The 72,089-nt window shown below is 39.1% G+C and overlaps 1 protein-coding gene across 1 annotated transcript; it reads right to left on the bottom strand.

Annotated features, from left to right (window-relative positions):
* Window positions 1–16,800: 16,800 nt before the first annotated feature.
* On the bottom strand, window positions 16,801–38,343 carry LOC145641817 (protein ORANGE, chloroplastic-like). Its single transcript, XM_081692786.1, has 8 exons — window positions 37,962–38,343; window positions 34,544–34,658; window positions 33,884–34,000; window positions 33,638–33,724; window positions 29,955–30,031; window positions 21,954–22,081; window positions 18,386–18,522; window positions 16,801–17,198 (listed from the first exon to the last, which is right to left on the bottom strand). Exons 1-8 carry the CDS (start codon window positions 38,171–38,173, stop codon window positions 17,121–17,123), a joined length of 951 nt encoding a protein of 316 aa, XP_081548912.1. The 5' UTR covers window positions 38,174–38,343; the 3' UTR covers window positions 16,801–17,120.
* Window positions 38,344–72,089: the final 33,746 nt, after the last annotated feature.

Raw genomic sequence — 72,089 nt, 5'->3', positions numbered from 1 at the left:
GTAAGCTAATAATGTAAGGACCAATCTCCCAAGTCTAGCTCTAAATGAATAGGGATGAGCATTAGAGATCCCTTGATATGATCAATTATAAACGTAAATATGAATGCATTTTTATTACGGTCGCACTCCAATGTGAGGTTGCCTACGTATCCGTTAGGAATCAGGCCAAACGTAGCTCTAGCCGAACTTCGCACAAGTGTGTGTATACCTCAAAGAGTTCTTTTAAGAGTTGTAATGTGGTTAGGATAAAGGTTTGAAGAAGATGGGGATAAAGGCTCAAGACCCTAGATAAGCCCCCACGGTGTGCAACCTTGCTTTTGAATCTTTGTACTTTTATGCTCGAGATTTCCTCACTTTTTAAACTCTCTTTCTTTTGTTTATTTTTTTGCTCTCTCTTTTTTGCTTTATCATTTTATTTTGTTAAGTGTGGGCGATCCCGATCATGCGGTTTATCACTCACTTGGCATTCATGTTTCTCAGGAACAGTACCGAGCACTTCATAAGAGACGCAATCTGAGACGTGTTCATATCAAAGACATGTTCATGTCAATGACATTGGAACACTTTCCCTTTTGTACACTTTTATTATTTTTTGCCTTTTGCTTTTTTAACCTTTTGAAAACACTCAAGCTTTTGAAATTGCATAAGTTGCACAACATCCCATCCCAAGGTTGGGTAGATATGGGTTGAAAAAATAAAGGTCTATCGTTAGACAAGGCTTAAAGTGGTTTATAAAAAAAAGATTGTATATTTGAAAGGGTGAAGATGATATGATCTGGCTAAGGGGTACCTTGAATCATTGGTATACCTTGTGCTTAGTTCAACATGGATTTTTTTTAATGCAATGCAATGCGATAATCATATGCAAGAAAAGAAATGCTCATTTTTATTAAAAGGTAAAAAGGAAAAAACTTACAAAATAAGATTTAAGGAAAATAAAAGGTGCCTATGCTAGACTTATTGGGGAAAGAATGAATAAAAGAAATAGAAAAAGAGGTCACAAAATCCTGTCGTTGAAGCTCGCCTCTTGTTTTATGCCTTATCATCACTCGCTTTTCTTGCCAGCTGGAGGTATGGGAAGCTTGTTATTATCGATCAAATATTGGATGGCCTCTTTTAGCTTCCAACAGCTCTCAGTAGTATGACCCCTACCTTGATGGTACTTGCAATGTGCATTTGGGTTCCAACTAAGCAATCTATTTTCATGTATGGGATCTTGAATAGGTCCAATGGGAGTAATGAGTCCCTTAGCATGGAGTCGATCGAAGGCACTATCATAGCTCATCCCAATAGGGGTGAAATATTTCCTTAGTTGCTTTATAGACCCTTGATTTTCCATGGCTAAGACTTCATTGAGATCAAAGGTACTAACATTGTTACTAGAGTGAGCGTTTTCGGAAGAAGAAGGATTGTCGTTCTTCTTTCCCAGCCACTGTTAATGCTATTGTTAGTAGCTTTTTGCTTTGCAAGGTCATCTTTGATTTCAATACCTATGTCATAGACGGATTTGAAAGTATTCAAGTTGTGTTGATATTTCAAATGCTTCGAATACTTGTCTTGAAGGTTCTTAATGATCATCCTTACCGACTACTTTTCAGTAGGGACTTCGACCATATTAGCGGAAGTTTCCCTCCATTTGTTAAAGAAAGAAGTGAACCCTTCATTTTCCTTTTTCTTTAACATCTCAAGTTGTCTATGGTCTCTTTCAACTTAAATGTTGTAGTTATATCTATCAATGAAAGCGTTTATTATTCCATCCCAAGTAGATGTCTTCTCTTTATCAAGAGAAAAGAACCAATGTTGACAAACGGTTTCTAGAGATAGTGAGAACAAAGAGTGAAAAATATTCTTATCAATTACCTTAATGTTCATTATAGTTTCAAAATCCCTTAAGTAAAAATAAGGATTGTCCGTTTGCTTGAACTTAGGGATGTCATTGGCATTGAACTTCTGCGGAAGAAGTTCCTTGTCCACTTAGGCCCCTTATGAGCTAATGCCCTAGAAACTATAGTCATTGAATAGTTTGCTCAAGCTTTCTTGCATGAGCTCCATTTGTTGTTTCTTCACAGGGTCATTGATTTTAAGGGCCATAGCCTTCACCAATTTAGTTACGTTAGTGTAGACACCTAAAAATGTCTCCCCAAAACCAAACCCGATGATGAACAACTTTTCACCGCCCTTACTGGTCGAGTTGTGTATTTAATATTTGGAGTGCTTAAATACATATTCAATCCCAATGCACAGCCTATTTCCCCCAAATCATAACTTATCTTCCTCTTTTCGTGCCTTTAAACCCAAAATAATTCATTTCGTTTCCTTAAAATAATTCATTTCGTATTCTTTTTATAAAATATTTATACCAGTTTATTTTGGTCCATAATTTGGGTCCAATGATTGAATAATTGGATGGGGCTTGAAAATAGCTTTCCAACGATATATTATAAGCCCCAAATCCGAGTTATAACGAATAAATTATGACCAAAATACTAAAATGAGCCCAAATCGAACCTAAGCCCACCTTACCTACGACCCAATGATCATGTGGAGGGTCCAAAATTTTTAATACCAGTCCTAAACCAATTAGGATTAATTAGGATCTTCTATAAGTTTCTAAAAGATCTTAATTATCCTTTTTGAAAAGATAAGATTAAAGAGTTTGAATTGAATAAAACCTTTCTTTTAGAAAATCCTAATTCTATTCGAATTGAAAGACGTTTAAAGATAGACAATTATTATTTTCGTGCCTCAAAGTTTTTATCAAAATCTTAGATGGTTGGATAGCTTGCGAAGTTATCTTTTCAATGATATATTATAATATTAATTCTGAGCTATAACGGAAAAGATATGAATGAAATATCAAACTCTATCTAAAACTGACATTCTCCCACTATTTCGGCTATATCTTTTATTCTACAAATTATTTTAATCCAATTCTACTTGGGTTAGAAAGTAGAATTCAACAGATTTCCAAATAAATATTATTTATCTTATTCTGATTTATGGATCAAAAGATATGATAAAACAAAAACTATTGTAGCAAGAGTATTATTCTAATTCGAATTCTTATCTTTTCTTGATTCTTCGACCCTCTTTTCTTTCTTATAAATAGAGATCATATCTCCCCTTTTTGAATCATCAACAAGCTTGATTAACAAATTATTCTCTTCTCCCTCTTTAGCCTAAACACTAGCCTCCCTATTATTCCATAATACTTCTCTTAAGCACTCCAAGGAGTCCATACTTAACTCGAGGTTTCGTCCTTAAACTAAGGCGTGAAAGGTAGAATGAACCGAGGGTTTGGACCAAATAAAATATAATTTTTATTTAATTTTTTCATTTTGATTTATATTTTTATTGAATTTACTAACAGTTTATTCATGATGTAGCAAATCAAGAAAACGTGGAAAGTGAGTAATTAATCACTTAATTACTCTTATTTTTATTATTGTTGCTAGTATCAAGATTAGGATTTATATTTGATTTGACTAACAATTTATTGTTAAATTTCTTCCAATATTAATGTTTATTCTATTATTATTTATGATCACCATATTACATGTTTAAAGGGAATATGTAATTGAAAATCACGCCTTATAAGATAATTTGGACAACCGGTTTAGGTTCCTTTTTGTCTTGTTATTAATTCAAGTGATCACAAATATTATAGAATTATATGTTGCATTAATACTAAACCAATTTAGCATAATAATAGTTTGGAGCAAATTGAATCTTTGTTTTCATGCCTTTGAGATCGCCGATCCTCCTTTCGTGGTTTCGAACCATATGGATTTAGTAATCTCATGGATTATGAATGCGGTGTAACCTTCACGGGTCAATCGTTGTTGCCTTTCGTTGTCCCTTAATCGAGGTTGCCTTTTATGATCCGTGAACGATTTACAAGTTCCTTAAAAACTTATTGGCGGCTCCCTACTTTTCTTTTTCCCTAATAGTATTATGTCAATTCCCATTTCCTATGAGTGCCAAGCATATTCACAACATGCTTAACGTAGGCGCACTTCGAACGGCGCCTACAGTTAGCCACGTCCTTCCTAAGTTCATTGGCTTCTTCTTGAGTTTCCATTATCTTCTTAGATTTTCTTTTCCGACTAATTGGTTTGTCAAAAAGCAATACTTGAACATAGGTGTTGTCCTTGATTAATCTCCCTTCTCTCCTTGACCAAGTGTTGTAGGAAGGAAAATTGAGGATAGTTACTGTCAATTATTTGACTCAAGCTCTATTTAACATACAATAAATGGGAAAATATCATGGAAGAAAGATAAGAATGATAGGTATGGATAGATCATGTAGAGAGTTAAAAGACGATGTAGATGGAGAGGTATGAAAAAATTAGGAATAGAGTATACCCCCAACTCAAATGACGGAAAAATCGACTCATGCATGAACCTAAGACATGGTCATGATGACATACACAGAAAGCGTGTGCTAAGGCTAGTGAGTGTATGTGACAAGTTTGACTCGTGTCATGACCATGGGACTAGACTATGTGACAAGATTTAATTAAGGACTAAGCTAAGACTTTACGTATGTGCACTAAACTAGATAGGTTGTAGTATTTTAGTCAAAACTTTTTTTCTATGACTTCAAATTGAACTAATTCAACGCCAAATAAAAGACAAAACTCGGGGCTACATATCCACACTCTGTGCGACTTGTAACTATTCCTAGAACTCCGGATATGACCAAAACAAGTTGACGTTTGTGCAGTATACGGGAATAAAAATCTGGGTTGACTCAAAGGAACTATGACTCGATTTTAGACATATTTATTAGCTCAAATTAATTAATAAATTAATTAAGCAAAGTCCTTTAGTCCTTGGTTAGTTTATTTAAGCATATTCAAAATTACAAGTTAAACCAAACAATTAGTTTAATCACATGTAGGTTATGCACAAGCAAATAATGCACAAGTAGTCAAGTAGTCACAACATGATGCAATGAGTTTGCAACCTAACCTGGCTCTAGTTCTCTAAAGTTCAGGATATGGGTTAGTCAAAAAGGGTCCATGTTTATAAGACAAGTTCACCACGCAGAAGCCTTACCTTTGGAAGGGTTGGCGCGAGTGGATGGGACCCCGCAAGTTAAACTTGCTTCCACGGTTTGGTGAATTCACAAACTCGGATGTACCCGTCGTTGCCAGAAGCGTTCGATTGGGTACATGGAGCGTGGATTCCCATAGGGTTATGGCCATATGTCAAACACATTTGGGTTTCAGAAAAAAGGGAAAAACTCATTCAGGAAGTAAAACCGAGGAAACAGTACTAAAAAAACTAGTCAAAACAAGAAGGTAGACTTCTTGCTCGGTATGGGAAGAATTCAGCACGAGAAAATAGCGCCTGTCGCCAGACAATGCCACTGTTGCTAGGAAACAGCGACAGCGCCATCGCTCGGCGATGACGATGTTTTCTCAGCGCTATTTCCTACATGCCTCGGCAGCTTTATGTTCTTGAATTTTCTAGTTTTTTTCGTAGTGTTATTTTGACTTTAGTTGTGAAAGATATTTCCTTAATTTCCTACGTGTAAAAATCCTATGTATTTTACGCATTACGGATGTTTATATGATGCTTCCTATTTTCTTTCTTCTATCATGTTAGTATAATGTTAGGGATGAAGCTTTGATCTTTAATGTTTAGTGACATGCTAGGATTTGTTATTAATCTTGTTAGTATCATGCCTAGGATCTTGCTATTATTATTACGCTTTATTGAAGATAATATTATGATTGTGTTGCTTAATATATTATTGTTATTGCTTTATCATGCCTTTTATGCATGTTTAAAGGGAATTTTTACTTGTATCATGCTTAATAAGATAATTAATAATCTTATTTAGGCTAATATGATTATAATTCAAGTGATCGCCAATAATAGATTTTTTTGTGCATTAATGTTCAACCAACACAGATTAAACAGGTTTAGGATTAATCTAATGATTGTATGTTAATCAGAAAGCGCACATGAATACGAGAAGAATAAAGTAGAGGCCTATTATTAGGGCAGATTCAATCTCTTTTAGGTTGGATTTGTGTCTTCATCCCCAAACTTCCAGTCATGGTTCCAGGCCTATTGGAGTTAACGATCTCTATAAGGAGGGTGATCCCATCGTAAGGGGGCCTTCCTTAGATGCCCATGGCCGTTTAAAAGCCTATGACTTTACACTTGTTAAGGTGTAGTAGAATTTGAATTCCTGATTGTTTGGGGGGGCCTTGAATTAGAATTGATTCTGTCATTACGCTTTTTTATAAGAAACAAGAAGTAGTCGCCAATGAGTTTTAGGAAAACTCATAAACCTCGTTCATGCCTTTCTTCCATGTGGAATTCATGGATTAATTAGCACGAATCGTAAGTTTATCCATGCCCTAATTGGTTTACATAAACCAGAAATGAGTTCGGGAGCGAGGGTACTAAAATAACGTCCCCTTTAGGTGGGAATCGCTATCCTAGCCCTAGTACGACCTCTACTAGCTCTTCCTTTTTTACAATTTCATCACCAAACAATATATGCAACGCGATACCTAAAACTAAGTTAGTTGATTTTATTTACACACATTAACTCACGTAGGAATTACATTGCAACGTCGTTATTCTTTATTTAATCAATTTCGTGAAAAGAACAAGAAAATAAACAATATTCGCTTGGCTTAAGTGATCAACAAACAATTAATTATCCAATTCTAATCTTTATTTAACGCAAGATACTACGTGGAATTAATTAATTAGTCCTCTTAAGGTGATCAAACAACAATAATTAATTAATTAAAGTTCTTTTAAACAAGAAAATTAAATATGATTTATCTAAGTGCTTAGGAATTTACCACTTCTCTTTGCTAGATCTCCGTTTAGAACACTTATGGACACCTTCTTGTTGGGGAACCTCCATCGTAGTAACAAAATATCAAAGGGTGAGTGTTTAGGACAAGAGGAGTTAGATAGCACAAGTTCACAAGTATTTCTCCAGAGTTCTAGGTTATTTTCTGTGTGTTTAAGCTTCAGATTAAGCCTCTATTTATAGGGAATAGGCAGGTTTAGGGTTTTGAACATTCTACCGCAGCAGGTGTCGCGCGCAACAGAATTAGTTACGCGCGGCATCCCAGCGCAAGTGATTGGGTTGCGCTGCTATGGGAAGCGCAACTGAGTGTCTTGCGAGGCATTATGGTAAGATTCGATTATATGTTTTCATAAAATTCTGAATCTTCCGCGAGCGCACCTCTAGAGGTTGCGCTTAGTGTCGAGCGAAACTGAATTAGTTGTGCGCGCCTGCCCAGCGCGACTGATTGAGATGCACGCGGATTTTCCTGCGGCAGCATTAAAATTTAACCTAGGCGCTCCTAAATTCGTCATTATTGGGTTTTAAGCACGGGCTTAAGCCTAATATTGATCAGATTTAGTTAATTGGACCTTGTTTAGCTTTGTTTTTTGGTTTGGGCTAGTTTTTTGTGTTTTGTGGCTTAACCAGTTATCCTTAAGCATTCTCCACTTCAATCCAACACGAAGATGGTTTTATTTATCGTCGTTGCACTTCCTGTCGGGACAGGAGGCCAAAAGTAGATGTCTACAGTTAGCCCTCACTTTAATCGAGTTTAGAATAGACGATGATCAAAGTAGTCAAGGAAATAAATCCGAGACTCATTCTGCAAATTTCTCAAGGAGTAGATAATCTTTCAGAAATGTTAAGGATGTGGAAACGATCCTTGGTTCGCTTAGTGTTCGAAACAAGTAGCTATTAAGGCTAGGAAAACTTTTTCCTAGTCTTAACGTGCTAAAGAATCTAGATTTATCCTATGAAATTGTAGAACGCTTTTACAAGTAAAGGTGTTCGGGGTGATGTCAAGTCATGAGAAGAGATCGATTATAAAAAAGAATAAAAGGGGATGATTTCCTCTCAATCGTGTCATCGTTGGTCTAAAGTCCCTCGATATGTCATTGAAACTTTAGCCTGACTTTAACAAAGTAAAAAGATAAAAAAGGTGTTTTCGGCATTCGAGCCAAAATGGTCCGGTATTCGAGCCGGATGTCCACAAGATAGAAATACATGTTTTAGGATTGGAGACACATATCCAAATCCAGTGAGAGGGAAGAAATTCAACAACTCTCTCAGTAGTTTTGTCCACAAGATGAGTACACGTGTCTCAGGACTGGGGGCACATGACTACATAGGCGCGACATCATCTCGTCGCTTCTTTATACAGGGGGTGGACGGACACCCTAACTGTCCGGTAAGCTAGTAAGCTCACTACCTATCGTATTTGCTTCCAATCAAGAAGTGTCTGTTCCTGATGGTTCGGCGCGCCTGTTGACTCGTGAGCAAACGCCTAAAGTAATCCTCTACCTTTTATTTCCGAGAGGTAGATCTCGCAAATCTTGGGATGAAGTGAAATTTTATGCAAAACTTACGCCGTACAATTTTGCGCCGTATGATACGCCTTTTACATTTTTACGCTGCATGACAACACCTTCCTTTTTGCTTCGGACGTGAAAAAAGAAGAAAAGCCGGATATTTGTAACGTCAGTACATTAAAATGACAAACCTATCTATGGGTGCTTTTACGTAAAGCACCACCACAGAACGTTTTAAGACACTCTTACGAAAAACGTTCAAAATGTATGCTTAAAGAAGGCACAAAGAACGGTGTGCATGCAAGAATGATGCAAAAAAAACTACCAAAGAAGAAAACAAACTACAAAATGCAAAGCAATTTAAAAGATTTTGATAATTTGTGCGCCATTACTTCTAATAACGAGCAAAAACCGTTGAAAAATGATCAAACAGATTAAAATCAGGATTCCGGCTGTTTTAGTGACCATTATCTGCGCACAACTTAGTGGGTCACGCTAGCCAGGCGCGCACATCGTTTTGAGTTGCGCTGTTCTATCACGCGCAACAGATTCAGTTGCGCGCGACATTTAAATCAGCAAAAAGAAATCGCTGAGCGCGATTTTCATTTCGCACTCTCTTTCTTCTTCCTTTGCCCTTTTTACTCCTCTCTCTTTCTGTAGGAAGCTCGGATTTTCTTGTTTTTCGAAGCAAAAGGAAGTAGATCTCGCCCCTTATTCATATTTGCTATAATCCAATGTAAGTCTTTTGTTAAATTTCGTTTGATTTTGGCTTAATTGGGACGATTTTCGAATCGTTAAACCCCAAATTTTGAATTTGGGGGTTTTTTATTTGGTTCATTATTCTTGAAATTGTTTGTTCTATGTTTTTATGCTATGTTTAAGGAGTGTTTTGCAACGAATTTCATGAAAAACGGTTAAATATTGAACCTTATATGAGCATTTCTTTGTTTAAGTTCGTTCTTGCTCTTTTCCTTCGAATTTTGGTCGAATCCATTTCTTTTTCCTGCTCATTTTGGTTACATTGTTTGATTATGAAGTAGGTTGTAGTAATGGAACTAGTATTACTTTCATAATTCACATTTTGCGAACTATAAATTTTTGAAAAATGGCGCGAAGCATACTCTTAGCCTTTTTTTTTTACCATTTTTAAACCTCAAAATTGTTTGGTAGACGATAATCATGTTTTTATTGTTGTTATTCGTCTAAGAGTAGTTGATTCTTTGGAATTTTGAAATACAATCCCTTGAATGCTAAGTTGAAACAGGTATAGGATGGCTTTTGTGGGTGTTAGAAGCCCCCATTTACTGAGTTTAACTGCAGATATTGTAGCCCCTAAGTATGAATGGCATTCGATTTTCGTGTTTTGCCCTATCGGCAGCCGTTATGCTGCCGAAATGGGTCTAGAATACGTATATTAGCTTAGTTTTGCAAAAAAAAAAATAAACTTATAAAGAAACTTTATCCATCATAGCATGGACTCGCCTCCATTCGTCGATGCTGAGGAGATTCTAGAGGGTCCTGACGAGGCGGTCCGCCCTCAAAAGAGGGTGACCCGTCCTCGAGAGGAGGTTCGAGAGCGACGCGTCGCAGCCGATTGACGTCGCCAGGAAGATGTGGTTTGGGAGGCTCCTCCCAACTGGAACCCTAGGGTCCTTAAGTGGGACCCAGACCAACATGTCTCGATTAGAGAGTGGCGCGGCATCGTGAGTTCTTTGCGCCTTCGTTTTTCTCTTTTTTCTTTGTTTTTTCTCCTTTTCAAACCATAACCATTTTTTATTTTCTTAGAGTGAGCCTAGCATGAGTCTATACGGCTCTGGTGACCTGCGAGCCCGTTTTGCGAGTTTGTCCGAGGTGACAAAGGAGATTGTGGAGCTTTCGGGGATCAGCTCCCAGCTGGCTACTCTTTGGGATTTATCGTGTTAGCCTGCGTTGTCAGCTTTCCTCTGTGGATTGCTGGAGTTTTGATGGGATTCCACCAACACTTTCCACTTTCCATGGGGAGAGATGACAGTTACCCTTTCGATTTCTCTATGATTACGGGTTTTCCTTTTGGTGGCGAGCCCGTAGCCATAGATATCGTTAAGGGGTCAAACGAGAGACTGCGTGACCTTGTGGGGGACCGTCTCGCGGCGGCCCTTCACGTGTACGCGCAGTCTTGTCTGTACTCGGTTCTTGCTGACGAGTTTGATCAGCATTGTACACCTGAGCAGCTGGCTCGGATATACATTGCTCACGTCCTTTTCCGTCACTATCTTGAGTGATCAGGGAAAACATTTTGCTATTGGGTTACTTATTCGTCTCACTGATTTGAGGCAAGTAGGTAACCTGAGTTGGGTGGAGGTGTCGTATGCCCGTATGCTTACAGCTATGGGAAAGGCGACCCGGGTGATGGATTCCGCGGTAGCTACTAAGGTGCCTCGGATCTCCCTTACATGGCATGGTCGTATCCTTAAGGTACGTACTTTAAGCTTCTTTCAATTATTATTTTTACTTTTCTCCTTTAAGCTTATCATTTTTCGTAGGCTTGGGGATACTCATACCTGCCTTTCTTAGCCCCAAGGATGGTTGGGGCTGCTCGTTTTCCTATCGGCCATCGATTGGTCACGATTGAGAAGAGACGAGCCACTTCAGCCAGCGACTTTCGCCATAGGATCCTTTCGGTGACTCGTGCGTCGGTGAGTATTCCAACTACATGTGCATCTTTTGATTTATTTTTTATTATTAATTTTCTGATGATTTTTCATGTGGTTGTGTTTATAGATTGACCTCCATCCTTGGACTTTGATCGTTGGAGTTCCTGAGGCTATCCGGTCTGGCATGATTCGTTGCCGTTTCCGGGCCCTTTATCAGGGACTTCAGTCTTCCAAAGAACAGACGCTTAGTTTTTAGGCGAGCGTGTTCTCTGGCAGTCTGCATTTAAGGAGCCCAGGGTTCCTGTGGATCCTCCGATCCGGATGTTATGTCTGGATTTGCTGTCTACCAAGGATCGAGCTCAGGCAATCCTAGGTTATCCAGCGGAGCAGCTGGTGCTGCCGGATGCATCTTATCCGACTTTCATTGCATCCAGGCTGACTCCTTTCCCAGCTTTTGTTCCGGTTAGTACTTTAACTCTCTTTTGTTATTCATATATATTTTGGAACCTTAACCCTTTTATTGTATTTTTTTAGCGGGTTGAGCTAGGTGGTTGGGTGCCTCCCACAGCGGAGATCATGTATACCGATGTTGTTGGGTTGGTAATTCGTGAGTTCCTTCCAGCAGCGGAGGATGAGGAGGGGATACCGTTTGTTCTTCAGACGGTTATGCATATGTATTTATATACATATTTTCATATACATTTTTTGCTAACTGTCCTTGTATTTTGGAACAGGTTCTGCGAGAGACCGTGAACGGCACGGTGAGGACTTTGCGCGCTTTCAGAGCTTCTTATCGGAGGGCTCTCATCACTTTGTCATGCCGTGATTATCGGATGGTCGTGGTAAGTTTATTATATAATTATTTTTCTTTTAGCGAAGTTATCACACATTTTATGTATTAATCTTTGTTTGGATTTTACAGGATGTGCAGCAGCCGTTTAGGAGTCGCCGAGCATCCTGACCTCCTTTGAACACACATTTATTTTTATTTGGAAAAAGATGTATATATTTTTTTGTTGTACATATGACACGTTTTTTGTATATATGTCATTTTCTTTTGTTTCCATGTGTAAACTTTTTAATTTTTTAATTATTTTTTTTAGATATATAATTTTAGGATTTTTTTTACTTTTACCACCAAAAAAATCGCGAAATTGTTTTTTACTACCAAAAATTTTAAAAGTTTTATTATACCACCAAAAAATAATTTAAATTTTTTTTTATCACCTTCCGTCAAAAGCCTAACGGAATATTTTAAATTCTTCGATTTTTGTGCCAAACACATCATTTTTAGGGATTTTGGGGGGCATTATGGCCCTATGGGTCCAATTTGAGGTCGGAATCGACAAAAAATGATCAAAAATGCGTCTTTTTGTGCGTTTAAAAATACCTCGGTTTGCGTGAAACACACAAAACGAGGCACTTTTGATCATTTTTTGTCAATTCTAACTTCAAATTGAACCCAAAGGGCCAAAATGCCCCCTAAACCTATGAACAACATGTTTTGTGCACGAAAATCGAATGATTATACCATATTTTTTAGAATTTTTTTTTTGTTCCTCCTGCTGGTGTGCGAGCAGATCTCTTCTTTCCTGATTGAACAGGTTTTTCAGCAGGAGCACTTGGTTCCTTTTAAATAGGACTAATATCTGCATCAGTAGTCCTTTTCCCTCCTATATAAAAATAACATACATGATCATTTTCTTAAACATAAATGTTCATTTTCAAAAAGTATTATGTTCATTACTTTTTTACACTGGTGAAAATAATCTTATATAAAATATATTGAATATTTACCTTTTATAACTATTTTTTCAGCAGGAGCACCTGGCATCTTCTTAATGGGACTAACACCTTTTGCTTGCCCTTTTTTCTGACCTTTTGCAGGAGTTCCAGATTGTTTTGCTTCAGTAAGAGCAGTTGCCTTTTTTTTTATTTTGGTGAAGCTTCCTTGACAGCAGGTTCTGATTATGAAGCTTGAGATTGGACTTTTGTAACATTTAGATAATGACAATTAGATAATGACATTTTTAAAACTTATTATGTATAGAAAACTATATAAAATATATACCTTTATCTTTGCTTCTTGCAATTCTTCCAATTGACAGCTCTTCTACTAAAGGGCTATTTTTTTTTCCTCCCCTTCTTGCAACCACTTTAAAATTATTTTTTTATCTTTGTTGACCCTTCACTAGGATCAATTGAAGCATTATCCTCAAGATTATCTGTTTTATTTTCTTGATTAATGAGGTGAGTCTCATCCTTAATAGAGATCACATTCAATGATTTGTTTGCTGCATTTATTTTAGCATGTACTTTAGTACTTAAGTCAAATGATCACAAACAGAACATAAAATGAACATTTATGTAAAAGCAGATAACATGTTCACTTTATGTGATACTATTGATCATTTTATATAATAAAGATGAACATTTTACCTTGAGTATTTTTAACATTTTCCTTTGGAGGGTCTTTTTCCTTTTCATGGATTTTTTCTTTTTCAGTCCCAATCTTTTTTGTTGTTGCATCTCCTACCATATATTAACATGATCACATATTAAAAGTAGACAAATAAACAATCCCATAAACAATGTTCATTTTACTTTCTATATATGAACATTTTACCTTGAATATCTTTTTTTCCAGCAGCTCCCTCTTTTTCTAGCTTCTCTTTATGTTGAGGTTTTTCTTTCTTTCCCTCTACTATTTCAGAAAATACATATATAATTATATGGTATTCATATAAAATATTCTACAAATTATAAATAAATATTATTTACATGTTTACCTTCCTCAATTGATTTCTTTCCATCATCAACCTTTTCATTTTTCTTTTTTGTTGTTTTAAACATCCTATTCTTCTTTTGAAGCTTTTGAAGAATTTTCTGAGTTGTTTTTGCAAACTTTGGATTATTTCTTGCGCTGTTTCCATTTTGCTGTATTATTTTCAAATAATATCACAAACATTAGAATTCAACAGCATAAAAATTGAAAAAGTTGATTATGATGTTGTAGAATGTATACCTCTGGATTGTTTTTTGTTCTGCTTCAGTAGTACTATGTACATTAACTGATGAATCTCTAAAATTAGGTTGTACATATATATATATATATATATATATATATATATATATATATATATATATATATATATATATATATATATATATAATATTGAAAATGATTATATTATATAGTGATAATGAACATTTGTTCCTCTATGCATACTTACTCCTTGTTCATGGGATTTTCTACATTTTGAGTAATAGTAGTTGCTTCTGTCTTTTCCTCAACACTGAAAGGCAAAAATTTTTAATAATATCAAATCAATCATTTGTATTTATGTAATTGATTATTTAATAAGTTCAAAATGAACATTTACCTTTTCAGTGACTTATCAGCAGCAGTTGACTCCTCCGCAATTGTTTCTCTACATTGTTTTTAAATTCAATTGTTATAATTAAAATAGGTTGTAATAGAAAATTTATTGAGAACAATGGTTATATTTTATATGTTAAATTCTGAAAATAGTATTAAAATTTAATACCTTATTGGTTGATTTCTCTGGCCTTGATTTTGACATTATAAATTTCACCTTGATCTTTTTTTTCCACTAGAATTTTAAGAATTATTTTAGAAAACTGACATGTATACAATTATTGATATAAATAAATAAATTACATATACATTAACTTACTTGGGGTCTAACATGTTTCTTTCAAAATATGGTTCCCACCAACTACTATGGTCTTTTTTTTTTCATTGGAAATAATTGATGGCATAATCTCTTGTTCAATTTTAGGTTCAGAATTTCCATCTCTAAATTTCATCATGTGTTTCACTTTACATGGTTCAACACTACAATATCAAAAGTTACCATCAATTTATTAGTTTGCATGCATTTTATTAAGTTTTATAGCATAAATTGTAATTGATCATTTTATCAAATATAAATGTTCATTATTCTTAATGAAAATGATTTGCATATTTATAGAAAAAAGGATCATATTAATATACTTCTTCATAAGGTTACAATAAAATGAACAAATCTATATATGTGATCATAAACGAATATGTAAATGTTCATAAGTTTACAGTAAAATAAACATTACAATAAAATGAACATTTATATATGTATACATGTACAAGTTCAAACCTGTATAATTATGTAATTAAAAATCAACAGTCAAAATGTACAACTTCACACAGGTATATGAACATTTAGTAATTCATAATTGATCAATGTACCTTGGAATTGGAGACATTTCTTTTTCAGCAGGACCACAGGACATCATTATGTCTTTTAAAATTTTAGGATCAACCAAAGGAGATACAAGTTGGCGCTTTATTTCATCTTTGTTTGCATATTTTTATTTTTATTTTTTCAATTTACAAATTTAATTGAAATGCATGATAAATAACTTCAGAAGTTAAACAAAATGCATGAAAAATAACTTAAAAATTTCGAAATGAAGTAAGGAATACTTACGAAACTGCGACATCTTTATTTTCTAGAACCTCCTTCACCTTCTGTAGTCTACAAAAGACATTACACAAATTAATACTTTTCTTACTTGTTTTTGAACAAAATTTTAAAAAAAATTAAGTGTTTAATTCTTATAATTGTTTACTTACAAAGCTTCAGTATCTTCTTTGTTGTCCTTTGGATCTTCGTTTTGTGTTCTACAAAAGAAATTAAACTAATTAACTTACGATTGAACAAAATTTCAAAAACTTAGGGTTTAATTGCAAAAAATTGCTCAAAAGTACTTACGATTATGTTTTTCCAGTAGACTTTTGTTTTTGTAGTGCATGTTCTTCTTGTAGACTACTGATTTTTTATGAGATTGTAACAAATTTGCAGAAATTACTAGGAATAATGCTTGTTCATAGGTTTTTGAAATTGCAAATGGAGAGAAAATGGAGAGAGAAATTGCGAATGAACAATGTAGAAACTGATCAATTTTTGAATTTTTTTTTTTAAAATTTGTATATATATGAGTGGGTGAGTGGGTGGTAACTTGCAGTTACCGTGGTATATGGGTGGTAACTGTATTGTAACTGCATGGAGTATGGTTAGTGGGTTTACCGTGGTTATTGTGGTGTGGTTAGTGGGGCTAAGGGTTTTTCGGTAATTTCGTGGGGGGGAGTAGGTATCACTAGCTAAAGTGGGGTGTAGTGAATAGGATTGTATTCAAATTCACGTCATAATAGATCAATCTTTACGAAAGGCCCAAGTCGATCCGCCCCCTATTCGGATTCAGATCTATTTTAGTGGATTTGTATTACGACTATTAATCAACGGATCCAAATTGATTATTTTCCTTCCAATCGAATCAAACTTGAATTGAATTGTCATCCCAAAAAGTTTGTAGTAGTATGCTCTCCATGTATCTCTCGATATTAGATGATGACGTTAAACGAATAATCAATTCATGAGGTTAAACCACATCTTAACATGAATAAAAGTCTTACAACCCGTCAACCAGTCCATGTAATAGTTTTTTTTTTTTTTTTTTTTTTTTTTTTTTTTTTTTTTTGAAAGGAGTCCATGTAGTAGTTTTAAAACTCCATACTTCTTCCTTTTTTTGCTAACTACTTGAAGCTGAAAAATCCAAGATACATTGTAGCATTCTCCATCGACCTTGCCATTTTTCTTAGAGAACTCTTCCTTTGGACATAAAACACTCCACTACTTCCTACACAAGTTATACACCCTCATAAAAACATATCAAGGGCGTTAAGAGTGTGTCGCATATTTAAATTGAAAGGGAGAACAATCAACGCACAAGAGCTATGCCTTGCTACCAATTCTGCAAAGAGTTAGTGTAATTCTCTTAGGAAAGATATGGAAAGCTTTGTTCCAAGTTACACAGCTTATAAAACTACAAAACATATAGTCCGATATATAAATGTAACCAGTAACCTGTGAATCTGTGATACAATATATGTGGCCACACAACATTTATCAAGAACAAAAATGAGAGTTTTTCCACATAAGAATTTCTAATTGGAATGATCAAAGGACTCATACAAGGCTTAGAAAAAGTAGTCAATATATGTACAAGTTTTTACAACACGACATAGTGATATAGATGCACACAGAGAACTTAATATATGTTACAGTATCTCTAATCAAATGGATCAATCCTTGGGTCATGCTCACTAGCCATTGCCATTCCTGTACAGAGACAAGTAGGGCACATGACCTACAAGCCAATTCACAGTTAGACTCCAAAAGTCACTATTGCAAAATCAAAGAAGTATAACATTATCAACATAACTGATATGGAGCAAAGTAAGCAAAATATAGTGGTAAAAAGTTGCTCAATTTCATGAGAGATGTTCATCAATTCTTTGAGTCAGCCAGAATACCCCGTTCTTGTACATTACCAAGCCAATCCATACTGATTGTACTCTTCTATTAAGTATCATCCGTCCAGACAATGATATGTTATCGTACTCAGCACAAGGCTAATAAACTATTCAAGTTAAGTCTTATGAGCTAGTCTTGGCTAAGATTGTCTCCCAATCCCCCTAAAAACTTAGGTGTCAAGTTGTCAACCCTACAACAAAATGAGTCAAACTAGTGATTCCAGTCTCACAACAAGATATCGCATAGCTGTTACACAAAACTTTTCCATAAATAATTAGCCTAGGTTTGTTACATAAACAGTATTAAACTCCAAATAAGACAGATAGCCAAAGTAAAATAAGTTATATTTGAATTTTGATAGAGTTATTTCCATGGATATTATTCAAAGAATTCAAAATTCCTCAATTACTCTACATTTTATTAAAATTCCCTACATACCGTCCATGTCATCCAACCTCTTAAATTTTGAATTTTTTTTCCTAGTTAAGAGTAAAACCGCTAATTCAGGGCTTGTTTGGCATCGTTTTTGGTTTTCAGTTTTCTGTTTTTTTGAAAACTAAAAACCAAAAACAGGAAACAAGAAAAAGGTGTTTCCACTTTTCTATTGTCAGTTTTCAAAATTATCACGATTTTAATAATACTAAATAATATTTGATTCATTATGTGACATATATTGTATACTTTTAAAAAACCAAAAACAAAAAAACAGAAAACCACAACGATGCCAAACGAACCCTCAATTAGCGGTTTTACCTTGCATAAAACCGCTAATTCAATTAGCGGTTTTATGTTATATTAAACCCACACTTTTTGTAAGGTGATTTTTTTACTAAGATAAACCGCCAATTGAATTAGCGGTTTTGTTCTCCCAAAAAAAAAAGGTAGATGACGTGGGCGGTATGTAGGAAAATTTTATAAAAAATAGTGTAATCGTGGAATTTTGATTTCTTTGAACAATATTCATGGAAATCACTCATTTTGATAGCCTATACGCATACAATGTCTTAGTCTAAAACTAACCTTTCCGGATCCTGAACAATTTGAACATCTCTCAGTCTTTGGTGGTGAAAGAGGTTGATCACTGCCATAAACCGTAGCAACAGGCTCAATAAGAACAAGAGATCCAGTGTTCGAACAGCGAGCACATGCTAAGTAACCTTCATAAAGTAATCACAAATAGAAAATACAATATTAAAAACATTGGACATCATTTGCAGTGCAAGTTAAATTAAATAGCGTACATAATACAAGTATTATAACAACTAATTTCTCTATAATAGTTTTGTTCATACATTCAAACAAAGTAAAGTTTGATAAGATAATAAGTGGAAAAACATAAATATGCAGTCTTTTACTGACCTTGTAAAAAAAAGAACAATAACTTATACTTATATATTTTATACACTACTATATTACACAGGACACATCCCAAATAGAGAAAGACAGGTCTATTAACCGTCTATCATACTTCTGTCACAAAGCATAGCACACATGTTCATGCAAGCTTATACCTTCATTTCTGAAATTATAACTACATCATAATTTTATTTTTCTCATCAGAAATCTATATCATAATTCAAGAACAGAAATCCTAAGCCTTTTTCTAAATCTTCTCTCTTTGAACTGAAAGGCATATGGAGAATGGGAAAAGTTCAATAACTTGGACCCTGTCTAGATCATAGGATGAGCACATGATGTGACACCTGAAAAATTAGTTCTCTTGAGATGAGCTTAATACTTACCACAGCGACCACCTTGAAGAAGAAATCAATAGTAATTACTTCCTCTATTTTAAAGAAGCATCACTTTCTAAAAAACGGAAGTTTCAATTTAGATGCATCACTTTTCTTTTATAATTAAGATTAATTTGTAAAAAAAAAAAAAAAAAAAAAAAAAAACATTTTAAATGCACCATTTTGCGAAAAAAAACCTTTTAAAAGCTTTTTCGTAAAAGAAAACCCGAAGTTAAATTTTTTTTGTTGAAGACAACCTGTGCCTCTAATTCGCTTAATTAAGCTCTAATTTTTTCCTAATTACCCATAAACTCTCACTTAGCCATTTTATAATTAAATTAATTTATAAACAAAATTAAAAATAAAAACCACCATCCCTACAACAACTCCACCAGCCAGCCACCTAGGCCGCAGCCCCCCTCCCCCCAACCGAGCCACCGCCCTAAACCGCCGGCCGGCCTCTGTCCCTTTCCCCTTACCCCCGCTGCAACTCTCACCCCCTTCCCTAAACCCTAACCCCGACCATTCACCTCAACTCCCCCCTTCCCTAAACCCCAACCCCGACCATTCACCTCCCCCCTTCTCTAAACCCTAACCCCGACCATTCATTTTCCCCCTTAAACAACGATGAGAAAATCAGCAGCCCCCCTCATAGATTTCGGCGACGCGGCGGTGATGGCGAGAAAGAGAGAGAGAGAGAGTGTGAGTCAAGTAGAGAAAAGGAAGAGGGAGAAGAAGCGTGCCACCTGACCAGAAACACCCATTAATTGCTCGGTTTTAGGATTTAGGGAGGGGGAGGGTTGCAGTGGGGTAAGCGGGAAAGCTAGGAAGGTCGGTCGAGGAGGGTCGCCGGGAGTTGGGGGGTTCAAGGCGGCGGCTCAATTGGGGGGAGGGGGTTGCTGCCATGGGAGAGGGAAAGGGAGGGAGTGGCTGGCTGGTGGTGGGGGTGGTGGTTTTTGGGGTTTTTTTTAATTTATAAATTAAGTTAATTAATAAATGGTTAAGTGAGAATTAGATGATAATTAGAAGAAATTAGAGCTTAATTGAGTAAATTAGAGGCATTAGGTTGTCTTCAACAAAAAAATTCCACAATCGGGTTTTCTTTTGCTAAAATATTAAAAATCGGGTTTTCTTTTGAAAAAAAAGCTTTTAAAAGGTTTTTTTTCGCAAAATGATGCATTTAAAAGGTTTTTTTTTTTGACAAATTTGCCTATAATTAATTAACTCTCCCTATCTCTCTCCAAACACATGGGTCTTACTTTTTTCTTTCTATGTATCTTTCTCATCTCCAAAAATTGCCTGGAGTCCATAATGTTTCAAGTGAAGCAACTAATAAGAAACGGAGGGAGTAGCTTTTTGTTTTTCTAGACCTCAAAAATGAATACCAGTCAAAACCTTCTTCGCGAAACTGGCACTCCTAATATAAAGCATATGTTGTCTTATATTGGCTTCATTAGCATTAAATCTAGACAGTGTCATTTGATATATTGGAAAGAAGTCTAAGCACAATAGTGGCCAATACATTACACAATTCTACTCCGGCTTCATATCATATTACTTCTGCAACTATCGTAACTCATATTTTTCCTCTGTAAAAGATGTGTCAAACACGTAACATAAAAGTACTACAGCATCCAACCAGCTTTAGTAAACCGTAGACCACTCCTTTACCACCAAAACATTTTATTGATTGACTAACCTTCTAGGAATACACTAGTTCAAGGTGGCTGTTTTGTTTCCAAATAGATCACCAACCAGAAAGCAATTTAGGCCCATTGCCATGGTTCATGTCTCATGGCTGGGAATTGAAACACTACTATAACAGTTCGGAATGTCTAACAGATATTATAAGAGTCAAACAGCCAACAAAAGAAAAAAAATAATTACGAAACCCTGCTTGGAACTTTACCTCTTAAAGCAAACTGTACTTTCCATTCACCCTTGTGGAAGAAAGAAGCAGTCTCATATACCTGAAGTTGAGAGCCTTTCTTAACTCTAGTTTCTTTTAGAAGTATCCTTTACAGTTCCAAATACAACCCACAAACCAAATGGGGTTTAGCACTCCTCCTATGATTTATTTCTCACTATATATTTATTGTTTGGTTTTTATTCAATGTCATCACACTTGAAACACTATCTGGATTTGAAAATTGTCAAAAATTCCCACTGCGACTGGAATTTACCTGTGATGATCATCACTTTCCGTTCCTCTACTTATACTTTTTTGACCTTACCGAAAAGGACAAAAATAACTTATGCCTAATTATATTTATATTTCTTTTCATGTACCAAAAGTCAAAACATCAGTAAAGAAAAAATGGACAAAAACAAATGTTAAATTATATTTCAGAATTTTGATTCAACTAGAACGAAAGAATAAGATACAGAACCTATTCCAAGAATATAGCAACACAAGGCATTCTCATTCATACCTCCTTGGTACAGGTTCTCTTTCATACAATTCCAGGTTGTTGTACCAAAAATGTGCCTTATTGTTGTGATAGCACTCACAGCTCCCCATAAAAAAGTTAAACTTCTGGTTAGATTTCTATGATATATTTCCTTACAAATGAATTTTAGGTTTTACTACTTTGATCTCTGTAGAGTGTATTACACTTAAATTCATTCCACACCCTGTTTTGTTGGAGTCTGAAATTAGATTGTTTTTATTATTATATCAGCCAACAACAAGATTCTTGGAATGCATTACAAATACACAAACAGAAAAATATCAGAAGAATGTCTAGCAGACTAGCACAGATCAATATTTAGCATTTGCAAGAAACTTTTGAGTTTTGAAACAACAAAAAATTTAAGTCAACGACATGATGACATATAGAAAAGAAAATACCCACCAGTTCCAAGGCAGTATTTACATCTCTTATGTTCTTGTTGCTTTACATTGTTTATTTCAACTACCATTAGTGCTGAGATCACACCGACAGCTCCCCCTGAAAATGAAGCTACTATGGGGTCTACCTGACTGCATTTTGCAAGATAACAGTAACAAGATAATTACATCTCCAGCTTAACCATGCTATACTACAGAAACGTGTTTAGAAACTAATAGAAGCAAGGCCATTTGACTACAGAAATTTTAAAAAAATAATAATAAATATAAAAGAGAGAGAGAGAGAGAATAAATCAATTATATGACAAGCAGTAAAGCCTTAGAAAAATACATCATGATTAAACAAAAACAGATGAAAATTCTTTTGTACACTGTTGTTTGGGACTTTCAAAGAAGCCAAGAAGTGCACCATCCCTCCTAGACGTACCCAGAATAGTGTCAATCATTGTTTATCTAATATTTCTCAAGGTTTATACCCAGTTATCCAGTAGCAAAGTATAAATGAAGTTATAAGGACAATGTGCAATTACAAGTTAACTGACGACGAAAAGCAATTTAGGAGACGCTGATGAAGCTGAACTTTTATGTTAAGAGGTCAGGTAGGTAAAGCAAGACACCTGCATAAGTTTAAGTCTCCTGGTTGAAATTTTAATGAAAAGTGGAATGACAGTTAGTTTGGTATGACATCAGAATGATACTCAAATACATCTATCATGATCACAACAAAGTATAAACCTATGATCTACTAGCCTGAAACAATCCTTAAGGCAGGTAAAACATTTACACGATTGGATTTTGAAATTGCAACTCCATTAATCTTGCTACTTGGAGTAGCTAACAGGAGAGGTAGAGGATGGCAAATTTTGGAAAAACAGTACTGTTTTGCAAACTATTCTTTATTATAACATATTTACATTAAAATCTATATTTTTTTTGGAAGAAGAAAGAGGGGGGGGGGGGGGGGGGGGAGAAGATTCACGTCCTAGTGATTTTGACACTTTGTGGTGATTAAATCCGCAAACTCCCCACTTTGTCCATGTCTTATTAAGTTTCAACTAGGAAAACTCGCAAATAACTGAATAGCTTCACTAGCAGACATTAACAATAATTTTGATTCATTCTCTAACAAAGATTACAAGATTTAACATTTCTCTTTCCCTCAATTGTTCACGGCCTGATTATTAGATACTTTTAGAACTCCAATTGGACATCTTGCCAAGCAACGAAGGATTTAAAACAAAGGGGAGGTGAAAGAAGAGAACTGCAGGACAAAGCAGAGTAACAGAACAAAAAAAAAAAGGGACTATAAAGAACGAGAAGAAGATCAAAGTAAATTTGTGAGCTAGCAGTAGATAGGAAGTGGCAGAATAACTTCCGTGTTTTTTTTAAGGTAGGCCAGAACTTTTTTCACTATTAATCATTCTTTGGTTGGAGCACAATCTAAGGTATAGATTTGTTACAACCCTATGTAAATTAAGACTGATATTTGAAAAAAATAATTTGTAAAAAACAATCAAGGTTGTTCAATAACACAATCTTGTTACAACCACCGTATAAATTCAAGCTAATCATACACTTGAAGGTATCAAATAGTTAAAAATAATGGTTAAAAACAGTAAGATGAAAGTAGAGGGGCATGATTGATCTTAGAGATCAGTCACTGGTGAGTTGTACAATATTGAGCATTCTCTCTTCCTTCGTTTTCTGTTGCAACTTAGGAGATATATCTGCTTCTGTACCATTGTCTACAAGGTGGTAAAGGCATAGTGTCTCACACCCGCTTGGAACTAGCTTGAGGCATATCCCTCATTGTGCTTTTATACCTTCTTTGCGCATTTATTAACTCATCCTTTATTACAAAGTGTATGTGTGATGGATCCGAATTTGGGCCAGCCCATTAAGGTTTATCACCGTAGGGCCAAAAGGGGTCACGTGGCACAAATGGGTCAAGCTCCCAGGCAAATCGAATTCAACGGTAACCAAGAGGAAGCTGGGACTGAATTAAAGAAACGGGGGAAGCAGTAGCTTTTGTCAAGCAAGCCAATTCAGGAAAGAGACAAGCTTGAAAAGGAGGAGACAAAAGGATTGAGGATTCCAATTTGTAGAAGTCAACCGTAATTAGTTAGGGCAAATTGTAGTGCTTGAGTATAAATTGGAAGGCTTATAGTAGTAGCCACTTATCCAGAAAATTTGTGAGAACTCATTGGAGAGTAGAAGCCCAAAGCTGTCACCTATCTTAGTAGTTGTAATTTCCTTCTTAATTTAATCAATCAAAACTCAAGCTTGCCGTTAAACTTGCCTTAATTATTAATTAATTATTGTGTGAAACTCGGTTCCGTACAACTTGGTATCAGAGCGGACGATCATGGCGGGGGGACCATCACCGTCGTAACGTGCCGACGCGGTGGACAAAAAATGGGAGGACGTCGAATAACGGCTTAAATCGATAGAAGAAAAAATCACCGGCAAGGACATCTCCATTGGGCGTGCAGTTGCCGAAGCGGTGAGTAAGGCCATGGCAGAAACTCAAAAGGCCATCACCGACAATTTCGCAGCCTTGTTTGCGACGGCGAAGAAAAGGCAGGAAGAAGATCGAGTGAGCATGGAAGGGAGGATTGACCGTTTCCGGAAGGACTAGGAAGTACAGGCCAATATAGTAGCAAGGGAACTGGAGAAGTTCCGGGACGAGCTACGCATCGCCCTGGCCGCGGCCACGCAAACCTAACCGGTGCAACCACCACCCGAATGGCCAGTAGACGGTGAGAACAGTCAGAATTGAGGTTCAATCGCCCATTGGAGGTGGGTATGGAATGCCTTATTGGAGAAGAAGGGAGCCACGAGGGTGGAACGACGACGGCGGTGGCGACGGGAATCAGTGGAAACACAAGAAGTTGGACATGCCGGTTTGAGGGGAAGGATCAAGATAATTGGGTAATGAGGGCCAAAATGTACTTTGATTTCTACCGAATTTCCGACGAAGATCGAGTCACGGCGACCGTGGTGGCGATGGATGGTCTAGCCCTCCAATGGTATCATTGAGAAAATCGGCGACGCCCTTTTGTTCACTGGACCGATTTGAGGAGCCGTGCGTTGAAGGGGCCGACGAATTCGGGGTCGTTACAAAAGCAGTGGTTGGCCGTGCAACAAACGGCAACTGTAGAGGAGTATAGGAGGAGGTTTATCAAAATGTCTTTTCCCCTCGAAGATATCCCGAGGAGATAATGAGAGGCCAATTTATTAATGGCTTGAAGGATGACAATAAGACCGAGCTAAGATTGTTGGATTCGGCCACGTTGGAGCGGGCCATGGACCTAGCAGAAAAATAGAGGAGAGAAACCGGGTTAGTAAGGGCAAGTCTAGTGTAGGCCCTTGCCGGACTGGGCCCAGTCCGGCAGGCCCAAGTACGGGCGGGTCCAACAGTAAAAGAGGAGGGGGGCTCATATCTAATTATGGGCTGCCCACGAGCACAGGCCAACCCAAGTAGAGTTTGGCCAAGACCGATGAGTCACAAGGTTCAGTAAGTCTTAACAGCCAGCGCCAGCAAAGCTCAAGTCCATAAATGAACCCTGAAGGCTTACTGAAGTAGAGCTGCTAGATCGTAGAGCGAAAGGCTTATGCTTTCGTTGTGACGAGCGTTGGGGAGTTGGGCATCGGTGTAAAAGGAAAGAGTTTAGTGTGTTGATGTTGGCCATGGAACCAGAGGAGGGTGAAACCGAGAGTGAAGGGGAAGAGGAGGCAATGCAAGTCTCATTATGTTGCGTTGTGGGTCTAACGAACCCGAAAACAATGAAGCTTAAGGGTCTAGTACAAGGCAAGGAAGTAATAGTAATGATAGACCCTGAAGCTACTCACAATTTTTTGTCACTCCGAGTGATCGAAGAAGCTAAGATACCTCTAGAAAAAGGAGGCGAGTTCGAGGTGTCCCTTGGCATTGGTGAAACCGTAAGGGGGAGCGGTGTATGTAGGGGGTGAGAATCAAACTAAGTGGGGGTGTGATGTTGATCGAGAATTTTCTTCCCTTGGGACTAGGCAATGCCGACATTATCTTGGGTGTGCAATGGCTTGAAGTTAGGAGTGGTAAACACGAATTGGAAAACTCATGTTATGAGTTTTAATGATGCGGGGGTGCCAATTACTTTGGTGGGGGATTCCTCCCTCGACAAAACTCAAGTGTCCCTTAACGCCATGATCTGTAACCTTTGTAAAAATAGAGGAAGGTTGCTTGTGGAGATAACCGTGTGGAGATAGAGAGTGGGCCGAAAGAGGAGGTTGTGGTTCCGGAATTCTTAAGGGAGGTGATTGATAATTTTGAGGGGGTGTTTAATATGCCCAACAGCTTGCCACTGAGCCGAAATCATGAGCATGCCATCACTCTAAAAGGGGGTAGCGGTTAGTGCAAGGTCATACCGCTATCCCTAAGCTCAAAAGGATGAGATTAAAAAACTCATCCAAGAGATGTTGGAAGCCGATATCATTAGACCATCTACTAGTCCTTTAGTAGTCCGGTCTTAATTGTGAAGAAGAAATATGGTTCTAAGAGGTTTTGTGTGGATTACCGTGCCTTGAACAAGGAGACGGTGCCGGATAAATATCCGATTCCGGTGATTTGAAGTCCGACTATCACCAAATTCGGGTGAAACCCAAAGATACTCACAAAACGGCATTTAAGACTCATGAAGGGAACTATGAGTTCCTTGTAATGCCCTTTGAGTTAACTAATGCTCCGGCTACGTTCCATCCTTGATGAATGATGTATTTTGGCCTTTCTTGAGGAAATTTGTGTTGGTATTTTTTGATGATATCTTGATCTAGTGAGGAAGAGCATGTAAGGCATGTGAAGCTTGTGCTTGAAAAGTTGGCAGAAAATAGCGTGTATGCCAACTTGAAGAAAGGCGACTTTGGGCGTGCCAAGGTAGCCTACCTTGGACATGTAATCTCGGTCCATGGAGTTGCCATGGATGGAGAAAAGGTAGAAGCGATTATGAGGTGGGAGCCGGCCGGGAATTACGGGGATTCCTTGGGCTAACGGGGTATTACCGCAAGTTTGTTGCAAAGTATGCTCAGCGCCACCCCTTACCTCCCAACTTAAGAAAGATTGGTTTGGATGGTCCGTGGAGGCAACCAAAGCCTTTGAGGCACTCAAGGCGGCCATGATTAAGGCGCCAGTTCTCACCATGCCCGATTTCACCAAAGAATTTGTGGTGGAAACAGATGCCTCCGGGTTTGGAGTGGGAGTGGTAATGATGCAAGGTGGGAGGCCCATAGCTTACTTTAGCAAGCTACTAGGGGTAAGAGCAAGGGAGAAATCAATTTATGAGAAGGAGCTCATGGCTATATTTTTTGCCATTTTGAGGTGGAAGCACTACCTTCTCGGGAGGACTTTTATAGTGAGGACCGACCAACAAAGTCTTCGTTATATCACATAACAACGAGAGGTGGGCGGTGAATACCAAAAATGGATGAGAAAGTTAGTGGGGTTCGATTTTGAAGTGCAATATCGATCGGGAGCATCAAACTGAGTGGTCGATGCCCTTTCTCGTATGGACCAAGCAAGAGTGCAATTGAGTGCACTGATTCATTCTCAAGCTGTGGATTGGAAGGAGTTGGAAAAAGAAATTAAAGCGGACGGATGGCTAGCCCAAATCAGATTGGGCCTTGAGAAGGGAGAGGAAAGCCCAGTAGGCTTTCACTTAGAAGGCCAAAGGGTGATATTTAAAGGTAGAATTGTTCTACCTAAGGGGTCCAAATTTATTCAGATCTTACTCCATGAATACCACAACACTACAACCGACGGACATGACGGAGAGGTCAAGACGTACCTCCGCCTGGCCAATTGGTTTTGGGTCGGAATGCGGCGGGCCGTGGGGGATTATGTCCAGAAATGCGATACGTGTCAGCGGAATAAGGCGAGTCAGAGGAGTCCATTGGGGTTATTGCAGCCGTTGCCGATTTCGGTGGCCATGACATTTCCATAAATTTTGTGGAGGGGCTGCCATTATCGAAGGGAATTGACTCGGTGCTTGTGGTGGTAGACCGAGAATCTAAATATAGCCATTTCATTGGGCTAAAACACCTAATCAATGCGCTCAAAGTGGCTGATTATTTTGTGCGAGAGATCGTACGTTTGCACGGGTTTCCTTCAACCATTGTTTCGGACCGAGATCGGGTTTTTATGAGTATCTTTTAGCGTGAGCTTTTCCAGTTGCAAGGTACTCACTAAAAATGGAGTACGGCGTACCACCCGCGATCGACGGTCAAACCAAGATCGTCAACAAGGGTTTAGAGACTTACCTCCGATGTTTCATCGCTGATAGCCAAAGAAGTGGGAGAATCGGTTACATTCGGCTGAGTACGCCTATAACACATCCCCCCATTCCGCTTTCAAGCTCACACCTTTCAAGGTGGTGTACGGCCATGACCCTCCAAAGTTGTGGAGGATTGGGAATGGGCATACACTAGTGGACCGATTAGAGGAGGTGTTGAAGGAACAAGATGAAATGCTAGATGAGTTAAGGGTGAACTTGTTAAAAGCTCAGCAAGTCATGAAGGAATATGCGGACAAGAAACGTCGAGACGACCAGTTCGACGTTAGGGATGATGTGTTCTTGAAGCTTCAACCGTACCGCAAACGTTCCCTGGCGCCCAAATGAAAAGCTAGGGGCACGGTTTTATGGGCCATTTCGAGTGCTTGAGAAGGTGGGGAAGGTAGCCTATAGGTTGGACCTTCCTCCAACTTGTAAGATCCATCCCGTGTTCCACATCTCTCAGAAGCATGTGGTGGGGTTGGCGTCGGTGAACTCTACTATTCCAACTCAATTGTCCGCATAAATGGAGCTAATGGTGGAACCCGAAGAGGTGTTGGAGGTTGGACCACCGGCAGCCGCCACCACGGGCGCTCAACCGGAGGTCCTAATTAAGTGGCAAGGACTGCCTCCTTCGAAGTTACTTGGGAGGACAACGCCACCATTGCACAACGATTCCCACCTTTCCACCTTGAGGATAAGGTGAATCTCGAGGCGACGGGTAATGTGATGGATCCGAATTTGGGCCAAAAGGGTCACGTGGCACAAGTGGCCCAAGCTCCCATGCAAATCGAATTCAACAGTAAACAAGAGGAAGCTGGGACTAAATTAAAGAAACAGGGGAAGCAGTAGCTTTTGTCAAGCAAGCCAATTCGGGAAAGAGACAAGCTTGAAAAGGAGGAGACACCACTTTAGCAACAATGACAAAAGGATTGAGGATTCCAAATTGTAGAAGTCAACCGTAATTAGTTAGGGCAAATTATAGTGCTTGAGTATAAATTGTAAGGCTTATAGTAGTAGCCACTTATTCAGAAAATTTGTGAGAACTCATTAAAGAGTAGTAGCCTCAAGCTACCCTTAAGATTGATAGCCCAAAGTTGTCACCTATCTTAGTAGTTGTAATTTCCTTCTTAATTTGATCAATCAAAACTCAAGCTTGCCGTCAAACTTGCCTTAATTATTAATTAATTATTGTGTGAAACTTGGTTCCTTACACTATGTGATCCATACACTTTCATGCATGATAACCCACAAGCTGTCGTGGCATATTTCATTTGCTGGTTTCTTTTACATCTTTACCAGTATCACTATTTACACTTGTTGCAGAAATAATATATATATGGATTTTGTAGACCACTAAATACATATTATTGACGGGAAACTAGTACTTGGGCAACACTCTATATTACCATGAACTATCCATAAATTATTCCACCCTTTCCTTTTTTAAAATCACGTCCATCTACCAAGATTTTAGTCCTTATATTTCTTTAAAACCTGTGCTTGTTTACTGTTTACGATTCAAGAATGCAAAAGCTTGATCTCTTCTTAAAAGAAATAATTAAAAATGAGAAGAAATCAAACAATTAATACATAAGCAATTTTCTATCAGCGGATAAGCATATTGCATATCTAAGTAGGAAAGCAAAGATATGTAAAGGGGCTAATGTACTATAAAGAGGCAAGAAAGGTGACACTCATACCTCAACTGCATTGGCAAATGCATACTCTTGATGAAATCTTCATATGATGTTCCCCCCAATCCTAATTTAAGCTCTAACTGCAGCAAAACTGTAGAATTAGGGGTTTGCCTCAGTTCAAAAACAAGAATATTGTATAAGAGATTTTTATAACACTCCCATGTGTTGTCTAGTGCCAACTTAATTTATACATTCGAAGTATGACTCAGTCAAGCAATAAAAAACTTGATCGTGATAGTATTATGTTAAGTTATTAACTAAATCCATAAGGATTTAGAAATATGCCTCGGTATTGGTGATGAGTGGTATTTATGCCACGATTAAGGTTCATTTTGATGGTCATTTTCCAACATTTGCGGCTTGTTTGCATCCTTTTCTTTGCACTTAGTTCCCTTTCCCTTTATGCATCTTCTTTCCTAGGTTTTGCCCTTTTTCCTACTCTTTACTTTGATTTCCATGCTTATGCTTTGTAGGAACCATCGGGGTTTTCAAGAGGAGGAAGCTAAGCTCAAGGAAAGCCGAAGGAAGCAAGATTCAGATGTAGCCGAACCAGGGTGTGGCCGAACCTGCTCAGTGGTCAGGCCGAACGTCGAGGCAGAGTCAAGAAGCAATTTGGCAATTTTGCAGGAGTGGTCGCGACCAGACCAGGATTAGGGAGGTTCAACCGAACCTACCCATGGTTCGGGCGAACCTACCCTGTAGTCCGGCCGAACCTACCCAGTGTTCGGTCGGACCACTCCTCTATTTCTACTGGCTCTGTACGGACTGTATAAGTCCCATTTTAGAACGTTTTGATGTAATTAGATTAACTTAGATTTAATTTTTAGCACATTTTTAGATTAATCTAGAGAGAGAAACACTATTAGTCTTCATTTGGTAGAGAGAGAAAGTGTGGATTTCTTCATTGATGAACTTGGATTTTGAAGAAGAAGCTTGTTTAATCTTTTATAGATCTTCAACTTCAATTAATGAGCAATCTCTTACTCTTTCTCTTTACTTTTGCATTTAATTTTGCTTGTTTACTTTGATTTTCATTCTTTGCTTATTAATCATGTTGATGCTTATTGATTTGATGATTGATATTGTTCTCTAACATGATTTGTGAGTAGTCTCTTAGCCAAGGGTGTGGGGATGGTGTAGTTGCTAATTGTTCATGCTTATAATATTGGGATTAAGTTAATTGTGATTAAAATCTTTGCATGCTTGATATTCTTTGATCTTCTTGCAAGTGCACATTGTTAGTTGATTAAAGGTGAATCTTTGCTAACAAGAAACGGAAGTTGACTTAGTTTCATTACTATCGATTGTTCTTTGATTGCACCTCCCAATATATGGTTCTAGTGTGGAAACATAGAGGCTATGTTAGGAGAAACCGATTAACCCCGGAAGGCGGTTAGATTGAACCTTATATCGATATTCATGCATGTTTAGTTCACTATTGATTTGCTTTTATGTTATTGCATGATCAAGCGGCATCTATATTTACCCATCTCCCTTGGTGTTTAGTTATATTGATTTTAATTCGTTTTATCTTTAGTTTAATCTCTTAGTCATTCCTATCCTTTGTCCCGAGATAGCTTAAAGTCTAGTGATGAATGCGTTGTTTATGTGCTTCTCCCTGTGGTTCGACCCCTCTTCTTACCATATACTTGTATTAGGATAAGTCGAGTGTTAAAAATTGTATTTTATTTGGGTGTAGTTATCTAACGACACAATTATTCCTCTATCAATTGGAATATAAACTTTTTGGTTGTGGTTATACCAAAATACTAAGATTCACTTATAACAGCATTTTATAGAAGATTCTGAAGGAACCGGCCCAACAATCAGTCCAGGCCTTCTATACAATTTACATATGCTCGCAAGAAGGTTAAACCCTCGGTTTCAACATCAACTTGATGGATGAGCTGGAATATTCGGTTATGGAGTTCGTTAACATCTTGGTCAATTTAGTAATTTACTGCTAGTTTATTATTTCCCTAACTCTGTTACTTTGTTGATAGGAATCTTGTAATAAATAGAAGGAATGCTAGGTGGGAAGTTATGTGGAAATATTGTAGTATACACTTTGGGAGATATTTCCTTCCGCTCGAAAGAAGGGAGATTGTATTGTTGATTAGACAAATAGGAAAAATTGGCCGGAATAATCCCACCTTTAAGCCATCCGCTAAAAATAATCCCACCTTTGTATTATTTTCAAATAATCCCTCCTTTGACCCCCGATCTTTTTTAATGGTCCCAATTTACCTGGAACCGGTTGTGTAGGTAATTTTTTTTAAAAAAAAATTTAATTGACACAGGTAGCTAATTGATTGGTCAAAATTTAAAAATAAATAAATAAATAAAGTAGATAAAAAAATAAAAAAATAAACACCAGCACCACCTAAGCCCCACCAACCCTAACCCAAACCCAAACCCAAACCCTAGAATTGAACCACCATCCTACCCAGACCCAAAACCACCGCCGCAGCGCTGACCGGAATCCCCAGCCAACCCAACTCCAAACCCATTAATCCATTAACTCATGACCCTTTGAAAACCACCAAACCAATTCCGAAATTGGGCTCGACGTGGAATCGGGCAGGGGAGTTTGACGAGGCTGGAATCAGGGGAGGTCAACATGGACGGAGGGAGACGGGGAGGTCGGCGCGGCGGAGGGGGATGGGGGATGTCGGTCTGAAATTGGGGGACGGGAGATGGGGGTGGTCAGCGAGCTTGAATAGGGGGATGGGGTGGTCAGCAAGCTTGAATAGGGGATGGTTGGATTTGTAGGACAACCAGCTTCGGGCGGTCGGCGCACGGGATCAGCGCGTGGCAGGGGAGGTCGGGGCGCGAGATCGGTGTGTGGCAAGGGTGGTCGGGGCGCGCGGGATCGGTTGCAGGGGAGGTGGTTTGGCTGGTTATGGTTTATAAAATTAATTAATGTTTTTTTTTTTACTTTTTTTTAATTTAAATTATTGGACTAATTGGGTGCCGACACGTGTCAAGTAACTTGCTATTACAAGTCAACTGACTGGTTAAGACCATTAAAAAAAGAAGGGGGGTTAAAGGTGGGATTATTTAAAAATAATCCATAGGTGGGATTATTTTTAGCGGACGGCCCAAAGGTGGGATTATTTCGGACAATTTTTCCATACAAATATCGGTTACTTAGATATATTCTTCTCTGTTTTTCTCTGGTATTCTCTGTTTTATTTCAAGTCCTAGCAGATTCAACCTTTATTTGAAAGTCAACTACCAGGATCTCTGGATGAAACTTGGCTACTGTCTCCATATCCTCAAGAATTAAGTGATATCAGAGTAGTGGAGGGAGATTGTAAAGGGGAAAACTGAGGAATGATACCAGTGTTTCAGCAAAACTAAATTGGAGTTTGGGATTCCTAACACAATACCTAGGGAGTTTTCAAGAGGGACCACCTTGCCCATAAGCCCGTTCCTTAGCAGACAAGAAACAGGGGACTCCCAAAAGAAAAAAATAAATAAATTTTAAAAAAAAAATACAATGTGCACAAAATGCATTTAGCCAAAGATTTTTTTTTAAAAATGTATTCACAGACAAAAAAGCATTCAACTGAGAAATCTATAGCCAATTGTAGACCTGACAAAGCTTAAACAATAGGGACAAAAACAGTCCAATAAAAATTATGTTGCTGCAGTAGAAGTCACAATTGAGCTAGAATACTTACTGTAGGTGCCAGAAGGCCTCCGAAAATCATAATGCCAGCGATAAGGGAGAAACAAGTGGCATAGTATTGTTTGAGGTTAGTTGAGCTCTGAAAGTGGATGAATGATATTAAGTAGACAATATTGATAACTGGAAACAAGGAATAATCACAAACCAAATCAAGGAACCAACAGATGTCATATACAAAGAAACAAGTATGCAGTAATGACATGATTGAAAATATGCTACAAATCACCAGAAAGCTTACCAGAGGAGGCAAAAATGGGATAAATGACGGGAAGCTTGGTAGTTCATTTTCTTGTTCCTCCTTTGAGATACCTAGCTCAGCACTTTTAATCCGCTGTTGTATCCGTAGCCTACGAAGCTATAAGACAAAGATTTTGAAGAAGTGAGATACTTTCATACAACAAAAATGGTACAAAATAACTGTATTAATTAGGTTTTTTTTTATTTTTTTTTTGGTTGTTGTTGTTTACAAAGCCACAAGGATGGGTCATGATTTTAGATCACATGAGCCCTGGAATTGGGAGGGAAGCTCTTACTAACTGAGCTATCCCTCACTCTCTTATTAATGAAATATTGTGAGTACAACAGTTGAGGACAAGGATATAATGCACCGAACACAATACCACATAGCAATTCAGGATATTGATCCTCTAAAAAATCCAAAAACTATCTAGACTATGAAGAAGACAATACTTCATACTTCAGAATTTTACTAAGTTAGAAAACTTTTTGGTCCTTTTTAGCTTTATCACTACTTCTAGATTGAACCTAAACTTGAAGAAGAAACGATATCCTTGTATTTCACACTGAACTATAACTTGAAAAAAAAAAAAAAAAACATGTGAACCATGTACTCAAAGTTGTAAGTTGAAACTAAACAATGAACTATTTTTATACTAACCTCTTCCATAAGCAAGAAGATTTTATTACGGCGACTCCGAATATTATCTTGAATTTCTTGCATTTCCATTTTAGCAAAGTCTTGAACGGTTTCAGGACCTTCTATAATACAAAATCTGCAAAAGAGCATAACTATTAAAATCTACCTATCCTCAAAATATAACAATAAGAAACCTATTTGTTAGTTAAGTGCTGCTTATCACCAAGTCATTATCTACATAAAACTACGCGTTAGACAGGAAGTATAGAAACATAGCAAATCAAACCGAGGGATTCCATTTTAAACAAGCACGTAAAACTAATTATTTGTTTGCTTCTCCGCTAGACTCCTGCCAGTGTAGCCAAACCCAGTGATCTCCTACACATAAGGTCGAAAATGCATACAATACTTAATAGAATACATGAAATATCCTTATTTAAGCAAGGTAAGCATATAGACAATAATTGTTTAGGGTAAAAATACCCCCAACACGTGGCCCGATCCCATAGTGACACGTGTCCCAAATTTTAGGGCGACAAGTGTACCTATAGGAAGATAACACGTGGCCAATACAAAGAACACCTAAATGAGATAAGGTCTCCTTACAGCACGGGGCCCAATTCCCGTGAAAACCGCAAAACGGCGCCCCAAGGAGATACGTGTCCTCTCCTGATTGAGCCAGAGCACGCCATCTTATGTCACTAACTCTAAAGGGGCAGAACTTCTCACCCTTATAAGTACCCCAATCATTTATGATGGGATGGATGGATTGTGACATAACATTAAAAAGAGCATTAAGAGCTTCAACTTTTTATTACTTTCTCTCTCTAATTTTTCCGTTTCCGATGACTAACTTAATCGTCGGAGGCGAATATTCCTATAAATGGAATATTCGTTGTTTTGCGGGTGTTTGAGCTCATCTGTCCGAGAGCGCGACCAGTATCTCGAGGTAATCACAAAAAACCCTGAAAGAATAACCATAAATCAAGCAACATCAAAGTTTCTCCCGTTCCATTTTGCACTGCCAACTTATTATGGTGTTAATACTGTCATAGTTTAGCAAACTAGTTACTTCCATTTTCATACAAATATGTCTGAAGTCTAAACCCTGTGGCTTGTCATCTTGAACATTATAGGCGGAGGATTCATATAAAGATTGATTAATACACCAAAATCTAAGGATTTTCTTTCTTTTTCCTGATTATTAGGGGAAGAATTTAGCCATCACTACTAGGAAGATATTTCAGAATACATTTTGGTGCATAGTCTTTCTCCAAGTGCATAAATTAAAAATACCCGTATTTCAGAAAATTTCAACACTTCTTTCAGTGAGGGCAATCACCATAATGGCAATTTGACATAAGAACTTCAAGCTCCCCAAAAAAAAAAAAAGCAACATAGTAGCTACTTACAATGCAAAATGCAGATTTCTCCCCTGTCATTGCTATTTAAAATTTGTTGACATACAGCACTTTAAGCATGGTGGTGTAACTGATCCTACAGTTAATCATAGCATTGAGTTTATCAGGATACACAGTTCGTACTAATATTTCACCCACTTTAGGATCATTGGATACCATTTGGATACAAAATATACCTGGGTGTGGAGTTTTTAAGTGTTTACAACCATAAAGTTGCTCGGACAAAAAGAGTACAGACACATTTAACACCAAGATATGTTTGTAGTAATTTCAATACGTCAAGTTGTCAACAAGTCCATGTAAATTCAGCATTTTGTTTGTCCTAGGACAGGCTCATTTTTCTTGCATCTCATACTATAGGACTTCTTGACTATCAAGTGCTTCAACAAGAATAAGGCACTATTATCATTCAGTGATATCTACAAATATGTGTGGACATTATAACTTCGTCTTCATACATCTTGGGACAATTTTTTTTAAAAAATCACATGTTTTGACCACCAATATCAAGTGAAAGTTGTATATTGACATGGAAGTAATATATCAGATTTTCGGTAACTCTACATCTTATGACCTTTTTACCTAATTTCAGCCTTGATATTCTTACACAATACAATCAGCGTAGTCCTAAAGTACGAAACAAATCAACTATGTTACTCAGATTCAGCTAGAAGTGTACAACACAGCCATCATCTTATGATAATAAATAAATACATAAATAAATAAATAAATAACATTTGCATGATTTTAATCTGAAGTGTCTAAGTGTCCCACCCATATCTGAGTCTCAAGTATCCAATTGAGGTAAAATGAAGAGTAAGAGTAATATTATAGCAAGTCAATACACCCCAACCCTGCTATTATCATAAATATATATATACATATATATATATATATATATATATATATATATATATATATATATATATATATATATAGGGGAGGGATCCGGTGAGAATAGGTCCATATGTGAGAATTCATACTTATATGAGAACTGATTTAAAATTTAGAACATGTGAGTAAAAATTTAGAACATACGAGTTAAAATTTAGAACATGTGACTCAAATTAAAATTTTGAACATATGAGTAATAATTTAGAACATTTGTGTGAGTAATATGTTTAGAACATCTGATTTAAGAATTATAACAAGTGATTAAAAATTTATAAAATTTGCTTTATGAAATTTTAAACATATGAGTAACATTTAGAACACTTGATTTAAGATTATGAACATGTGAATAAAAATTTAGAACAAACTGATATTGAATATAGAAAGTGTGAGTAAAGAATTTAGAACATACGAGTAAAAAAAAATAGAACATACGCTTTAAAATCTGGAACATATAATTAAAAAATCTTAGAAAATCTGGAACATATAATTAAAAATCTTAAAACACACGTTTTAAAATTTAGAACATAAAAGTTAAAAGTTTGGAACAAGTTATTTAAAATTTATGACATCAAGCTTAACTAATTTATAGTTTAGAACATGTGAGTAATAAATTAGAACATTTGGTTTAATTTAGAACACCTAAAAAAAAGTTTAGAACATACGAGTAAAAATTTAGAACATAAAGAGTGTTCTCACATAAGAAAAATTCTCATATAAGAAAAATTCTCACGAGAGCCTTCCCCTATATATATATATATATATAATAAGCTAAGCAAGCTCATTGATTCCTAATGAAACAGAGTTACCTAATTCAAAAATCAAACAGCTTCAAACTAAACTCTAACTCACGAAAACACGAGCAGAAGTCAATTAGCTTAGTTGGTTAAAGTCTACCACTATCATTTGACATGTCTATTTTACAACAAAAATTAACAAAACACAAAAACAAATCAATCTATACTATCAATTATGATCTAATATTGCACACAAATTAACACTATACTATTGAAAACACAAGCAAACTATTAATTATCAGTTGCTCAACTTCAAAATTAGAACTTGGGTAACGCCCGGACTACTCACTAGTTAGTAAATTAAAACACGAGACGAAAAAAGAGAATTACGCAGAGCTAGAAGAGTCGGTGGAATCAGGGGATGCGGAAGAAGGACCGGATTCGGAAGCCATAGACGACGACGATGAACAGCGCCATGTCGAAGTGAAATGGAGGTTTCTGCGATTGAATCTTAAGGAAGAAGAAGAAGAGTAATTGTAGTAATAAATCAAGGGTTTAGAAGTTGGCTGAGAAAAAGCCAGTATCCGACCTGAACAAAGCATATTTTTGTGGCGCCCAGTTTCGTTTCGTTTCGTTTCGTTTCTTTCTCCGATCACCACTCCTTCATGTTAAAAGGTTAGCTGTGGTGGTTGTTCCATTTCTCTTCAATAATAGTACGAAGTAGTACATACGTTGGTTTGTTTGCGAGTGTGCTGATTGTACCATTTCTTTTTTCAAAAGAGTTAATCCCTTTGTCTCATATTATAGTTCATCTCATATTATAGTTTGATGATTCTATGGTATCAAAGAAACATAAGTAATTCCATGTGGCACTCTTTAGGCCACAAAAAATAATGTGGTCCCTCTAATTTTTTTTTTTTACCAAAATTCAATTAATTGATTTTTTAAATTGCTAAAAATCATTTATGAAAATTAGAAAATAATTTTAGAAATTAAAAAAATCCCAGCCACCTTCTCCACCACCCCCACCCTGCCGCAACCACCACCGCCACGGCTTCTGGCTGCCGGCGACCACCTCGACCACCTCAAACTGTCGTTGACCAAACCCAAACACAAATTCGCCGTCGACCAAACCCAAACCTAAACCTGCCGGCGACCACAAAATCCCAGACACCCTCACACGTCGGCGATGCCCCAACCCAAACCCTTTCTGACGCCTACAAAACCCCTCAAAATCATCCCCACCATTGCCGCCTAGCCCCACCACTAACCTAGCATCACCACTAACCTAGCACCTCAACACACCGGCGTCACAGTTCTTCCTTTCCCCTTGCCGCAAAATTGCCGACGATGTCCAGCCCATGTTAAACCCGAAATCAGCCCATACCCTATGTCAAACCCGAAACTTGGTGGGGTTTCGGGCTACTGCTACGGTCGCCGGCCTTTGTGGCTGGGGAGAGAGATTGATGGGGTTTTGGGCTACTGCTGCGGTCGCTGGCTAATGGTTGGCCTGGTCCGGTGGTGGTGGTTTATGGTTTTTTTTTCAATTTTATTTTTTAAAATTTATTATTGTTATATTTTTGGTATTAGATTTATTATTATTATTATTATTATTATTATTATTATTATTATTATTATTATTATTATTATTAGTGTTGTTATTATTGTTTAATGCATTATTATTATTATTATTATTATTATTATTATTATTATTATTATTATTATTATTATTATTATTATTATGAATCGTAGACGGTTATTTTAATTACTCCATGTTATCTTTTACTAAATTTATTTATTTAGAGCAAGGGAAATAAAAATTGTTTATATTATTTTTGAACAAAATCAAAGTAACGTGAAATATTACATTGAATTATCTTAATATTCTATGTTTCAAATGCATAAGAATATTATCTTAATAGGGAAGGGATTGAATCATTACATTACTCTTCCCTTTATTACAATGAAGAAAAGAACATATTCCATAAGACTTATATTTCAAGAAAATTGAATAAGAAAAGTATTGTGCATTTTCGTAATTGAGTAACTCGAGATCGACTCGGTCAACACTTGGTCAAAACACGATTCGAGCTGTATGTATTTTGGATGTTTTTGTCCCTCGGGAGAGTTACAGCTCAGAAACTGGTTGCACGCGGCCTGTACCTGCAAAACAACGGAAACTCCGGGTGTTTGGAGCTCCGCCTCCGACGATCAAGTTAGTACTTGAATATACATGGGAGAAAGCATGGAAAAAGAGATGAGATCTTCTCGGATTCCGAGATCAGGTGATTCTCTGGTATAAGAGAGTGTGGGGTATGCTGTAATAATTGTAGATGCCCCCAAAATGGGGAAAATCTCCTTCTTTAAGGGGTCATTGGAAAATGTGCCCCTTATTAGGTCACTCTGACCTAATTATTCTGGGCTGCGCCGAATTACGACTTTCTTGGGATTCGGGCCATTAAAGGCCGCCTTTTTCTCCTGAGTTCTAGGAAGGACATAAGTCGAATAGAGATTGGTCCAATTCGGACCAACCAGGGTATGACACGTGTCAAGATATGATTGGTCCACGTGGCATGGGTAAAATAACCCAAAACATTTGCCCCTCACAGATATGACACTGCGCGCCACATGGCATCTGTGACACATGTCACTCAACAATAAGCGATAAAAAATTTTTTACTGTAAATATTTTAACTTTTCTCATTCCAGGAAAATTACATAATTACCCTCAATTTTACCCCTATATAAATACTAACTTTACCCCCCTAGTTTTGGACGTTTCCAAAACATTCTAGAGAGATAAAGTCAAAAGTTAGAGAGAGAGTCTGCCTTCCGTCTGTGTTTGTGAACACAAACTCTGCTATTTTCCCGCCTGCATCAGCCGGTTCTCAACCGTCTATACCCCAAGCAAGCAAGGTTAACTTCTACAGCAACCTCAGTCGGTCATCTCCGCTTGCCCCCCTTTCAGAGACAAACGTAAGGTAACGCCTCTACCCCTTTCAACTCATTTTCATCTGTTTTAATTCATTTAATAAATGGACTCATCACCAACACACACGACACGACCTAGGTCAGTAGTCAGCCGGTCACCGAGGACGGCTGAGTCTGGGGCTGGGAGTGTCGGCTCTGGGTGCATGGAGCAAGTTTGTACTCCTCAATCAACCATCTATGTGTCTGTGTAGGACACGATGGCTAGAACCAAATAGACAGCCACAAGACAGCGTCAAAGAGACAATACTTTGGAAGTGTCGTCTAATGATATATCCCCAGTTGAGGGGTCTGAAAGCAATGAAGGCTCAGGGGAATATTCCCCGTCTAGGATTCCTAGAACCCCCAGCGACACAATCTTTTATGAGGGTAGAGACGGTGAGGGGGCTGTCTCCCAAATGAACATTGACGAAGCTGGCCTTGTACACAGAGACGGGGAAAAGTCCACAACGGGGTCAGCCGGTGATGAGGGAGATGGCGAGGACTCCGCTTTAGGGTCTGGCTCTAAGGATGATAGTGACACCCCCCTCTCCCCGCTTGAGGATAGTGAGGTTGAGGAGAGAAAGAAGTGGGAAGTTAAAGATGATCCTTTAAAACTCACATCTCCGCTAAATACAAGCGGGTAATGTCAAATGGCATTGAAAACTTTATAGCGAAACGGCCCCTGGGAAAGGGATATACTATCCGGGTGCCGCCTGAGCTAGGCACGATCTCATGGAAGGATGACTAAGAGAATGCTGATGCTTATTTTTGGTGCTTTGAGGTGCATTCCTAGTAGGCCTCCGTTTCCCGCTTCATCATGCAGTGAGGGCCATACTTAGGGCTTATGGCCTTGGAGTCTGGCAGCTCTCCCAAAATTCATGGGCTAACATTCTTGGATATGTTGCCGCTTGTGAAATGCAAAACTTGAACCCCAGCTGGGAGGCTTTTACTCACATGCACTATCTAAGCCGCAACATAGGCGGTTGGAGGGTGTGGTACACCCTGGCCACCCTCCCTCAATATCAGTTGACTTTGGACAAGGTATCCAAATATGGCGGTTGAAAGACCCGCTTTTATTTGTTGTCTTCCCCAACCCGCAGAGAGAACCGGGAGCTGCGCCGGTATAATAAAAAAACCCGACCTTCTAGGTTACAAATGTGCCCTCCCCCGGATACCGGGAGATGACTACGATGCAATCATGGAAACCAAGCCTTTTAAGCTCCATCCGGTGACTCTCTCAACCGAGGACGTTATCAAGGCCCCCAATAATTGGATTCCCATGTGTGCATGGTTAAAGGATGAGACGTTCTTATCCGCCTGTGGGCTTAGCACCATGTTTCCAAAGCGTACGTCTGACATGCATCCGGTTTAATGCCGCTTGTACCTCTGCTATTCAATCATGATTCTGTATTTAATATATTGGTTATTTTTATAGAAGAAGCTTTGAACATGGTGGCTGCGGAGAAGACCCCCAAGCGGTCCTCTACACAAATAAGGAGAAACCTGGCGGAGGCTAGGGCCGCCAAGCTGAAGGCGGAGGTAAATACTTTTGCTCCTTAGCCTAACTTTTTATCAAGTGTCACCGGTTGCTCATTTAATACTTTCTTAAATTGCAGGGTGGAGAGCTTCCCAGGTCCTTCACCAAGAATCTTTTCAAACAGAGACCGCCTCCACTCCAATCAAGCCTACTAAGTCTGCAAAAGCAACTTTAGGTAAGACGGGCTCTGAAGGGTCTTCTAGGAAGCACCGCCTTTGCATCGGGGAGAAAAATACCACCGTGGGAGGCTTCGGAGTGGGCTTTGATTTGGTCTCATTCGGCCTTTTTGCGCCTGTGGGTGGAGTAATCCCACAAGCTTCTGAAGGTAAATACAATCCCTTCGAATCCCCGCTTGAGCTGGGCTGGCCATTGCGAGTGAAATCTCACTCTCAACAAACTTCCTCGTCAGACAGGCGACATCAAACCGGTGCCGCCTATATAGCTCACTCACTTTTCACATATGGTGCAGATCAATCCCCCCGATGGTCGGTCGTCCAGGCGCATGCCCGGTCCATGCTGGCGGCCGTTCACAAGAAGGAGAAGGATGTTATTCTAGGCATTGAGGCGTTCAATGTTGAACGAATCCTTGCACTCCTGTCAGAGGTATACCTAATTTCCTTTTTTTGAAATAAGTATAAAATATCACGCATGACTGACACCATTTGTGTCTACAGACCATGCTTAGGGGTGAGGGACTCAAGCGGCCATATGCTTGAAAAAGGGAGGAGGTAAAAAGAGCCATTAGATCAGCTAGGGATTCCCAAGATGTTCCTGAATATCAGTGTACAATTAATGAACTTGAAACTAAAGCCAAATTGATGCAACAGGAGGATGAGATTAGGGGTATTAAGCAGGCCCTGGAGGAGGCAAAGGAGAAGGCCAACACGGCTGAGACCAACCTCAGGAAGGCGGGGGAAGACCTTAAGACCTTGCAGGGTGCCTCCTAGGAGAATACTAATCTCAAGGAGGAGGTTGAGAGGCTGAAAAAGGATGCGGAGCAAGTCCAAAAGAATCTCAAGGCAATAATCGAGGCGGAGCAAGAGCGCCTAATTTATGAGAATGAAGAAGACTCCGACACTCGAATGAAGATCGCCTGGGCTGCTCTTCACCCCAACAAAGACTATGGCATGTGGGCTCTGGCTTTCCAATATGCTGAACACGTGGTTTATTTGAGAGAAAAAGGGGAGCTGGAGCCCGAGTCCTTCGCCGCCTGGGCGAAAAGATAGCTTGAGGAGCCTGCTAAGGACCTCCCTGAAGAAGGGGAAGCCATTGAGCTTCAATCTGATGAGGAGATTCCCAAGGAGAGTCAGGCGGTTCAAAACCAAGCAGCTCAAACCAGGGTGTCCAGCATTAGGAGGACCAGGCGGCCCAACCTCAACCTTGATTTTTCAGCGGCAGCATGCCAAATTTAGATCTTTCTAGCCTGCGTGCCGAGTATTTGTCTGTTTTTACCGACTATAGATTTGGATAACAATTTAACTTCTTTTCTCCTAGATGTTGATCCGGTTAACAATATTTATCCGGTTTTAGCCGGTTTTGAATGAAATATGCCGACTAAGTCAGCTTGATGAAATTATATGGTTTTGATTCAATTTTTGCATGTGAATTCTGCAATTTTTTATTTCAAAATTTTTGCCTAACTTTTTAAAGCATCCGGCAATTCAGACAGTATACAGGCTACTCTTGCCCCTGGCGGTTGTGTAATTGGTTTCAGTACTTCTATGATTGATTGACTTTGGAATGTTTGATACTTTAAAGAGTATGGAATGTTCTTAAGTCAATCAATCACAGTAGTGATTGCCCCAAATCAAGTACGTAGCCGTCAAGAACAACCATTTTGCCCAAACGGGTATTCTTATATAATTTCTTTGTGAGCCAGGCGGATTGCCGCCTGACAGTCAATGGGACAAGGGACATATAGTCCTCCTGTTTGGTGGATCCCAAGCAACTTAAAGGCCATCTAGGATACCTGCTGACAGGCTAAAATCGTATCACCCAATCAAAAGTAATTCCTAAATCCTCTAACTAATGCAGATAGGGAAGTAGGGTCGAATCCACAGGGAAACTGGTCTTTTTATTCCTAATTAATTAGAGCAATCTAAATTATTAAGAAACAAATTAATAATATGGAAAGGAAACTAAACTACGAAGATTAAGGGTAAAGAGAAATCAATGAATAAAGGCCTAGGGCATAGGTTCACCAATAAATAACATTCCAGGGTAAGACATAATAATCAATCATAATGCATCAATTAATCAGATCATAAAGGGCTTTCGCTACGTATTTCAATCACAAAACTAATCTACCGGTATTAAATCTCATCTCTCGAATCTCGACTTAACCATTTATAAATTAACCTGCCTATTGAAATTAAGCCTAAATATCAATTCTCATCTCTCGAATCTCGAATCAATATTGCTAAACTCATACATAAAAGGCCAGCGCTAATCTAGTTGTAGAGCATTAAATCAATCAATAGGAAATTAATCAAGCATTGACAATCAACAACAATAAATTACCCCTTCATATTATTTATGGATCCCCATAAACCCTAGAAAGAAAACTACTCAAATATAATTAAATCTAAACTAAGCAAAGCAATTAACCAAGTCATGATGAAAGAAATAAAAATAAATAACTGAAATTAAAGTAGAAGAAATCGTTACCAAAGTAATCGGAATTTAAGAGTTGAATTCAGAATAAAGTTGTAGAGAGAGAAAATAATCTAAAAACTAAGTAGAGAGAGAAAATCTAAGAGAAAGAATAATAGAAGTGAAAGAAGAGAGATCTCGTCTAAAAAACTCTAAAAAGTATTTATATTAAACATTTAATTAATCCTAATTAAAACTAACAAAAATCGCCGAAGTCAACTCCTCAAAAACACGCGCCTGGTCGGGCACCACACCGCCCAATCGGGCCCGCCTTTTTGCTATCATGGGCGTCTCTCTCGCCCGGCCGGGCGCGAGACAGGGCGAAAGGTATTCTTTCCCGCCCGACCAGGCGCGCCTTCGGGCGGAGCCTTTTTTGGCCGAGCCACAATCCTTTGCAACTTGGACTTCTCGATTGGGCTCCGATTCTTCGACCCAATCCGGATTTCCTCTTCGAGTCTTAAATACTCGGTCCAATTGCCTTGGTATCACATGCACCAAGCCCTTAATCACCGGTTTGACAACTCTAACCGGCCCTAGGCTATGAAAACTGGTCGTGCTCCTCCAATGCTCGTAGTTGCTCCATAAAAATCTCAGGAAAATGCTCCAAAGGTGCAAATCCTTAAAAAACTCGACCAAAACTACGAAAACACTAGGAAACACCAATTAGTTATAAAAGTGGCTCTAAAGAGCCAAAAATACTACCAATTATGACCAAGAAACGGGGGTAAAACACTATATAAAATAGACATATCACCTGCAATCCATTGTACCTTGCTCGTCTGCCTCATTGGGGTGACTGGTACAACTTCGTGGAATAATCTAACAGAGAACTTCAGTAATTCACCGGCTGATGTCACTTGACATCCGGTTTTAAGCTTAATCATTCTTTTAGACTATTTTGGTCAGACAACTATGAGTTGACCAATTTGGTCGTTCAATCTTTGTTGTCTGCATATGTTGGTAGAACAAACAATAGAATGCCCTCTGCGACGATAACATCCGGAGGGGCGTCACCGGGCACCATGCTCAAATAGGAGCAGACAAATTTATAAAAATAATATTGCATCCGGCCATTGGCCTCGGTTTAATTTTTATTTAAAACACTAAGTCTTTTGACTTAGTTTAATTTCACTTATTTTGGGGTTCGCCTGTGTATTGCACAGACGGGGGTCCAACTTAAATATCAGGTTAGCCGCTAAGTTTTAACCTAGCTTATTCATTTGATGGTCCGTCTGTGTTTTTGGCAGACAGTAACTTTTAGTTGCGCATGTATATATACAAAGCAATTAGAGCAATATTGAAAAACAAAAACAACTTTTTCATTGATGGACTTTTTATTTACAAAAATTTACAAGTCTTAGAAGTAGTACTTTTTCAAGTTATCTACATTCCAAGTTCTGCACAGTCGCCTGCCATCTGGAGTTTCTAGCCGGTAGGTGCCGTTTCTTACATCTTCATAAATCCGGTAGGGGGCTTCCCAATTAGGAATTAGCTTTCCTTGCTCATTGGCCCTACCGGTTGCCTCCATTTTTCGTAACACAAAGTCCCCAACTTTCAAGGGCCATTTGTGAACTCTCTTGTTGTAGGCACGAGTCATTCTCAGACGGTAAAACTCATGACGTAAGGCAGCATTGCCCATGCGCTTTGGGAGTGAGTCCAATGCTAGCCGCATGGCCTCCCAGTTTGCCTCTTCATTGTATAGCATGACTCGTAGAGTTGGCTCATAATTCTCGATGGGCAAGACGGCTTCAACACCGTAAACCATGAGAAATGGGGTTTCACTAGTTGCCCCTTTTTCAGTTGTCCGGATGGCCCATAGGACATGAATTAACTCTTCAGCCCATAAACCACCGGCTCTCTCAATTTTCTTTTTAATACCGTCTGAGATAAGTTTGTTGAAGGCTTCAACTTGGCCGTTTGCTTAGGGTCGGCCGACTGATGCAACACAGTCTGAGATCCCTTGATCTCCCAACCAAGTTTTGAGCTGAGGCGTCTCAACTTGAGGTCCATTATCAAATACCATAGACATAAGTACCCCGAACCAGGTGATAATGTTCTTCCAGATGAAGGAGATGACATCTTTTGTCTTGATGCCTTTGACCGCCTCTACTTCCACCCACTTGGTGAAATAGTCCACAACCACAAGAATATATATAACGCTTTTTCGCCTGGTGTAGGCGTATACGGACCTAGAATGTCCATGCCCCATTTAGCAAACGGGACTGGGCTGTGGATTGCCGTTAGGTCAGTAGCCGGGCGATGGATAAGCTTGCCAAATCTTTAACACTTGTCACATTTCTTAACAAATTCCATGGCATCTGACTCTAGAGTGGGCTAGAAATAATGACGTCTGGCTCTGACGGCTAAGGATCTGCCGTCTGAATGAGAGGCGTAGTATCTCGCATGCAACTCTTCGAGAACTTCTCTCCCCTTTTCCGGGGTAACACACTTCAGTAAGGGCTTCAGATTCCCCACCTTGAAGAGTTCTCCTTCTCTCATCTCAAAGTTTGCTGCATGCTTTTACAACACGGCTGCCTCCTGGGGTGAATCAGGGAGCATGCCGCTTGTGAGATACGCCCGGATGCCATCCATCCAAGTAGAACTTTGGTCTAGAATTCCAATGGGCTCGTCATCAGATATACTTCGCTTTTCCATTACTTCCCAAAAGACCGACCGAGGCGTATCACAGGAGGCGGAGGATGCCAATTTTGACAGAGCATCCGCTTGGTTGTTCTCAGACCGGGGCACTTTACTTAGATGAAATTGTTCAAGTGTCCCTCCCTCAGCCTTGACCGCCTGCAAATAGTTGATCATAGCCATATGGGTGGCTTCATACTCACCATAGTATTGACTAATGACAAACTAAGAATCATAGCAGGCGTTAATTTTTGTTGCCCCTGTCGCGCTACACTTGCGGATACCGGCTAACAGGGCTTCATATTCCGCCTCATTGTTTGAGGCATGGAACTTGAACCGTAGTGCATACTCATATTTTTCTCCTTCCGGAGATTGACAGATTATGCCTGCACCACAACCGTTTATAGTAGAGCTCCCTTCTACATGCACCTTCCAAATCTGATCAAGATTGTCCGAAGTAACCGGCCTTGTCATTTCAATAATGAAGTCAGCAAACGCCTGACCCTTCATTGCCTTTCTCGGTTCGTAGGTGCTTTCAAGACTTTGCATTACAATAGCCCACTTGAGCATTCTGCCGGATGAGTCCAGAATTGTCATTGGCCGCTTGAGGGGCTGATCTGTATAGATCACCACCGGATATGCCAAGAAGTATGGTTTCAACTTCCTAACAGCCATGTAAAGAGTAAGGCCAAAATTTTCAACCATGGGATACCGGAGTTCAGCATTTCTAAGCACATGGCTAATGAAATTGACCGGGAGTTGTTTGCCATCTCTCTCAGTAGGGAGTACAGTACTGAGGGCATGATCTTAGACGGCTAAGTACATATACAACATCTTCTTTGGTAGAGGGCTAACAAGCCTCGGCAAGGAGTGTAAATGTTCTTTCAATTTTTGAAAGGCCGCCTCAGCATCATCACCCCATTCAAACCTAGTCTTCTTCCTGATTGCTTGGAAGAAGTAAAGGCATTTGTCACCTGACCGGCTGAGGAATCTCCCAAGCGCAGCCTGGCAACCGGTAAGCCTCTGGACTTCCTCGACAGTGCGGGGTGACTTCATGTCAATCAACGCCAGTATCTTCTTGGCATTAGCCTCTATCCCCCTTTGATCAATTAGGAATCCGAGAAACTTTCTAGACTCAACACTAAAAACACACTTTTTGGGATTTAACATGACCTTATGCCGCCTGAGTGTTGTGAAGGTTTCTTGGAGATCAGCAAGCTGATTCGTTTATAGCTTGGATTTGACTATCATGTCATCAATGTACGCCTCTACATTCCTCCCAATCTGATTAATGAAGACTGTATTAATTAATCATCCGTTGGAAAGTAACCGGCGCATTTTTCAAGACAAATGATATCATCGTATAACAGAATAGCCCCTGATCAATGACGAAGGCCATCTTCTCTTAATCTTTTTTCCACAGGGGAATCTGATGGAAGCTGGATTAGGCATCCATAAGGATGATCAGGGCATGTCCGGCTGTAGAATTAACAAGGCTGTCGATCTTTACAAGCACCACATTCGCAACCCAATCAGGGAAGTTACCCTTTGGACATGCCTTGTTCAAGTTAGTGTTGTCTATACAAATGCGCCAAGTACCATTCGACTTCTTTACAAGCACCACATTCGCAACCCAATCAGGGAAGCTACAAGGCGAATGAACTTGGCGTCTAATAGCTTTTTAACCTCGGTAGCTGCCGCCTTACTTCTTTCCTCGTCGTGATTTCTTTTCTTTTTCCAAATGGGCTTCTTTTTAGGATCCACGGCGAGTTTGTGGACAGCAAGATCTGGGCTTATGCCTGGCATCTCCTCCACTTCAAAGGCAAAGATGTCTTTGAATTTTTTCAGCAGAAGGTGCAAGTCTGCACCAAGCCTTTCAAAGGCTGCCGTCCCCACCTTAACAGTTCACTATGGACGACTGTCGTCCAAAGGAATATTAATGTGCCCACCAGCCGGCTGGGGACGGAGATCATTTGATCGTTCCTCAATCAGTGATTGCTATTTCTTCTCTTTCTTCACCTCCACCAGCTTTTCAGTTTTTCTCTTCTTTGCAGCTGCTGGAGAGGGTGAATCAGGGTCCTTGACATTGTCAAGGTCTATTGGCTCCTTTAGCTAACCGGCTGCAACAGCAGCAATCGGGTTGGCGTTTGAGAGATAGCACTCCTTTGCCGTCTTCTGATCCCCGTTTAGGGAGCCAACAGTGCCATCATCCATCTCATACTTGAGAAGCATGAGAGCTGAGATAATGACGGCCTTGCACTCGTTCAGGGTGGGTCGGCCAAGAATGATGTTGTAGGCGGTCAGCTCCTTAACCACCAGGAACAGGACAACCATGTGTCGCCCTTGTCCCTTCTCAGCCAGCCGGAGGGGAATGTCAATTTGTCCGACTGGGTGCACGAACCCTCCCCCAAAGCCAACTAATGGATGGGAGACGTCGCGTAAGCCATACCGCTTGTAATTAAGCCGGGCTAGACACTTGTAGATGATAAGATCAGAGGAGCTACCCGTGTCTATGGGGATCCGGCCAACCAGCTGGTTGGCGACCTTGCATTCAATGACGACTGGGTCGTCAAGCGGTCGGCGAACCTTGCCCCGATCCTTCTAAGTGATGAGGACGGTTCCGCTTGAGGATGCCTGTCCATCATCAATTGAGCGGATCATCCTCTTTAAATGATCCTTGGTTCCCCCGATTGTCGGGCCACCGCTTGTGAATCCGCCTATTATAGTGTAGACCGAATCTTTGTCGGTATCCGAGCTACTATAAGGTTGGATAGTTTTTGACGACTGCCCTAGATTCGTCTTAGAAGTTGCTTTGGACTTCAAGACATAAGACTTCAGCAAGCCCTTGTTAGCTAGACGGTCCATCGTCCGCTTGAGACTATATCGGTCGTTGGTGTCATGGACCACCTCTTGATGAAAATGGCAGTATTTATTCTTGTTCCGCGATCGAACGGAACTCTTCATAGGATTCAGCTTCTTAATAGTCAGTCGATCCTTCACCTCTGTAAAGATGGTGTAACAGTCTTTATTGAATTTATATCGTGAGACATACGGTTGAATTCTTTCTTCTTCTTCTTGGACGGCTGATCAGGTTCCTAAACTGCCCAAACTTCTTTTCTCTTTTTGCTCTCTTCACCTTTTTGAGCCGGCTAAGCAGATCGACTCTCTTTTTGTTTGTTGGACTTCTTGGAGTCCGACTGATGGCAATACGAGCAAAGGTTGGTAGCCTGAATAAATCTCTGTGCTTCTATTAGCGCCTCTTGAAGGGTGAATATCCTTTTTTGAACAAGGTCAAACTTAAAGGTTGACCCATCCTTCAGACCCTTAAAGAAGTCTGTATAAGCTACCTCATCAGACAGCCCCTAGATTTGAATTCTCACCAGGTTGAACCGCCTGACATAGGAGCGAAGCCCTTCTCTATCTCCTTACTAAATGGTGCTCAAGTCGAGACTTGTCTTTTTGGCAAGGATGTTCATCGAGAAGTTGGAGGCAAACAGAAAGGCGAGCATCCTGAAGTTGTCGATGCATCCGGCTGGCAAGTTGCCAAACCATTGGTTGGCAGTGCTCTTCAATGTAGCCGGGAAACACCGGCACCACATAGCATCCTACCCCTCGCTCCTAAACTCATTTCTGGTACACGTAGACCAATTTGGGCATGGGTAAACTTATGATTCGTGCTAATTATCCCTTGAACTCTACTTGGGAGAAAGGCATGAACGAGATTTATAAGTTTTCCTAAAACTCATTGGCGCCTCCAACTTGTTTTCTTACAAAAAGAAGTGTGATGATAGGATCAATTCTAATTCAAGGTCCCCCAAATAGTGAGGAATTCAAATCCTAATACACCCTAACAAGTGTAAAGTCATAGGCTTTTAAAGGGCCATGGGCATTTAAGGAGAAAGATCCCCTACAATGGGAACACCCTCTTTACAGTGTGTAGGGAATATTTCAAGCATTATCCCTAGCTTGAACCCCACTGTGATCATACACTAAAGTACGGTGGCGTCCAAAGGGAAATAAGATAGAGCAAAAGAGTCGCCAACAAGTTTTTAGAACTTGTAAACCGTTCACAGGGTGAAGGTTACACCCCTTAACGATCCAAGAGATCGTCAACTCCAATAGATCTTGAACCATGACTGGTAGTTCTGGGATGAAGGTACAAATCCAACCTAAAAGAGATTGAACCTGCCCTAATAATAGGCCTCTACTTTATTCTGATCGTATTCATGTGCGCTTTCTGACTAACATGCAATCAATAGGATTAACCCTAAACCTGTTTATCTATGTTGGTTGAATATTAATGCACAAACAAAACTATTATTGGCGATCACTTGAATTATAATCATATTAACCCTAAACAAGATTATTAATTACCTTATTAAGCGTGATTACAAGTACCAATTCCCTTTCAACATGCATAAAAGGCGTGATCAAGCAATAACAATAAATATCAAGCAACATAATAATAATCATAATTATAATCATAAAAATAATCATGAATCATAAAAATAATCATAATCATGTTAAAGCATAATAATAGCAAGATCCTAGGCATGATACTAACAAGATTAATAACAAACCCTAGCATGTCACTAAGCCATAAAAATCAAAGCTTTAACCCTAACATGATACTAACAATCATAAATATTAGGAAGAACATAAAAGGCATCATACTTTTGATCATACTTGATATTAAGGTCACCCTAGACATGATACTAGGAAGATCAAAACGTCCTAACATAACATTAGGAATCATAATAACAACCTAAGCATGATTTCTGCATAATAATATCAATAAAAACCATTAAAGCACTTACTTGGATGCCTCGTACCTATTTCTAATAACAAAATACACACGTTAGTAACTTCAAGGAAAATAATAATCAAAACAATTAAATTAAATAATTGAAAAAGAGATTTGGGACCAAACCCTCAGAAATTAAAACCTTTCACGTCTAGGGCGAAGGCAACTTTGAATAATGCTAGGTGTATCTAGGTCTTGTGAATGCGGAATTTTGTAAGAAAGGTAGGGAGAAAAGAAAGAGAGAGAAAGAAGCTTTAGAGAGAAAGTTGATGATTGTAGATTAGAGGTTGTAGATGAGGATTGATGAAAATTGATGATGCTAGATGACTGAAAACGGAGTTTTTAGAAGGCTATTTATAGAGAAAATCAGCCAAAAAGATAGAAAATCGAAACAGAGTTCTGGCGCGCAAGAACAAGGTTAACGCCAGGCGCTAACGCTAGCGCCAGGCGCTAATGACTGGCGTTTGGCGCTGACTAAATTTCTGACGCATTTTCTAAAATCAGATAGAAATTAACCGTACAGGAGGATAAAATCGTATTTTCCTCGAAAACATTCTTTTATTCTGATTAAAACTCTAAAAATTCAACAAAAGTCAATTTATCAATGCTAATTGAATTAGGAATGAAAAGAACCTTCTAGAAGAATCTAGAAGACTAAAATCATTCCTAATTGCATTAGGAATGATAAATCCATATTAGGCCCTTCCCTAGATCATTGGGCCGCATACAAGGTTCAAACCGGGCCCAGTTTAGTAATTTGGCCATAACTTCCTCATTATTCATCGAAATTGGGCTTATAATATATCGTTGGAAAGATCTTTTCAAGCCCTATACAACTACACTACTATTGGACCCATATCATGGACCAACCAAACTGGATTGGCTGTTTTCTTAAAATAGGTTTTCAAAAACAAAGAGAAGAAAAGAAATTAAAACTATCCGCAACACTAGACTTTCCACACTTTCACTTCATTCGATTACAATTCAACGTGAAAGGTACTCATCACCGGGTTTGGTTTTGGGGAGACACAAATGGGTGTCTTCAAAAGCCCCCAATTTGACTGAGTTTGGAGAAACGCAAGTTTCGAAAACAAAAGTCAAAGTAACGATAGGGACGGAGAATGATTCAGAACGTTTGTGATCCTAAATCACTCTTGTAACCCCGATACCTGCAAACTACCGTTAGTTAAACAGATAAAAGAGTTAAGAAACGCGTATCTTGCACCGTCGAGCACACGTCTCTGAAGGTAACCAATTTGCTACTGTATTCTGTATTTGTGTAATTTTTTGACAACCTCCTACAAGATAGAGAATGCCGCCTTAAGACTGCTACGTTTGTAACTGCCTCAAATTCCGCCATGATAGACTTCTGCAAGCTAGAGAACCCCATCGAAGATTGATTCGCTTGAAACGACCTCCAGTTGTTTGTGACAACTCTCCGCAAGCTAGGGAATGCTGCCGAAGATATCCTCGCTTGAAGCTATCCTCATTTTTTGCGATAATATTCCAAAGAAAATTACCAAAGACCTACGCTTGTCGATCATTAAAAGCTCGCTTGAACTTTGTTTCCGCTATGCCTGTATGTCGGCGCTTCTGCTGCTTTTGAACCAGTATGTCGGTGCCTTTTGTGATGAACCAGTATGTCGGTGCCTTTTGCTGAATGAACCAGTATGTCGGTGCCTTTTGCGATGAGCCAATGCTTAGGCGCTTTAAACTAAGTGAGACGATCTTTCATCAGGTCGATCACTTTATGTAATTGTAATCAAGCCGATTACTAAAATCGTGTCAAATTGCTTAGAGAGGCTAACTGGTGTACCAAGGAACCCAAAATATATTACAAAAGGTTGGAACAACCGTACTGAGTGGCTGAGAAGTCTGACGCCGCTGAAATAACGCTAGCGCCGCTTATTTGGTTGTAGCGCCAGACGCTAGTACTAGCGCCAGGCGCTAAGCCTTATCGACTGATGCCAAGGTCTGACGCTTGGCGCTAGAGTCGGGTTTTCCTTAAATACCCTTCTCTTCTTCATTTCCGCTGCTGCTGCTCGCGTTTCTGCTCGAGAAATTCTCAGAACTTCATTTGATTCGTTCTTGCCCGTAAATTCGCTCAAATTTGTTGCAAATGAAAGCTTATTCCATCCATTTTCCTGATCTTTGTAAGTTTCCTCCGAACTTACACCGGTTTTAATGAATTTCGCATGCATTTGTTCACGAATTCCTTGAAAATTAGAAATTTAGATTGCTAAATTCTTTTTATTTATCAAATTTTATGCCATGAAATTGCTTGATTATGTTTATATATTGCCTTGGGAGTAATTTGAGACTTTTTTGACTCAATTTGGTGAAGAAACGAACAAATCACCATTGTTGAACCTCTTAAGGTCGGGAAGACAACGTGTCTTGTTCTTGATGTTTTTGCTAGCAATTCTTGTCCAATTTGTCACAATAATTACTATAGCATTGCAAGAAATTGTTTGAATGCTTGAAAAATGCCGTATATGCTCAATTTGAATTTGTGCTCTGTTTTAGTACTACGTACTCTGTTTTTTTTTTTTTTAAAACATAGTATCATGCGGCTAGGCGAACCTTAGATACCATAGAACCTTAATTTATAATGATTCTTCACAATGTAGCATGGCTAGACAGCGAGGCTCTGGTTCACGGTCCCGAGACGTTCGACGGGAGCATGAGCCTGTAGAGGACGACGCTGATCCGTCCACTTCGCTCGACCGACTCCCTGAGTGGGATGAGCGGACCTTGTACTTCTCTCCCGTTCACCACATCTCTGAGAGGGTGAGATGGGGCATCACAATTGGGAGGACACGTTGTCACGGTTCCAGTTGCGACGGTTTGGGCGACCTATACAAAATGTACATCGCCAAAGATGATGAGACAAGGCTTATATGGGAGTCTTGCGGACTGACTGCACTGTTTGAGACCTCGGAGGCCATAATTGCCTCTAGCGGGGGTCACCTTGTAGTCCGTGCTATGGTGGAGTTCTTTTGGGACACCACTAACACTTTCCACTTCCCTTGGGGTGAGATGATGGTCACCCCGACCGACTTCAGTCTCATTACGGGACTGGAGTTTAGCTCTGTGGCGCTGCCGTTCGACAGCGAGATTAGTGTCTTTTCTCCCGAGGTCGAGGAGCTGTTGGGTCCGATTGCTATTTGGGCTCGAGCTGAGGTGGAGTCTACTCAGTTCAGCGTGAAGGGGATTTGCCGCTCGACTCTAGCAGCGGCTTTTGATGATGGTGCGACTACCCGAGAGCAGCGGGTGCGTATCTTTGCACTTATCTTGCTATCAGGGACGTTCTCTCCTGACAAGGGTAGTAGGGCGCTGCTTTTGTAACACCCTCAAATCTCCCTCTACGTAAATACTATATTTATACGTATAGAAATACCGTAGAGATAGACTTGGGCGTATTACCGCCACGTGAAAACGTAAGGCTTAATTAATTACTCAAATTGCAGCGGTAAAATAACTAACTTTTATTAATAATATAAATAACCGTAATAACTGTTTCAAAATAAACCAATAAAAACTTGTCCATACGTAAATAAAATTAATTCCTAACTATGTGATCCCAATCCTGACTCTAGTATGCGCACGAACAACTTCACACCTGAAATCAAGACTGCTTACCAAAATGGTAAACAGGGCGAACCAAAACAAAAAGGAAACCAGATTAGCAAAAACGCTAAGTACGTACAAGTGAAAGGCATGTAAATACTTTTATTAGGCAAACATGCTTTCGAAATAACCATTTAAATTTAAACCTGTCACGAGTCATTTTCCAAAATTAAACTTTCCAAAAACAATTAAACCTTCCAAGGGTAGTAATATCCATCAATAAAAGCTTTCCAAACCAATAGGTTTCCAATTTATAAACTTCTCAATTTTTGATATATTTCTAAACCAATTTTCCTTACCTAAGTGTGCACACCCCCCAAGCAAGTTATACTATACTCATTATCCTAAAATTATCAAATTAAAGCATAAATAATAAATATAATAATTGAATTTGATGATTAAATCATGTTATAATATAATATCAAAACTAAGATTAGTTATAATTCATGAGATAATAATTAAGCTAAGGTTTTTAAGTATTATTAAGGTAAAATCCGAAAAATAATTATTTTTTTAAAATAGCGTACAACGTTAACTAAAAAATTATGGACCGGCCAAGATCATAATTTATTTAATTAGAGAAATAATTAGAGAAATAAAAAAATTAAGGGTATTACAGCTTTACTACCTTCCTGCTGTCCGTGATCTACACCGGATCGGGACTTACGACTGGGCCAGCTTGGCCTATGCTGACTTCATCCGAGCGTTGCGAGACTCATGTCGACATCGGTCCTTCACAGGGAACGTTGCTCTATCCGGCTTTTGGAGGGTCGTAGAGGTATACTTTATTTCATGTAAAGTTTAGCTCTAAATTTTAGTTAGCACTCGTTGATAATTTTTGCTTCTTGTAGATCTGGTTTTACGAGTACTTTCCCTCAGCTGCGCCGGCGAGACCGTCGCCGCGCAGGTTTCCAGTAAGTGCTTCCTGGGGCAGCCGCCGTGTGGGGATGTCCACCGCTTACGTCCGAGATTGGATCATCTCGGTATGGTTCTTTACATATTTGAACATTTTGTGATACCTTCGATAGATTCTTATCTGATAGGCGTTCTTTGCAGGAGTCTGATGTGCTGTACCGACCGTGGGTCGACTTGGCAGTCCTTGGGCTAGCCGCGCAGTATTCTGCTGAGCATCGCTATTTCTTGGTGACTTATTGAGCGGTCGCGTACCTTGGGGAGAGGGTTGTTATTCAGCATTCCTCGGATACTTTTGTCGTTCCTGCTCCTCCACCGCGTCACATGTTTAACGCTGCGAGGTTGGTGAGCATGTCAGAGGGAGCTGGTACCCCTTGGCGATCTTACACAATCCCTGGGCGGTGCTGTGAGGAGGAGCTACTGCCTCCAGTTCTCGTACCTGCTAAGGATGTGACGGTATGATTTTCAGCTTTTACTTTTCGTTAAGTAGCCCCCAAGTAATGCTTTATTGATTTTGATTTGCTTTGTCAGGGTGGTCCTGCTGAGTTCGTGCCACCTCGTATGTCCATCCACTATCAGGGGACATACAGGCCGATAAAGGAGATGATTCCTCCGGCTCCTGAGGGCGAGCGCTTTGTGGAGCGGTCGATTCCTCGTCACCAGACTCGGGTAAGTTTGTTAATTTGCAACTTTTGTCCATATATGTTATGCATGTTTATTGACTTACTTCTTTGACAGTTCTCACGCGAGGTGGTCTCGGCGATGGCACGATGCATAAATTCCTTCCGGAGCCAGCTCGCCCGGATGAGGAATGTGGCTACATGTCGCAGAGACGACGCCGTTCAGGAGGTAGCTTCCCTTCTTATGTTTTTGCATTACCGCTTCTATTCTGCATGTTTCTTATCTTAGTTACTTTTGCAGGGTCAGCCCATTCCTTCTCGTACCTATACGAGACCTGAGGTGCGGAGGGATCCGGCGAGGTCTAGCTCGAGGCGTCGCCGCACTGGTTCGGGTGGTCGGGGCGGTTGTTCTCAGGCTGCCCGTACCGAGGCGGTAGAGGGCTCAAGCTCTTCATCTGAGGGTGCACATGTTGTGCCGGTAGGCCAGGGAGAGGCTACCTCGGCTTTTAGAGGTGGTGGGATGTACGAGGTCGGCTCATCACTGCAGTAGCCTCCGCAGCCTCAGCCTTAGGTTGATCTTGGGTGGACGGGTCTTGTGCTGAGTTTTCCTCCTCCCGAGGAGACCGGAGCTGGAGCTGGTGGAGAGGTTACTCCTCGTACGGCGCAATTTTATGAGATGATGGGTGTACGCCCCCCGGCGCCGTAGTTATTTCTGTGCTTTTTATTATTTCATTTTGACTTTGTATAGAACTTTGCCTTTATTTTAGACATGCTTGTATATACATACTATTATGAGTTTATTCATCATTTATCGTTGTTTTTTATTTTTTTATTATTTTTATGTGCATGTTTGTGTGTGCAAAGAATTGTGAAAATTAATTTTGCGCAAAAATTCCGTCATTTTTATTATTGATGGAGGGATCCGACTTTCTTCCCCAAAAAAGAAAAAATGAAAAATAAAAGTCACAAAAAAATATTGGATAAAATCCAAGAAATAATAAGAGGAAGGAATAAATGAAATTTTAGAAAAAGATATAAAAGAAGAAAAAAAGAAACCGTAAAGTCATTGGCAGACTCGAATCAGGTAAAAAAAAACGCGGTTTTTTGGAAAGCTCGTACGATAAGACACATTAGCGCCAGCTGGCGCCACGCGTTTTGGTGTAGCGCCAGGTGCTACACTTAGAGTTTGGCGCCAGGCTCTGGCGTCTGGCGCCAATGTTTGACGTCTGGCGCTAATGAGCGCTGACACCGAATCCTTCCTGGATTAAAACTGTGCCGATTTTGTGTATAAATAGCCCCCTGCCCAGCCGATTTTCTTCATAATTTCAGCAAATAAAATATTTTCTTAGCTTTTAGAAAAGAATAACAACATGTCTCTAGTCTCCAAAAGTTTTACCAACTATACTCATGAATGGTGTCGGTCTCTTAATGCTAAGGAGAGAAAAGAGTTAGATGTGTTTCACTTGGGGGGTATTTATGGTGCAAAGGGGTAGATCTTGACTTAGATTTTATTCATGCCGCTCTAGAATATTGGGATGTAGATACTCATTGCTTTAGAATAGGGTATGATGAAATTAGCCCTTTGCCGGAAGAATTCGGTGCTATTTTAGGCTTCCCTGCACTAGATCTTGTAGTAATCCCTTGAATAAACGAATATTATTATAAGGATTTTGAACGCTTCTTCAATTTAAAAGATTAAGATCTATCAAAGGTAGTAGATGGTAGCATAATTAATTTGAAAGAATTTGTTCGCCATTATTTTGATAGACCTTATTCTGAATCTTTCCATGTTTATAGAAGAATGGCTTTTCTCTTTTGCATGCTTAATCAATATTTTATCACTAGTGGTAAAAATAATGAGGGTCAAGCAATTATATCCACTGTTTTAGAGCAGATTGAATCTGGGAGAAATCCAATGCCCTAAATAGTTGGAGAGACTATGCTTAGCCTTGATGAATTAAAGAAGAATCCAAAAGCACCCTTTCGAGGCTCTCCAATTTTATTACAGGTAGAAAAATAATATTTTTAATTACAGAAATCAAAAAATATATTTTTGTATAGTAATAATAATTTATTTGCATTGCAATTTTTACAGATGTGGCTAATGGAAAGACTGGAATTAATTAGCCCTCCAGCTAACATTGAGAAGTATACTCCAAATTGCTTCGTGAGAAGGAAGAAAAGTTTCTCTAAGATGGGGCGCCATGAATGGAAGAAAGTCTTCGAGTCTTATAATTTTGCCATTAAGTGGGTCATCCCTTGGTGGAAAATAGAAAAGATGGTTAGTGTCAACAAGCAGCCTTTTTGCCGTCTTCCTAGCTTGTCCCGAATAACTTTTTATTATCCCCGCAGGGTAAAAAGACAGTACGGCCTACTTCAGACTATTTCTTCCGGTGATCTTCGTCGTCCCTATAAGTTCCCTGTCTCTCAGGAAGTAGACAAATTTGATGCTTATTGGAGCACTAGACCTTTATGGGAAGTAATTACCCAAAAGGTTCCTCCTTCTTTGCCCAATGATGTGAAAAAGTGGCTTCTGAAGAAACCCTCAAAGGACGTGAAGAAAAATCAGAGTAAAACTGATGTGAAGAGTCGTCTAGGTGACAAAGTGATTCCTGTTAAGGAACGCTTGGGTGAAAGAATTGAGTTCAAAACACCTATAATGCCTAAGAAGAAAAGTACTGCAAAAGATAAAGGAAAAAGGAAAGCTGACACCACAGAAAAGAAAGCTTGGGTAGAAAAGAAGCATGAGGTCCTAGCTAAGGGAGAGACTATTTACTCAAAGATTGAATGTAGGTCCTCTAAAGGATGCCTACTAGCTAAGGTTATGGATGTAGAAGAAGACGCAGACAAGAATTGGAAAAGGGCTAAGAAAGAGAAAAAAGATTAAGAGCATTGCTTAATTTTTCAATTATTAGACTTAGTTTTTTTTTTTTTTTTTAATTTTAAATTCAAAGTTAATTTATTTAAGCTTTATTTAATTTCCATCAATAATGTAATTTATTTTATCACTGAAATTGCAGCTTTTTAATTAAATTATTTACTTTGAATTGATTTTATTAAAGCAATGAAAACCGAACAATTAATTTTCCAGAAATTTTTTCAAGTACGGAAGTCAAAAATTTTCCGAAAAACACCGAAATATTCCCAGATATTTTTCAGTAAGTTGGCGCCACAATTTTGCGACTGATGCTAGCTGTCGTCCGACGCTATTGTTCATCGGCTGGCGCCAGAACTTTTTTCATGACGCCGACGTCTCTTCGATCTTCTGTTGAATTTTTTTTTATTATTAAGTCTGGGATGCGAGATTTGAAAAATATAAAGTGGCCACACCCGTAAAGGGTTGCCTACGTATCCTTTCTTAATGAATCAGGCCAAACGTAACTCTCTTGAGTATGCTACTCAAGTAATTATGGGTAGTATTTCTTAAGTTGGTCAAGATTTGTCATGTTCGAGAACTCATTGCCATCCATGTCAGTTAATTTTGCTGCACCTCCTGTCAGGATTGTTTTGACAATGTAGGGTCCAGACCAATTAGGTATGAATTTTCCCCTTGGATCTAAAACATTTTTCCTCAATGCTTTTAACACCAAGTCTCCTACTTTGATGTTTCGTGTCTTGACCTTCTTATTAAAATGCCTAGCCATACGAGTTTGGTAACATTGAGTATGATGTAGAGCTTCTAGTCGTTTTTCATTAAGTAGAATTAGCTCCTCATATCTTGCCCTAGTCCATTCAACTTCATCGAGTTTGCTTTCTAATGCGATGCGTAGAGATGGAATCTCTAGTTCGACAGGTTGTACGGCATCCATTCCATAAACCAAGGAAAATGGCGTATTTCCTGTTGATGTACGAATTGACGTGCGATAACCCCACAATGCGAAGTGATGTTTGTCAGACCAATCCTTGTAATTTTCCTTCATTTTCTCGATGATAGTCTTTAGATTTTTATTAGCTGCTTCAATTGCTCCATTTGCCTGAGGTCTATAGGGGGAAGAATGATGATGTTGAATGCCATGTTTCTGTAGCAATTCTTCACATTCGGCCTGAAAGTGAGTTCCATTGTCACTTATCATTTCATGTGGGACTCCGTATCGACAAATTATATTTCTTTCGATAAAGAGTGCTACATGTTTTGCGGTGAGTTTAGCGTATGATTGTGCTTCGACCCACTTTGTGAAGTAATCAATTGCCACTAGGATATATTCGTGACCTCCTGTTCCTGGGGGAGTGATTTTGCCGATGATGTCAATTCCCCATGTAGAGAACGGCCATGGTGACGTGTAGGTGTAGAGCAAAGATGGAGGAACGTGTTGTAAATTAGCGTAGATTTGGCACTTAGGGCATCTTTTTACGTATTGATGGCAATCCCTATTCAATGTAGTCCAATAGTATCCTTCTTGCATTATCTTTTGGACTAACATTTTGCCATTTACGTGAGTTCCATAAATTCCTTCGTGGACTATCCTCATTACTCTTTGAGCATCCTTTTTTCCTACACATAAGAGAGCTCGACCCTTAGGTACCCTTTTATGTAGCTTGTTGTCTATGAGTACGTATTGGGAAGCCAAGAATCTTAATGCTCGTTTTGCTCTTTTGTCAGCATGGGGAGGGTATTCTCCTTTGGTGACATAATTGAGTATATCCGTATACCACGGTTCTCCTTCTTCTTCGTCCTAGATTACTTCATCATCTTCTATAGCTTGAATATATGCTGGTTTGTGCCTTTTTTCTATAGTTAGAGGCATTTGCTCAATTTCCGTAGGAATCCTAACCATCGAGGCTAGTCTTGCCAAGGCATCAGCAAATTGGTTTTCTTCTCTAGGTAGATATGTGTATTCTACATTCTCTAACTGATTAGTAAGGGTTTCCAGATAGGTTTGGTAAGGGGCTAGACTTTCGCTCCTTACTTTCCACCTTTTGGAGATTTGATTGATGATTAATGAAGAGTCTCCGAATATCCGTAACTTTTTTACTCCCAATGCCAAAGCTGTTTCAAGGCCTACCACGCATGCTTCGTATTCAGCAGCATTGTTGGTGACGTCGAAATCAAGCTTTATGGAGATTGGAACATGCTCTTCTTTAATACTAGTAATACTCCAATGCCACATCCCTTTTGGTTTGAGGCTCCGTCGAAGTACAAGGTCCAAGTATCATCTTCAGTGACCATTAAGTCTTCATCTGGAAATTCATTGTCGTGTATTGGCGTCGAGTCTTCTATTGGAAAGTCTGCTAGAAAATCTGACACCACAGATCCTTTGATAGCTTTTTGTGGCATGAACCTTATACTAAACTGGGCTAAATTGACTATCCATCTCGATATGCGCCCATTGAGTGTAGATTTCTCGAATAAATACTTGAGTGGATCTAATCGGGAAACTACGAAGACTGTATGCACGAGCATGTAATGTATTAACTTGGTTGTGGCCCACACCAAGGCGAAGCACAGTTTCTCAAGTGGTGTATAGCGTGCTTCATATTCGAGCATTTTCTTGCTTAGATATTAGATCGTATTTTCCTTGCCTTCTACTTCTTGTGCTAGCATAGCTCCCATTGTCTCTTTGGTAGCTGTTAAGTACAGCCTGAGAGGTATTCCCGGAAGTGCTGGTGCTAATACGGGAGGATTTGCAAGATAGGCTTTGATCTTTTCAAAGGCTTTTTGACACTCGTCATCCCATATTACTGGTACATTCTTTTTAAGCTTTTTAAAGGTTGGTTCACATATTGTCGTCAATTTTGATATGAACCTGCTTATGTTTTGCAACTGGCCAATAAATCCTCGAATCTGCTTCTCGGTTTTGGGTGGTGGCATTGACATGATTTCCTTGATCTTGGTTGGGTCTATCTCTATTCCTCTAGAGCTTATGACATAACCCAAAAGCTTGCCTGAGGTGACTCCAAAAGCACACTTAGATGGGTTCAACCTCATATTGTATTTTCTTAGCCTTTCAAAGAATTTTCTTAAGGCTACTTGATGGCCTGGGCGATCTTTTGACTTTACAATCATGTCGTCCACATATACTTTGACTTCTTTATGCATCATGTCATGGAGTAAGGCAGTCGCTGCACGTTGGTAAGTAGCACCCGCGTTTTTCAGCCCGAATAGCATTACCGTATAGCAGTAAGTACCCCATGGTGTTATGAAGGTTGTTTTCTCCATGTCTTCTTCTGCCATGAGAATCTGATTATAGCCTGCGTATCCATCCATGAACGAGAGAAGTGCGTGATTTGCTGTGTTATCTACCAGATTATCGATGTGTGGTAAAGGGAAGTCATCCTTTGGACTTGCCTTATTTAGATCTCGATAGTCGACACACATTCTTACCCTTCCATCCTTTTTCGGAACTGGGACGACGTTGGCGACCCATTCGGGGTATTTGATACCTTGATGAAACATGCATTTATTTGTTTTTGAACTTCCTCTTTTATTTTAAGAGCTACGTCGGGTTTCATTCGACGTAACTTTTGTTTTACTGGTTTCATTCCCGGAATTAGTGGTATTGTGTGTTGAGCTATTTCTCTATTAATTCCTAGCATATCTTCATAAGACCAAGCGAATACATCGATGAATTCTTGAAGCAAGTTAATTAAATCGGTTCTTTCTTTTTCATTAAGTGTTAGTCCGATTTTAACTTCTCTTTTATTGGTTGAATCATTTGAGATATCAACAGTCTCAGTTTCTCCAATTATCGGTGTTTTCTTTTCAAGTGTTTCCATTGCTTTAATAAGTTCTTTGTCTTTTTCATTGTTAGTTAAGCAATGCTCGTCATCTTGGGTTAAAGAAGAACACAAAGAGTAAGGAGAAGAAGTCATATTATTGTACTATGAGATCATTACATCAAAGAGTGCTATGTCCTCAGGGACTTGATCACTAATTAACTATTCTAGGGGAAGGGATAGAAGGAGGAGGTGCTACAACTAAGGACTTAATTGACTCTATAGGGAGAGACTGTGACTCTGACTCTAACTCAGACGACTCTTCGAACATCGGTCCTTGCCCTGTCGTGATGGAGATCTTCCTTCCACTTGGAGTAGTCACCTTGACGGTCTTGCGCCACCCTTGTAGTGATCCTTCCGCTAAAGTGATTAACTTCGAGGGATCGAAGCTTTCGCTTTGTAGGACTGTCTAAATGAGCGAGGAGTTATCCCCTTTGTATGTTGGCTCATCCTTTTCTCGCCCAAATAATAATCCCATGACATAAAAGTCAAAGCATGGGGGTGCTTTCTCCTTATGGACAGGAGTTGGGATTTCGTCTGTGAAATAGCAATCTAAGAAAATTTCGAATCCCGGTTGCCTTATGCCATTTACGACAAATGGTTCGGTGACAGGGTAGAGTCGTATCCCCTAATAAAAAATAATTACCTAAATCCTCTAACTAAAGTAGATAGGGAAGTAGGGTCGAACTCCACAGGGAAACAGGTCTTTTTACTCCTAATTAATTATTATAATCTAAATTATCTAAGTAACCAATATTTTTGTGAATAAAATCTAAACTACGGAGAATGAAGTCGAAAGGAATAAAGTAGGGAGAAAATCAAATATTAAAGGCGTAGGGCATAGGTTCACTAATAAACAATATTCCAGGGCAATTCATAATAAGCAATCATCAAGCATTGGTTAATCAGACTATAAAGGGCTTTCGCTACGTATTATAATCACAGAGTTAATTTATCGGTATTAAATCTCATCTGTCGAATCTCGACTTAACCATTTATAAATTAATCCGCCTATTGAAACTAAGCCTAAACATCAATTCTCATCTGTCGAATCTCGAATTAATATTGCTAAACTCATACAATTAAATCTGGCCAAACCTTATTGCATAGCATTAAATCAATCAATAGGAAATCAACAAAACATTGATAATTAACAATCACAAAATTACCCCTTCATATCATTTATTAGATCCCCATAAACCCAAGAAATTAAACTACTCACACATCATCATAACTAAACTAATCAAATAAATAAATAATAGCATAATCAAAGAAGTAAATAAAATAGCTGAAATTAAAAGAGAAGAAATTGTTACCAAAAAGAAATCTGGAATTAATGGAAGAATTAAGAACAAAAGTTTAGAGAGAATTTAAGAGAGAGAAAAATTCTAAGTAGAGAGAGAAAGTCTAAGAAAGAAGGTAATCTAAAAAAAATCCGTACAAAATCGTACTTTAACGTTTTCTAAAACAAAAATTAAGCCTAAACTAATCAGGTCTTTTAAAAACGCGCGCCCGATCGGGCGCGCATTTTTCTTCGCGTTCCTTCCCAGCAGCATCGCCCGATCGTGCTAGATGCTCGCACGATCAGGCGCGCTATAGCACGCACAGCACAATTGCCTTGCCGCGCCCGATCGTGCTAGAGGTTGCCCGATCGGGCCCTTGCTTCACCTTGAGGCTTGGACTTCAATTGGGCTTGATTTCTCGGCCCAATCCGGATTTCCTCTTTGGGTCTTGAACACTAGGTCCGAATACCTCGAGATCTCAATTACCGAGCCCTTAATCACCGGCTCTCACCGATCCTGGGCTCCAAAAGTGGTCGTGTCCTTCTAGCTTCTGTAGTTGATCCATAAAGCCCGGGAAAATGCTCCAAGAGTGCAATATCCTGTAAAATACAACTAAAACTACGAAAACACTAGAAAACACAAATTAGTAATAAAAGTGGCCCGAAAGAGCCAAAAACACTACTAATAACGACCAAGGGACAGGGGTAAAACACTATATAAAATGGACATATCATTCGGGAAATTCGTAACATGGATAGTCCTCTCCTTCTTTTATAAATTGCCCATTAAGGGTAAGAGGGTACTGATCCATCGGGATTGCTTTCTTTTGAATGCGAGCGTCCCTACGTGCCTTTGAATTTTCCTGGGATCGCTTTAGATCTTTCCGAGTCGGTTCAAAACCAAGTCCGAAAGTGTCTAATTTAGGGAGGCCAGGTGATTCCAGCGGTTTTGCTATTCCTTTCTTCTTTCCTAGGGTCATCCCAGGAAAATGTCCTTGCTTCTTTAGAATAGCATTCACGATCATGTTGGAATGGGGGTCGTAGCAGAGAGGGGTCCTTTCATCCTCCTTGATTAAGGAGACCTCTTCATTAAAGCCCCACAAATCTTCATCGTCTTCATCGTGCTCCACATTAATTATTGGATTCTCTATAGATTTAATTCTCATAGGCGAAGCATCGATGGTAATAGGAATTCCTCCAACTATAGCTTTTACTTGTTGGTGGAGAGATGAGGGGACAACCTTTAGGTCATGAAGCCAAGGGCGTCCCAACAATAGATTGAATGAAGCTTTAATATCTACTACTTGGAAAGTAGTAGCGTGTTCTATTTCTCCCGCCGTTACGTTCATAGTAATTTTACCAAGAGCTTGACGACGAGTGTTGTCATAGGCTCTTATTCCTTGCGTTGACGGGGTTAAGTCTTCATCCCTTATGCCTAACATCCTCGCAGTTCTAAGTGGACAGACATTAATGGCTGATCCATTGTCTACAAGAGTCATAGGGACGTTCATTCTCTTGCAAACCACTGTGAGGTTTAATTCCTTATAGTGTTTGTCACCTTCTGGGGGAAAATCCTTGTCGGAAAAGTTGATCAAGTTGATGGGACTAGGGAGATCACTTGTGAGGAAATTAGCCAACCCCTCAGGAGTGGTGTCAGAATCTATCCCTATTTTATCCAAGGCATTCATTACGGCCAACCTATGTTCTCGAGACGTTGCCAGAAGCTTCCATACGTTCATTTCAACTTTGGTTTTCTTGAACTGTTTGACGATGTCATTATCTTCTATGATAGGTATGGAAACTTGTTGTGTGGTTGGCATGGGTGGTATCAAAACGGGAGGTTGCATTCTCCCGGATCTTGTGAGGACGTCTATTGATGAATCTTCTTCTACCCAAAAGTCATCCATGGCATATGACACCGAAGGTGGAGGTCCTACCATGTCTTTTAAATGGATGTCTTCTTCGTCGCTGTCCCAAACCCCATTAATATTTGCATCCTCTTCTTGTGGAACTTGGACTAGCTTTTTATCATCAATCATTTTCTGAATTAAATCCTTGAATTTAAAAAAGTTTTCGATAGTATGACCCCCTGATTGATGATATTGACAATAATATCTATCTGTCCTTTTTAATAATTCAAATGGTCTCGGTTCGAGAGGTTTGATCTCGTCACTCTCGGAGAGAATTTTGAACATTTGTACGTATGGGATCCCAATTGGAGTATAGAGTCTATTACTCTTCTTGGGTTTATCGGTGATTTGAAAAGAAAAGTGTTTCGCCTCATAAGTCGTTCCCATGGGTGTGAACTCTTTCTTGGGTTTATTTTTCGAGGGTGGAACCTCGTCATATTTCTTCTGAAGTTCTTTTACGACTTTGAAGGCTTCACGTAGCAAGTGTGATCCTTCGATCATAGTCAGTGTAAGAAATTGTAAGTCCTCTTTACTTGCTAATTCTGGAAGGTTATCCATGGCGTCGAAAAAGATCTCCTCCTCTTCTTCGATAGCATGGATTTCTTTGACAGGTTTGATGAGAGATGAGGGATCAACCACGTTTTCCTCATCAGAGATGGCCAAGGAGTGAGAGAGAGGCGCATTATCAATACTTGGCTTCTTACTGGCAGGGGGCAATGGTAGCTTCAAACAGTTCTCGGTAAGATGGCCCCTACCTTGGTGATACTTACAATGTGCATTGGGGTTCCAGTTAGCCGTCCTCTTCTCGACTTGTGGGTCCCCAAATGGTCCAATAGGAGTTATAAGACCTTTTGCATTTAATCGGTCAAATGCGGTGTCATAACTCATGCCAATAGGAGTAAAGTTCCTCCTGAATGGTTTCTTTTGTCCTTGATTATTCATAGCAAGGACTTCACTTAGGTTAAAAGTGCTAACATTGTTTCAGTGGGTGGTTTTTGAAGAAGAAGGATTATCGTTCTTCTTGCCTTTCCAGCCACTGCTGGAGTTATTGTTGGCAGCTTTCAACTTAGCCAGGTCGTCTTCAATATTAATTCCAATGTCGTAGACGGCCTTGAAGGTATGGAGATTATTCTGATATTTGAGATGCTTGGAGTACTTTTCTTGAAGGTTTTTGATGAATAACCTTACAAACTCTTTTTCACTGGGCACCTCTATCATCTTAGTTGAGGTTTCTCTCCATTTGTTAAACAAGGAGGTGAAGCCTTCATTCTCCTTCTGCTTGAGGATTTCATGTTCCCTATGGTCGGTCTCAACTTGAATATTGCATTTGTATCTATCAACGAAAGCGTTTGCTATGGACTCCCAGGTGGAGGTTTTTTCTTTCTCGAGAGAAAAGAACCATTATTGGAAAACGGTTTCGAGAGATAGTGAGAACAGAGAGGGGAACACTTTCTTGTCGATACCCATAATACTCATTATTGTTTTGAAGGCTCTTAAATGAAAATAAGGGTTATTAGTTTCTTTGAATTTCGGGATGTCGTTGGCATTGAACTTCTACGGAAGAAGATCCTTGTCCACCGAGACCCCTTTTGAGCTAATCCCTTGAAACTTGTAGTCGTTAGATAGCTTGCTTAGACTCTCTTGCATGAGGTCCATCTGTTGTTGTTTCACGGGATCATCGATCTTGAGGGTTAGAATCTTTAAGCCTCAGTCATGGTAACCAGTTGGTTCCTGAGCTCATTGAATTCTTCTTGTGTTGCCATTACTGTCCTAGCTTTCCTCTTACGAGTGATCGGTTTGTCGAAAATTTGGACTTGTACAAAAAGATTGTCTTTGATTAACTGCCCTTCCTTTCTTGACCACACGCTGTAATTTAAACCATTTTTGTTTTATTTATTTGACTCAAATCGACCTTGACTTTACGGTTTGAAAGAGGAAAAGTAAAAATAGGTGCATATTTTTGGCAAAAATAAGGTATATATTTTTAGGAATCAAGTATGGTATTTAATCAAGTGATTTAAATTGGAGGATTAATATCCGACTTACCCCCCTAAAAAAATGACGGAAAAAACGCGCATACAAGACTTTCTTAGACATGGTCAAAAGTGTGTATTAGTGTGTGCATTATGTGGTTAGTGTAAGTGACATGCTTTGACTTTTGTGTAAGACCATGTGTAGACACCCATTTGTGTCTCCCCAAAACCAAACCCAGTGATGAGTACCTTTCACGTCGAATCATAATCAAATGAAGCGAAAGTGTGGAAAGTCTAGTGTTGCAGAAAGTTTTAATTTCTTTTCTCTTCTCTCTGTTTTTGAAAACTTATTTTAAGAAAACAGCCAATCCAGTTTGGTTGGTCCATGATATGGGTCCAATAGTAGTGTAGTTGGATGAGTCTTGACAAGAGCTTTCCAACGATATATTATAAGCCCAATTCCGATGAATATTGAGGAAGTTATGGCCAATTTACTAAACTAGGCCCGGTTTGAACCTTATATACGGCCCAATGATCTAGGGGAGGGCCTAATATGATTTATCATTCCTAATGCAATTAGGAATGGTTTTAGTCTTCTAGATTCTTCTAGAAGGTTCTTTTCATTCCTAATTCAATTAGCATTGATAAATTGACTTTTGTTGACTTTTCAGAGTTTTAATTAAAATCAAAAAGCATTTTCAATCAAAAGATACGATTTTATCCTCCAGTACGGCAAACTTATCTGATTTGAGAAAGCGGGTCAAAAACAGGCTTGGCGCCTGACTCCAGGCATTGGCGCCTGGAGTTAAGCCTGGCGCCTGGCGCCAGCCATTGGCGCATGGCGCTAGTGTTGGCGCCTAGCGCCAGTTAGCCAGGGTTGGCGCCAGCTCTGTTTCAGTTGCGCCAGGACTCTGTTCTGTTAATTTATCTTTTTGGCTGATTTTCTCTATAAATAACGACGTAAAAACTCCGTTTTCATTCACCTACAATCAGTTTTCATTCATTAATTCTCATCAAAATTCTCTCTAATCATTCATCCATCTTTCTCTTTCTCTTTTTCTAAATGATGTGTCCATTTTATATGGTATTTTACCCCCGTCCCTTGGTCGTTATTAGTAGTGTTTTTGGCTCTTTCGGGCCACTTTTATTACTAATTTGTGTGTTCTAGTGTTTTCGTAGCTTTAGTTGTATTTTACAGGAAATTGCACTCTTGGAGCATTTTCCCGGGCTTTATTGGATCGACTACGGAAGCAAGAAGGACACGACCACTTTTGGAGCCCAGGATCGGTGAGAGCCGGTGATTAAGGGCTCGGTAATTGGGATCACGAGGCATTTGGACCAAGTATTCGAGACCCGAGAGGAAATCCGGATTGGGCCGAGAAATCTAGCCCAATCGAAGTCCAAGCCTCGAAGAAGAAGACCGGGCCCGATCGGGTGAGCGTAGGCTCGATCGGGCGCGGCACATCAGTAGCGGGCAAGGCACGCAAGTGTGTTGGTGCGTGGCCAAAGGCGCGCCCGATCGGGTGAACTGCTAGCTCGATCGGGCGCGGCTGTGAGAAGAGCTGTGCGAGAAAAAAGGCGCGCCCGATCGGGCGCGTGTTTCTGGAAAGGCTCTTTTGACGAGCAATTAGTTTCTAATTAGGAGTTGTTTTTAGTTTTGTTTAAGTACGTTTTTAGGACGATTAATTTGACGGATGGACCTCATTCTTAGAATTTCTCTCTCTACTTAGTTTTCTCTCTCTCTTAATCTCTCTCTAAACCCTTGTTCTTAATTCTTTCTTTAATTCCAGATTTATTTTGGTCACGATTTCTCTTCCTTTAATCTTAGTTATTTATCTTATTCCTTTCATCATGATTTATTTTATTACTTTGATTAGTTTAGTTTTTAATATGTGTGAGTAGTTTAATTTCTAGGGTTTATGGGGATCTAATAAATAATATGAAGGGGTAAATTATTGTTGTTGATTATCAATGCTAGATTAATTTCCTATTGATTGATTTAATGCTCTGTGACTAGATTAGGCCTATCTTTTATGCATGAGTTTGACAATATTGATTCAAGAATCGAGAGATGAGAATTAATGTTTAGGTCTAGTTTCAATAGGCAAGTTAATTTATAAATGGTTAAGTCAAGATTCGAGAGATGAGATTTAATATCGGTAAATTAATTGTGTGATTGTAATACGTAGCGGGAGCCCTTTACAATCTGGTTAATTAATGCATTGATGATTGACTATTATTGATTATTGGTATTGCATGATAATTTCTTATTGGATTGTTTTAATGTTTTACAATTGCGGCTTGTAAAAGTATATCAATATTAAATTGATGAATCGAGCAGATGTTAATTTGATATTAAAGGCTATTTTCAATAAGAACTTAGATCTAGTAAATTGCGAGAGCCTGTTAGATCTATGTTGATTAATAAATTGCGAGAGCCTGTTAATCATGTTATTTATGCCATGTCAATGATTGATTACTCTGTTTTACCCTGGAGTATTATTTATTGGTGAACCTATGCCCTAGATCCCTTTTTATATTGTTTTCTTCCTACTCTTATTCTTTGTAGTTTAGTTTCTTGCTTAATTATAAATATTGGTTACTTAAATAATTTGGATTATAATATTTAATTAGGAGTAAAAAGACTTGTTTCCCTGTGGAGATCGACCCACTTCCCTATCTACCTTAGTTAGTGATTTAGGTAATTATTTTTTTATTAGGGGATACTACTTTACCCTGTCAAAATTTGGCGCCGTTGCCGGGGAAACGGTTTTATTTTTATTTCTGATTGTTTTTGTAGTCTAGATTATTTCTTTTTTGTCTCAGAGAGCGTTAGTTCTCTGAGACAAATCTCATATTTGCTTCTAGTTTTTGTTT

Source organism: Chenopodium album, chromosome 8, assembly GCF_948465745.1.
Source record: "Chenopodium album chromosome 8, dcCheAlbu1.1, whole genome shotgun sequence".
NCBI lineage: Eukaryota > Viridiplantae > Streptophyta > Magnoliopsida > Caryophyllales > Amaranthaceae > Chenopodium > Chenopodium album.
Note: the sequence above shows the minus strand (reverse complement) of the source record. Positions and strands in the feature narration are given on the sequence as shown.

Coding starts and splice junctions, on each gene's coding strand:
- LOC145641817 (XM_081692786.1), bottom strand. CDS start 38,173: ATGCTTTGTTCAGGTCGGATACTGGCTTTTTCTCAGCCAACTTCTAAA. Junction 30,032..33,637: donor GAGGCCTTCTGGCACCTACA/GTAAGTATTCTA, acceptor GTTTTGCTGCAG/TTAGAGCTTAAATTAGGATT. Junction 17,199..18,385: donor ATTGTTCAGGATCCGGAAAG/GTTAGTTTTAGA, acceptor ATTGGCTTGTAG/GTCATGTGCCCTACTTGTCT.